At 47.9% G+C, this 71,699-nt stretch overlaps 1 protein-coding gene across 1 annotated transcript; it reads left to right on the forward strand.

Moving 5' to 3' along the window:
* Positions 1-19,550: 19,550 nt before the first annotated feature.
* On the forward strand, positions 19,551-48,691 carry NALF2 (NALCN channel auxiliary factor 2). The gene is made up of 3 exons (XM_027093575.1): positions 19,551-21,352; positions 45,196-45,367; positions 45,772-48,691. Exons 1-3 carry the CDS (start codon positions 20,495-20,497, stop codon positions 46,155-46,157), a joined length of 1,416 nt encoding a protein of 471 aa, XP_026949376.1. The 5' UTR covers positions 19,551-20,494; the 3' UTR covers positions 46,158-48,691.
* The last annotated feature ends 23,008 nt before the right edge of the window (positions 48,692-71,699 follow it).

Raw genomic sequence — 71,699 nt, forward strand, 5'->3', positions numbered from 1 at the left:
CAGAGAACTCACACTTACATGGGCAATTAATCTACAACAAAGCAGTCAAGAATATACAATGGGGAAAAGACAGCCTCTTCAATAAATGGTGTTGGGAAAACTGGACAGCTAAATGCAAAAGAATCAAACTGGACTACTCTCTCACACTATGCACAAAAATAAACTCAAAATGGATTAAGGACTTAACTGTAAGACCTGAAACCATAAAACTTCTAGAAGAAAACATAGGCAGTATGCTCTTTGACACTGGTCTTAGTAATATTTTGGGGCATATGTCTCCTCAGGGGAGGGAAACAAAAGCAAAAATAAACAAATGGGACTATATCAAACTAAAAAGCTTTTGCACAGTGAAGAAAACTATCAACAAAATGAAAAGGCCACCTACTGAATGGGAGAAAATCATTTCAAATGATAAATCTGATAAGGGGTTAATATCCAAAATACACAAAGAACTCATACAACAACTCAATGTCAAAGAAGCAAACAACCTAATTAAAAAATGGACAGAAGACCTGAATAGATATTTTTCCAAAGAATTCATAGGGGGACTTCCCTGGTGGTCTGGTGGTTAAGAATCCGCCTTCCAATGCAGAGGACGTGGGTTTGATCCCTTGTTGGGGAATTAAGATCCCACATGCCACGGGGCAACTAAGCCTGCATGCCACTAGAGAGAAGCTTGCCCACGCACCACAATGAAAGATCCCACATGCCACAACGAAGATCCCATGTGCCGCAACTAAGACCCGACACAGCCATAAAAATAAAATAAATACATTAAAAAAAATAAACTATACATTTTTTTTAAAAAATGCAAAGGAAAAAAACCCAAAGAATTCATATAGCTAGCCAACAGGCACATGAAAAGATGCTCAACATCACTAATCATCAGGGAAGTGCAAATCAAAACCGCAATGAGGGGCTTCCCTGGTGGCGCAGTGGTTGAGAGTCCGCCTGCCGATGCAGGGGACACGGGTTCGTGCCCCAGTCCGGGAAGATCCCACATGCCGCGGAGCGGCTGGGCCCGTGAGCCATGGCCGCTGAGCCTGCGTGTCCAGAGCCTGTGCTCCACAACGGGAGAGGGCACAACAGTGAGAGGCCCGCATACCACAAAAAAAACAAAAACAACAACAACAAAAAAACCACAATGAGATATCATGTCATACCTGTCAGAATGGCTGTCATCAAAAAGACAACAAATAACAAATGTTGGCAAGAATGTGGAGAAAAGGGAACCTTCATACACTGTTTGTGGGAATGTAAATTGGTGCAGCCACCATGGAAAATAGTATGAAGGTTCCTCAAAAACTTAAAAATATAACTACCATACAATCCAGCAATTCCATTCCTGGGTATTTATCTGAAGAAAATGAAACCACTAATTAGAAAAGATATACGCACCCCTATGCTCATTACAGCATTATTTATAATAGCCAAGATATGGGAAGCAACCTAAGTGCCCATCAATAGATGAATGGATAAAGATGTGAGATAGATAAATAGATAGGTAGATATACACACAATGGAATATTACTCAGTCACAAAAAAATGAAATCTTGCCATTTGCAACAACATGGATGGACCTAAAGGGTATTATGCTAAGTTAAATAAATCAGACAAAGACAAATACTGCATGATTTCACTTATATGTGGAATCTAAAAAACAAAACAAATGAACAAACATAACAAAACAGAGACAGAGTCATAGATTCAGAGAACAAACTGGTGGTTGCTAGAGGGGAGGGCAGTGAGAAGAGGAGAGAAAAAAGTGAGGGAGATTAAGAGGTACAAACTTCCAAATGCAAAATAAATGAGTCACAGGTATGAAATATATAGTGTGGGAATATAGTCAATAAATATGTAATATCTTTGTATAATGATATATGGTAACTAGATTTATCATGGTGATCATTTTGAAATGTACAGAAAAATCAAATAACTATGCTGCATAACAGGAACAAACAATGTTGTCGGTCAATTATACTTCAAAAACAAACAAACAAACTCATAGAAAAAGAGATCAGATTTGTGGTTACCAGAGGCAGGGAGTGGGGAGACAGGAAATTGGATAAAGGCAGTCCAAAGGTACAAACTCCTAGTTATAAGATAAATAAGTACTAGGGATGTAGTGTACAATATGATAAATATAATTAGCACTGCTGCATATTATAGTTGAAAGTTGTTAATCCTAACAGTTCTAATCACAAGTAAAACATCTTTTTTTATTTCTTATTTTTGTATCTATATGAGGTGATGAATGTTCACTAAACTTATTGTGGTGATAATTTTATGATGCATGTAAATCAAATCGTTATGTTGTATACCTTAAACTTATATAGTGCTGCATGTCAATTATATCTCACTAAAACTGAAAGAAAAAAAATTTTTTTAAACAGAGAGCTCTGTAGCCCTCTTCAAAGGAACTGACATTATTTGGAATAGAGTGTGGGGAAGTTCATGCCTGAGAGTGTTGTTCAAAACAATGGAGACCTTGATGGTGAACAATTAAAAGGAGGTTAGTAGCTCCAGAATACTCAAAGCAACAAGCAAAATGGTATACCACCTAGAAGTTTAACAGAAAGACACAGAGCCTATGTGGGATCTGAGCAGCCCCAAACCTTGGTTAACACTCTGCTTCTACAAAGGGAATCTACTTTAATCAGATTAGACCATGGAGTGATTCATACCCCCAGGCCATCATTACAAACAACAGACAAATCAGCTAGCAATTAGTTGAGGCTAACAACTGGGTGGGACACCAGAGGAAGACCAGCCCAGGCATTCAAGGAGACTATGCACTTGCCCAAGGCTGTGCCTCTGAGGAGTGACAGAATAGGCAGCATACTGTGGGTGAAACAGATATCACTGAAATAGTCCAGCCAAGTCACTAAACCATAACCAAGAAAACAAGCAAACAACAATAAAAACAAGCCCCCAAGGAACCAGGGGAATCAGTATCCAGGGTTGCTACAATATATTATCTAAAATATTCAGTTTTCAAAAAAATTACAAGATGTGCAAACAACAGGAAAGTGTAACCCATAAACAGGAAATAAAGTAGGCAATATGAACTGCCTGTAGAGAAGCACAGATGTCAGACTTAGTAGACAGATTTTAAAACAGCTATGATAGATATGTTCAAAGAACTAAAGGAAACTAAGATTTAAAAAGTAAAGTAAGCTATGATGGCAATGTCTCATCAAATAGAAAATATCAATAAAGAGATAGGAATTATTTTTTAAGAGAACCAAATGGAAATCCTGGAGCTAAAAATATAATAAATGGAACTTTAAAATTCACTAGAGGGGTTTAAGAGTAATTAGAGCTGGTAGAAAAAATCTGTGAACTTGAAGATAAATCATTAGAGATTATACAATCTGAAAAACAGAGAGAAAAAAGGAAGAAGAAAAAACTAACAGAGCCTCAGAGAAGTGTGAGACATCATTAAATACAGCAACATACAGGTAATGGGAGTACCAGAAGGAAAGGACAGAGAGAAAAGCACAGAAAAATACTCAAAGAGGTAATGACTGAAAAATTCCCAAATTTGATGAAAAACATTAACTCACACACTGAAAAGCTTGATAAACTCCAAGTACAATAAAGACAAAGAGAGCCACACCAAGATACATCATAGTCAAAATGTTGAATGACAAAGACAAGGAGAAAATCTTGAAAGCAGCAAGAGAAAAACATATCATCACATGCTAGGGGCCCTAATAAGATTAGCAGCTAACTTCTAATCAACAACAATGAAGACTATAAGGCAGTGGGGATGACATATTCAAAGTGCTGAAAGAAATAAAAATTATCAACCAAGAAACATATATGGCAAAACTATTTTTCAACAATGAAGGAAAAATTAAGACATTCCCAGTTTGGCAGTTACTCTAAATGTAAACATGGGGTAACCATATGAAACAAGAAAAATGAAAACATGTCCACACAAAGACTTGTACATGCATATTCATAGCAGCATTATTCATGTTAGCCAAAGGGTGGGAACAAACCCAATGTCCATCAGTTGAAGAAAGGATGAACAAAATGTATATCCATACAATGAAATATTATTTGGCCATAAAAAGAAATGAAGTACTTACTGATACATGCTAAACATGAATGAGCCTTGAAAACATTATGCTAAGTGAAAGATGTCAGTCACAATAAAAACATATTATTCCATTTGTATGAAATATTCATAATAGGCAAATCTATAGAGGTACAGAATAGATTAATGGTTGTTTAGGGCTGGGGGCAGGGGTGGGGGGAGCTGAAGGGTGATGGCAAAGGGGTTTGGAGTTTCTTTTTGGATTAATGAAAATGTCCTAATATCAATGTGGTGATGGTTGCATGACTGTGAATATACTAAAAACCAGTGAACACTTCTATGGGTAAACTGTATAGTATGTGAATTATAGCTCAATAAAGCTGTTACCAAAAAAAGGGGGGGCGTAAAGTATCAATATCTGATACACACAACATGTAGAATATAAAAACATTATATGATCAAAATAAGTAGAATCCTAAAAAGTGTATACTGTGTTATTCCATTATATGAAATTTTAGAATACTAACAGAAAATATATCCATGGTTGCCTATGGGGGCCAAGGATTAACTGAAAGTGCAAATGAGAGAACTTTCAAGTGTGATAAAAATGTTTTATATTTTGATTTAAAGTGGTAAAAATACAATGTACACATTCATAAAAACTCACTGAGTTATAACATTTGGGATATGTGCATTTCACTGTATGCAAATTTTATTTCAATTACAAGAGAGAATATAGGAGACAAGAGAAAGGAAGAGAGGAGGGAGAGAAAGGAAGAGGGGAGGGAGCAGACACAGAAGCTATTTATAAAGTAGAATCTATAAATTTGGCATTTAGTAGGATATAAAGAGTAAGGAAGAGGAAGGGATCTAAAATAACAAAAGGTGGCAGAGTGATATTCTATAAGAATCCTGGCTTAAAAGCCAGATAGTCCTCCACGACCTGTCTGTGAGACTCTGGCAATCTCACCTCTCTGAGCCTTGGTTTATGCATCTGTAAAAAAGAATTATGATCCCTCTTTCACAAGGTTTTTATGAGGATTAATGAACTAATACATATAAAGCATCTAGAGGTCTTTATTATTATGACTTCAGATTTCTAACTTTGCCCCTAGATAGGTCAAGCTCTGCCTCTGGGATGGGGTAGGGGTCTTGGATACAGGAAGGATTTATATAAGGAATACCTGAAGGAAGGAGCCAGAAGTGAAAATGAGCAGCGGTTTCCCAGCATGCTGAGGAATGGCCTTAGAGCCCAGGATGAAAGTTGCTAGATCTATTTCTAGGAGCCCTCTCCCCACCTAATTCTTAAGCTGGGAGGTGGGATGCCACTGGTATCCTTACTCTGCCAGCTCATAATCAGAGAGGCATAAACCCTCCAAACTTGTCTGGGTGGTCAGGCTTGGCCTTGAACTCATTTTCTGGCTCAGTAGGTAGAGTAGTACTCTCTCTGAGAGCAATGGGACGTTTCCCTGAGGTCCACAGAGAAGCCTACATCTTTTGCATCAGATCAAGAGCCTGCTTCCTCTTCCATCCACGCCCTAATGTCCAAAGGTGTGCAGAGCCCAGAGGGTGAAAGGTGGGCCAGCTGGGCTCTGGACCATGTCTGCCCTGCCAGAGCTACCTGGCAAAGAACAATAGAAGCTAAGTCATGGCTCCTGAGTTAACTTCAAGGCATACTTGGGAAGGCTCATGCTCTTAGACTTTGAGATGGGTGCTCAGGGATCTTAGGGGCCTTCAGGCTGGTGACTTTGAGACTGAGCATGCTCTGAGAGAAAGTATCCCATTCCCAGTGTCTTGAACACCTTCTTTCTCCATTCACTCCCCACATCCTTAAAAGAGCCCTGATGTGGGGGGGGCGGTGTCCTGGATACAGGCCAAAGTGGGCAGCAGCCCCTCTCAGTGATGGCCTGAATCTTACCAGTCTCAGGACTTGACCAAGTTGTGTCTTTCCCCTGTCCCAAGAGAGAGCTATGTTCATGGCAGCACTGCAGAGAGGGTCGAGGTAGCTATAAGGGGCTGGGGAAAGTGGCCAGTAATTTGGAGGTCTGACAGCCTTTTTTCACAAGTCACCTCAGGTGAGAAAAAGTAACCTCAGTTACCATGGTGGGGGGGTGGGCAGCAGAGGCTAATTTACAGAACCCTTAGCCTAGACTCAGAACTCCTGGGTTAGAATCTGTTTGCTCCTGTGCACAGAGTCATGCTGGGTCAGCTCAATCCGAGGCAGCTCAGTCCTAGGCAGCATCACCTCCCTGAAGCCCAAATCATATGAAACCCAATGTAGAGGGTGGAGGCGGTCCAAAGAGCAGCCAGAGAAGTCAGAGAAGATGAAAGGCTCCAGAACACTAGAACAGGCTTGGGGACCCAAAATACCACAGTAGAGAAGTTCAAAGCATAGTAAAGGAGGAAGACAGTTCTTCACATATAATTTAGTTCAGTCCTTACTATGTCTGTGCACAGAAATCTTTCCCTCCCTAACTGACTCTCACATAGAAACATTATCCCACTTTTGATATTCTAGCCTGAGCTGTGCCAGCCTAGAAGAACTCCTGCTCAGAACAGCTGTCTCAACTTCACCCCCAGATCACTGTAGCAATGGCTTTTCTCCATGTCTACCACGTTGGTTTCTCTGGCTTGGAAAAGCCACCTTTTTACTTTTATGGTCCATAAATTTAAGGTACCCAGATATTATACGAAGGCAATTTAGGGACTCTGAGAAGAGTTTCACCCTCCCCTTGGGTACACCAAAAAGGTGAATCATCAGTGATTTCTTGGGGAAGAGGGTGAGTCTTAATTAGTTACTAAACTCAGAAGACATTGGTCATCCACATCCCACAAATGAGCTGAAAGCCAGAAGCACTCCTTGAAAAATAGGTCCTTATTGGAATAGTCTAGAGCTGAGCTCAGACTTCAGAACAGGAAGAGAGAGACTGATAACTGACATATCAGAGCCTCAAAGGGCATCCACTCAAGAGGCCACATAGCTGATACAACAAACAGGCCCAGATGTGAGTTTAGATCAACCTTTGAAAGCGCTGAGCTTCCCTGAGGGATACCTTGCAGAAGCCTCACCTGCTTTTCCTCCTAAGCTCCCAGACCATGTGTGAAGTTCACACCAACTCCAAGAGATCCACTGGCTTCCTTCCTGAAGACCTAGGGATTCAGCCTCCTTTCCTTTCCTCTGTAAAGCTGCCATTGGCACGCATCCTTTTAGGTGCGGCACAACTCTCCTTTGGGCTGGCTAAAGGGTGAGATAAAGTCATCCTGGCACTCCCTCCAAAATAAATCCAAAGAAAACCCTCAGGTAGAGAGCTCTGTCGACTACCACCAAGGCAAAACAGAAGTAACAAAAGCAACACGTTGCACGTACTAGGTTTGGTGAATTGTTACAGTGGAATGAACATAAAATGGCAAAGCTTCCATCTTCCAAAGTTCCCAGATTGAGGAGATTGAGAATGAAGATGTTGGGCTCTATCTCCTGACTCCTTTCTGAGATAGCCACTAGAAGGTTTGTGGGGCTTTCTCCCTCTGCATTCATTATCCTGAGGGTGGGAATCACTTCCCCCTAACACTCCCTCACACACATTTGTCCCACTCATACCTGAGCAGCAAGGGCACAGAGACTCCCTTTCTCTGGATCTCGGAGGATGTTTGTCCTGAGGGGCATGAAGACAAGCACCCAGCCCACAAGTCTCTGCTATACACAGAAATTGTTCCCTCTGAGAATTTCTTGTTAGCTGAGAACCAGACTTAATAACCTGCTAGGGAATGTGTCTCAAGCAACAGAATAAAGACACCATGAGAGACGAAAAGGGAACGCCTACCTTGTCCTACAAGGAACAGTTCAGGGTGGACTAATACATACTAAGGGCCATGTAGCAGACACTTTAGAGCCATCATGACATTTTATCTACACAACAACCTTATGAAGTAGCTATTTTTCCCATTTTGCTGATAGGGAAACTGATAGGCTCTGATGGCTTGTGCTGGGCTGGGAGGCAAAACCAGGCCTGCCTGACTCCAGTGTCTGTACTGTTTTTACTACCAAAGTGCTGCTTCCCAAAGAGGGTGCGAGCCATAGACTAGAGACCACAAGGCCAGCTGAAAGAGGCAACTTTTAGATCACTGTACCATGCCCCAAAACTAAGGAGGAGAATCACAGACCCTCCAGGGGACAGGACAGCTACAGAGCCAAAGTGCAGCATATGCCAGGGTGTGGGCCCCTAGCCAGAAGCGGTACAGGAGCAGGTTGTGGGAGGGACTGAGGGAGAAGCCCAAGTCTAGGAAACCCAGGTCTTCCTTCCATCAGAGTTCCAGATCACGGATGGATCAGCATCCAGGGTAACTTGGACTCTACTGCTCAGCCCAGTTCCGCTGCTTTACGACCTCCACTCAGTTCCCTTCTATATTCAGCTCTGCCGGTGGCAGAAGGTGAGGCAGACAGTAACTTGGTATTGAGTTGTGGAGGATGGAGGCCCTTCCTTGCCCCCTGGTCCTGCCTTTCATCACCTTCACTAGGCAGCTCCCTATGGCTTGATGAGGCAGGAAGCTGCAAAGAGGGGCTTTCTGGCCTTCACAAGCAATCTACACCAGATCCCAGACCAGGAGCCTTTTGACCAAGGCCTTGCCCAGCCTAGGGGGCTGGCTCCAGAGAGGATCTAAAGAGCAGTGCTGGACAGACCCCATCTGCCCAATGCCAACTGGAAAATCTACTTCTGTCTCTATAGATAGGTCTCTTGTCGACCCAAGAGAAACTACCCAGTGAATAAAGAAACCACTTCCCTCATTATGGGACACCCATTGCACTGAAAAGAGAATCTCCATGGGGAAGAGGCTGTGGTTGCCTCCCAATGCTGGTCTATTACATCTCCCCTTTCTCCTTAGGGCCCTAGGTCTCACTCTGACCTTACTTACCACTGTCAATCCTTTAGCAAAACAGAACATGGAGTCTCTCAGACTGGAGCAAAGAAGACCTTGGGAAGGAGGGTATGCAGGAGGGAAGTTCTCACTCCCAGGACCCTTATAGTGGGCCCCATGGTAGGGCTCTGCCTCTTTCTCATTGACTCTACTGCCACATATCCAGCTCCAGGCATGTGACACTCTCTTTTTAACACTCTGGCCTGTGAGGGCAACGAAGCCAATCTTTGGTTTTTCCTGGGCATGGCAGAGGCAGCAGGAAGCATTTGCACAAAGAGCTTCCTGAAGCACTCTGGGGGAAGCATGGGGCAATGACAGAAACCCAAACAGCTCAGCTTCCACAGCAACATCTCTGAGCCAACCATGGCTAACCCTTCTCTGGGACTGACACACTGTCTGTACTACATCCAGGCTCCAAAGGGTCAGAGGCCTGGCCCCTTCCCTCTCTGTCCCTGGCCTGTGTTCACAGGGTGGTCACCTCTCACCTGCAATTTCAGTGAGGAAGTATTTGAGGGCTAGGTTCCCTCCCAGCCAATATTACAGAAACCTGATTCCCAGATGTCCTAGAGACCTCCTCCTCAGCCCTGGTTCCCTCTCTGACAAATATACTTCTTTCTCAGGTGATCCTCAAGATTATGATTGATACCATTTATTAACCCACAGTTAAGGTGAGAGCCAGTCCCCTACACTGAGAGGCATGGCTTTGACCCCTACAGTCTAACAACAGCTCAACCTTACAAGGCCCTTAACATCCGAATAACAAGAGTAGCCCACATACAGTATAACAGATGGCACCTCAATTCTCTGTACTGTGAAATGTGGGGACTTATATCCAGCCCAAAACAATAACCTTTATTAAGAACTCTGGATATAGCTGGGGCAGTGTACTTCCATTCTTACTATGAGAAGCAAGAGGAAATAGCTTTAAATTTAAGCAGGAAAGTTGAAAATTGGAAGCAAGGTTGCCAGCGAATGACAGAACTGGGAGAGACTTGGAAGTTAAAGAATCTCTAACCACCGCCCATAGCAATCCTCAATGTAGAAAAAATGCTGGTCCTCCCAAATATGGACTAGAAGAGAACTTCTTTGGAGAGGGAAGGAAATGAATGTGGTGTCAATGGGGCTAGGATCCTAAAGTGGTTTCTTCCATGTCTTTCCATTTTTCTATCCCAGAGGGTGTCTGAACCCTCTTTGTTCAAGCTACCCTTTCTGTGTACCAAACCCTAGAATCATAAAACCTTGGATGGCAAAAAGTTCTTCTTATCGGTATTTAACTACAAGAAAGTCATTCAATTTCTGCTTAGATACCTTCACTGAGGAGAATGTAGTACCTCCGGAGGCAACTACGAGGGAAAGACCCTCTGTTTCTACATTGTGTGGTTCATGTTTGGTATTAAAACACAGTCATGCTAGCAGATCTGTTAGAGCAAAGCCACATCCCTATAATGGGGAGGGGATGGTTTCACTTGAAGTGTCTATTCATCCACTTGCTTACTCATTCATTCATTCATTCATTCATCCAACAAATACTGACCATCTATGTATTAAGCACTATACTTGCTGCTAGATAAACAGGGAGAAACAAAAACAGACATGGCTCCTGCTCTGATGAAGTTTGGAGTGTAGTGGTTGAGACAGTAATAAACCAAGGAATCACACAAATAAGGGTGAAGCCCAACTGAGATAAGTACTGTGAAGAAAGGAAGACATTTCTTTGAGAGATATAACAAAGGAACCTGACCTATCCTAGATGGACTGGTCTAGGAAACCTTCCTTGAGGAAGTAATGCTAGAGCTAAGATCTGAGTATTAAGTAGGATTAGCCAAGCAAAACAGATGGAGGTGGGAAGTGGAGAGAGTGTTCCAGTAAGTGGAAAAAGCATGTGCAAAGGCCCTGTGGCCAACAATGAATGGCATATTTGGAACTAAAAGAAGGCCAGCATGGCTGGAGCATAGAGCATGAGGGAGAAAGTGATGTGAGCTGAGGCTAGAGATGTAAGTTTGACAAGATCTTACAGGATCTCATAGGCCATATTAATAGTTCTTTATTCTTTTAGGAGTCATAGGAAATTATTGGAGGATTGTTATACAAGATGATAACACAAGCAGATTTAACTTTTGAAAACATCACTCTGGGTTGGAGAGAAGGCAGCATGGATATGTGCAGAACAGTCTACTGTAATAGATAAAATGAGAGATGACAGCAAAGTAGACAAGGGTGGTGGCTGGCAGTGTCATTGGAAAGATGTGGATGGACTAAGAAACTTTTAAGAGGTAAAACAGAACTTAGTGATGGATTGGATATGAGGGAGAGGGATTGCTGAGAATAACTCCTAGGTTTCTGGATTGCATAACTGGGTAGTTGGAGATTCCATTCACTGAAAAAAAGGGGACACTGGTAAAGAACCAGATCTCAAGGAGGAGATCCTAGGTTTGGTCTTGGGTGTATTGAACTTGAGTTGTGTTTCAGTCATCTCAGTAGAGATATAAATATGGGATACATAACATGATCATAGACAAGATTTCCTAGTGAAAGAGTATAAGGGGAGAATATAATGCAGATTTGAGGAACTCCAACATTGAAAAGCCAGTTAGAGAAAAATGAGCCCCCAAAGGAAACCAATAAGGCATTCTCAGAGAGGTAGGAGAAGAACAAAGAGGCTAATGGAAGAAAGTGTCTCAATAAAGAGGAAGCAGTCAATAATGTCAAATACCACTGAGATGCCAAGTAAGATAATGATTGAAAGAATTCTTTGAATTTAATGGCATGAAGGTCATTGGTGACCTGAGTGAAAGCACTTTCAGGGTAGTGATGGGGAGGAAGCATGTTTGGAGTAGACTGAGGAGTTAATGTAGACAACTCTTTTGAGTTTATTCTGGCAGGGGAGAAGAATGACTGATAATTGCATGAGGGTGTGGAGTTGAGGGTGACATTATTTTTAAGATGGTAGAGACTGTTTTACCTGCTACTGATAAGGGTGCAGTTGAGAGAAAGAGGTTGAATACATAGGAGAGAAAAGGTATTGTTAGTAGTGTGAGAAGGAGGGAGGGGATAGGCTAAAAACACCAGTGGAAGGAATGGCCCTCTGAGAAAAAGAGACACCTCCCCCACCATTACAGGAGGAAAGTCCTACAGAGGATGTTGATGAGGTAATGTGGGAAGTAGAGGCCCTGCCTGATGCTTCAATCTTTTGATAAAGTAAATGATGAGGTTATCTCTCATAGTCATCTGCTACGGGAGAGACAGAGAGGAGACACGGGGGTTGGAGGTTTAAGAAAAGAGTGGAGAAGATTTGAAATTGTCATTCTGGAGAGTGAGAGACACTAAAACAATTTAGTACCTAGTAGGATTATGAAACAGTATTGAGGGCTCAGTTGAGATTGCTGATTTATAGTGGAGCAGATCCAGTTTGTGACAATGGAGGTAGGTGGCTCAGGTGGAGTGAAAGAGATGAGGATGTTTAGGAAGCAGGAGGTCCAAGTAATGGCTGAATCATTGACATGGACACTGAAGTCTCTTAGGATGATGGCAGGACTTGCAGTGGGGAGAATGAAAGTCAGTGAGACAGAAACCAAAGTCTTCATTGAGAAAGAGCATGTATTCATTTCCTAGGGCTGCTCTAACAAAATGTTTATAAATGTTTAGATGCCTCTAGTCATGTTTGCCCTCCATTTGGATCCCCAGTTTTCCTATATTATAACCCTATGTCAGTTAGGTGTGCTTTGGGCTGCAAATAATAGACAACTCTACAACCACAGCTTAAATAGATAGATGTTTCTTTGTCTTATGCAACAAAAGTTCCCTGAGTACGTGGTCCAGGGATGGAAGAGCAGTTCAACAAAGAGCATCTACCACAAAATGGTTTGCTTAAAACAACAGAAATTTATTCTCTAATAGTTCTGGAGGCCAGAAGTGCTAAATCAAGGTGTTAGAAGAGTTGATTCCTTCTAGGGGCCCTAAGGGGGATCTATCCCATGCACCTCTTCTAGTTTCTGGTGATTGTCAACAACCCTTGGCATCCTTTGACTTGCGCTGTAGACCCATCACTCCACTATCTGCCTCTGTCACCACACGGCCATCCGTCTTCCCTCTTTGCCTGCCTCTGTGTCCAAATTTCCCTTGTCTTATAAGGACACCAGTCAGGGACCCACCCTAATCCAGTATGACCTTCTTGTAACTTTATTACATTTACAAAGGTCCTATTTCCAAATAAGGTCACCTTCACAGGTAATGGGGGTTAGGACTTCAACTCACTATGGAGGCTATGACCAGGAGGTCTGTACGTGACAGCAATGAACAGGATTGAGTGATATATCAACATGATGTGAGTCTCAAAAGAGCTGTAGTTTTTGCAAGAGGGAGGAAAACAAATGGTCTAGAAGTAGTAGTGGGGAGCAAGGAAGACACCTACCCTACCTCCTGACCCTAAAATACTGGACAAGACAACAAGCAGCCTTCACATAGAAGGCAGCAGGGGAAACAGAGCCCTCTGGGTAGAACTAGGTTTCTGTTAGGTAAAAGAAGTTGAGAATGCTGATTAGGGAGCAGCTGGTCAAGAGGGCTCTGGTGGAAGACTCGGGAAGATGGAGAAAAACTGGAGGGATGGATTGGATAGTAGTACTATCACTACTCTGATAGTAATGTGAAAATCAGTGGGAGGGTGGAAGTGAGGCTTACACTGTGGGAGTGAACTGATGACTTTGGGAAATGTGGGTCAGGGTGGATTTAGTCCTAGTATCTTTGAGGAGTTATCAGACTCTGGGCCTGGTGGCCAGAAAACCAGCTCTCTTGGCCTGGGTTGGTAGCAGCCACAAGAGCTGCAGGCCCTAGGGTAGTGGTGACCCCAGAGGTGGCTGACCATCTCTACCTTTTCAGCCTAGAGTGGAAGAGTCTAGGGTGAGGTCACTCTGTCAATAACCTAGGATTGAGGTTGGATTCCTCACACTAGAAATTGGAAGAGAGGGAAAGCCCAAGGTGGGCTAAGATGTGGACATTTACTTCTCTTGGTTTGGACTGAGAAGGTATCAAAGTATCTAAGAGGAATCCCCTGAGTTAGAGGTCTTAAAATGGGGCCCTATATCTCTCTGCCCCATCTGTGCCAACTTACTCACCACAGCTGAACAATCAAGCAAGCTGCAAATGCTCTCTGGTGGTCAAATCTAGGCAATTACCCAGAATCGCCAGCCCTCTTCCAAGAGGAGGTAAGGTGAGCATGAACACCTGTGTTCAAATTCAGCCACTTGCTGTGTGACCTTAGGCAAGTGACTTAACCTGTCTGTCTTCATCTGGAAAAATGGAGACAATAACAGTTCCTATCTCGTTGTCTTAGAGGATTAAGTGACTTAATACATTTAAATGCTTAGAACAGTACCTGGTACATACCAAGCACTATATAAATGTTTGTTTTTATTGTTATTGATTCTCTCTCCCACTTAATCACTTGATACTACCCTGCTTGCTGTAATATCCCTGGCTCTGAACCCTAACTTGAATAATTACTTCTGACCCTTCCTTCTCTAGGCCTGTTTACCTCTAGACCAAATAAGCCCAGGTCTTTCAAGTGTTCCTCACATGATGTGGCTGCTGATGCACCAGCCTAGTGACTCACCTTCGAACACCTTGCACTTTGTCATTGTATCCTTATTTAAATGGGATGTCCAGGATGGAGCACAGTGCTCCAGGTGGGATGTGACAAGTGTAGAGAAGGGCAGAACCATCTTTTCTCTTGTTCCGGTTCTATACTTCTATTAATGCAGCCTAAAATCGAATTACCTCTTTTGGCAGCATCATCACTCTGTTGGCTCACATTGACTTTACAATCAAATCAAGGTCTTTTTCACATGTGCTGTTGTTAAACCAGGCAGTTCTCTTCTATCCTGTGCTAGTGGAACAAACCAGCTGTAGTTGCTGTGAGGAAGTCAAGTCCAGCAGTCAAAGCCCAGTATCTGCAGGAAATGTAGTCCAGGCAACCAGCTGGTGGTTGGGGTTCACGGCAGATGCTTCCAGTTGCCTGCTTAGTAAGGATTTCTCTTTCTTGCTCACTTACAGAATCCCAACTTTGCTCGGAGCAGCAATGTGCCAGCTAAAAGTATTGGATTTCCCAGCTTCCTCTGTAGCTAGGAGTGTCCATATGACACAGTTCTAGTCAAAGAGATGCAGGTAGATATCACTGGGGAAAGTGTTCCATTCTGACTAAAAAAGCAAAGCCTCTCTAGAAGGTCCATTGTCCTTAGCCATCTTGCCCTGTGGCTGTTTCCCCTTCTTTCTGTCTATAATACAGACAGGAGGCCCAGAGCTGCAGCAGCCATCTTGTGAACATGAGGCAAAAAGCAAATAGATGAAAGCTGAGCCTAAGGATGGTGGAGATGATAAGCCAGGGTCTTGATGGCATTGTTGAACTGCTCTTCCATCCCTGGACCACGTACTCAGGGAACTTTTGTTGCATAAGACAAAGACACATCTATCTATTTAAGCTGTGGTTGTAGAGTTGTCTATTATTTGCAGCCCAAAGCACACCTAACTGACATAGGGTTATAATATAGGAAAACCGGGGATCCAAGTGGAGGGCAAACATGACTAGAGGCATCTAAACATTTATAAATACAAGTGGGCAGCAGGATCAGAGGAGTCCATCAGTAAGACATCAGGCCTCAGCCACTGGGTCGGGGCTTGGGCTCAGGACTCTCTCCCTAGATGGTGTACTAAAAGAGCATGACTGGGCCTAGGCCTTGACAGGCGACTGGTGGTCAGGCCGGGTCTCTGACTGGGGGACTCAGACACAGAACATGAGACAAGGCCAGGGATCAGAACTGAACAAGGAGACGGCCTCAGTGGAAACCTGAGATCAGACTCAGACCTGTGGCAAAGGGACTACTTGATCCTGAGTTCTAGCGTGCAGGGTGGGATGACTTCAACCCTTCCCGCCTTAGGACAGGTATAGCCTGCAGGTGGGAGGAAAATTACTCCAACTATGGAGGGAGGAAAGGGACAGAGGGTGGGATCAGGCAAAACCTGACAAGCTTCAGCTCAAGCTGTGCTTTAGCCATCCTGACACTCTTCCTACGGGTATGTAAATTCACCCTTAATTACGGGCTCTCATTTCCATCTTTTGCCCATGACCTTTTAAGATCTGAGCTTAACAGAAGGCTCCCTGTGTCACCACATTGGTCTCTTTAAATGGATCCCACTTTTACTTCTGCCTAATTGTCGGAATTTCACTGTGGAAAAACCCTTTCCCTCCCTCTACTCCAACTTGCCTTCCCCGCTGCCTGGTTTGAGAGCACTCTCTCACTCTTCTTGGGCAGTCTGGGTCCCCTCAGAAGTGACCCACCTTTACCCTCTGGCTTTAGCCCCTGCTGACCTGGGAGCAGGTAGAGAGAAAGGGCTGGGAAGAAGGCTGGTCAGGGCCCACCAGCTCTGGGGAGAAGCAGCCCCCTCCCCACCTGGCTATTCTGTTCCAGGGGCCCAATTAGAGGCCAGTGCCTTCCCTTCCCCCATCCCAATTTCTTGTGTCATCTAGAGCGGGAGAAGGAGAACTTCCTCTGATCCCTGGTGTGCTACCACTTCTCCTTTGTGCACAGTGGGTACTGTGTGGGTAAGTTATTGTTATATTGTGCTCCTGTGATAAATGGACCTTTGTGAGACACTTTTTCACCCTGTCTGTGCTGGGGAGAAGGGAGGGAGTCTTGCCTGAGTGACTTCTCACAGAAAGCTCCAGAGGTGCTCAGAGCTGATAGCCTAGGCCTGGCAGGCTGCTCTTTCATTGGCAATCAAGGGTGTCAATCATTGTGGTCCTGCCAATAAGCTGTGAACTAAGTATCTGTAGGTGATTAGCATTCTTTGTTAAACAGAACACTGAACCCTCCAAGGACTAAACAAAGAATGGCTCTGGAAAGACGGTTCCTAGGTGCACAGGGGCAGTCGTGCCCATGTCACTAATTTGAACCCTTTAGTTTCATCCTCCTTCTTCAGGCCCTGTCTCTACTTGATTCCTTACATCTAGGCCCGTCCTAGGTTCTTTCAGTTCTACCCCTGTTATTTCCCTCCCATGTGCATTTCTTCTCTCCTCCCCTGCTGCTGCTGGCCTTGTTCAGCCCTCAACAACTCTTACCTGGACTACTAACCAGTCTCCTAACCAGTTTCCCTGCCTGGAGTCCCCCAGACCCACCCTCTGCCCCACCCAACACAATCTCTATCCCTGAAGCCAAATCAATCTTCTAAAAATACAAATCTGATTGTGTCACCTCCTGCTGAAAACCTTTCAACCTCTCCCATGGCTCTTAGTACCCTTGGGATAAAGTCCAAACTACTTAGCATGGCACCCGGGGCCCTTCATGACTTGGCTCCTGCCAAATCGTCAGCCTCATTTTTGGCAGTGCTCCCATTTCACACGTAGTCACAATGAACTACTTCGCAGGTTTCTGAGCATGCCATTCTTGGCTTTGCTCCTGGGACTTTACACATGACATTCCCTCTGCCTGGGACATCCTTCACACACCACCTTCTCTCCCATCTGTCTAACCAATTCTTACTCATTCCTTAAGACTTCGACTAAACTCCCGCAGCCCAAGACATGTATTTCACTCATGTCTATATCTCTGATGCCTAGTACAGTGTCTGGAACATAACAGGTCCTCAGTAGATGTTTGCTAAATAAATGAATGAATGAATGCCCCCAACTCAGTTGGCTATGTGCAAAATCATCTCTGAGGGACGCTGGCAGAGTTGATCAGTCCCTCTCTCTATGGAGGGAGACCTCTCCTCCCTTGCATACCATCCTTACTATACTGGGTTACAATTCCTTCTCTAAAATATCTGCCTCCCTAATTCAATTGTGAGCATCTGAAGGGCAGCGCCATGTCTGATCCACCTCAGGCTCCTACCTAGTCCCCAGCGTAGTGCTTGGAATATAATGAATAAGCCTCCCAAATGCCTGACAGTTTTGTCCCTTGTCTTAAATCCCTCTACTCTTCCCCACAAATTCTCACCACCAATACAGCCAAACTGTCACACTCGTGACTTTGCAACCATACAAAGCTCCTCCTCATCCCTGAAACTTTTCACCTGCATTCCTATTACCTGAAATGCCCTTCCCACCCACCCACCCACTCAAATTCTGCTACTTCTTTAGGAACCAGCTCAAATTCTCCTTCTTCCAGAGAGCTTTCGTGCACCCACCCCAGCCCACCTCTGAGTAATGCTAACAATGCCCACCCATCTCATACAGCCCTGGGCATCCCCTCGTGTTACTCGGGGGAAAACCGAGACTCAGAGAGAGAAAGGACTCTCTCAAGGGCACAAAGGATGTGCAGTGGTAGAACTATTACCTGAACCCAAGTCTCCAGTCCACGAGTTCTCCCAGTAGCCAACATATGTGCCTCATCTGTATATTCCTCATAAAGACTACAATTTCCTAGAAGTCAGGACTATCTTCCACCCATTCATCTTCCCAGGGCTTGACTGGAGTGTGGGAAGCTCTAGAGCCAGACTACCTGCGTTTCTCTCTTGGCCTCATTGGTTACTAGCTGTGTGACTTTAGGCAACCTAACCACCCTAAACCTCAGCTTCCTCATATGTAAATGAAGATAACAGCAGTGCCTACGTAATTAGACTGTTGTGAAGATTAAATGAAATAATGAATGTAAAGTGCCTAGAGCAGTATCTAGCACCTAGTAAGTGCTCAACAAAGGCTACTTTATTGTTGGTATTCTTAATATTAACAAAAATTAGAGGTGGGAGTTACTGGGGTGGGAGGGAACGAGAAAAGGAAACAAGCGATCGGATCAGTCTGAGATTTGGTGGAATCCAAACAAGGTTAGTGGTGCAGCAGGACGTTTGTACGTCTGAGTTCCTAGTGCCATGTGACTCTGTGAGGGCCCCAAGCACATGGTTCCATCCTGGCGGCGCAGCTTCCCTAACTCTCGCTCAGCTATTCTCAGCAGCCTGTAGGGGGAGCCAGGAAGCTAGGACAGGGGAGAGGCTGGTGGAAATCTTACTAAGGGCAGAAACGACACCCCATCGCTACTACCCATCTTAGCCCACTGTCTTGCCCCCTCCAGGACTCTCTCTAAGCTCTGTCCTCTGCAGCAGCTAAGCCGGGAGCTGTCCTTCAGCACCAGGGGCCGCCTTGGCCTGGGGCAGGACAGTGAGGGCGACAGCGGAGTTAGGGACACTGGACTGGTCCGATCCGCAGCCGGCTCCAGCGTCGCCTAGTCACGGGGACGGGGGCGGCGACCCAGGGTGGCAGCGAGACGCTACGGAGGTGCCTCCTTCTGCCTCTAACAATCACCCTCAGAAGTCCCCTAGCCCTCAGGGGGAGCGACCGGCTGCTTCGGGGAGGGAGGCGGGCTCCCGGGTCACCGGGGGAGGGGGAGCGCCGGGCCTGGGACTCAGCGTGCGGCCAGTACACGCGGGGAGCGGGCGGATGAACGGAGGCGCTGAAGTGAATGGAGTTGGGGGTGGACTGGAAACATCCCCAAACAGCACAGGCTGCGGCCGGCTGGGGGGGGGTGGGGGGGGGAGTCCTGAGGCGCAGGCGCAGTCGGGGCCCCAGTCCCGCTCCCTCCTCCTCTTCGTGGCTCTTTCTCCGCCCCCAGTCCCCCCCAAACACACTCGCACACGGGCTCTCAAGGTGTTCTCTGCACAGCGGAAGATGGCGACAGACTGAGGGGGCATGGCCAGCGGGAGCCAAGGGGCCGTGCCGCTCGGCGGCCGCCACAGCGGTGCGAACGCGAGGCGGAAGCGAGAGGCGCACTAAGTAAAGCCCCGCGTCGGCGTCCGGCGCCTGTGGCGCCGCCGGGAGCCAGGTGGCCCGCCCGAGCCGGAACTCCGGGAGCGGCGGGCGCGGAGCCGGAGCGGAGCTGGCCCGGGACCGGCCCCGGCCAACGGCCAGAGCGCGAGCGAAGCCCGAAGGGCCGAACAGAGGGCCGGCCGGCGGGCCTAGGAGGGCGCGAGCGAGGCTGGGAGCGGCGCAGAGCGGGCGGCCGGCGGGCGGGCGGACGGGCGGGCGGGAGCTGAGCAGCGCGGCGCGGGGCGAGCGGAGCGGAGCGGAGCGCGGCGGCCGGGCCCGCACGGCGGCGCTGAGGGGCGCAGAGCTGCGCCGAGCCGAGACGGCCGGAGCGGAGCGCTAGCCGGGCGGCAGCCGGCGCGGAGTGAAGTGGCGCTGAGCCCGGGGCAGCTGAGCGGCCCGACACTATGAGGAGTGCGGCGCCGCCGCCGCAGCCGCCACCGCCCCAGTGCCCCGCACCGCCCCCCGCCGGGACGCCGGGCAGCGCCTAGCGGGCCGGGCGGCCGCGCCCGGGCGGCGAGCGAGGGAGCGCGGGAGGGGCGCGGGGACGGCGCGAGAGCGCCCCGCCACTCCGGCCTGAGCGGGGCCCCGGGCCGGCCGGCCTGCCTCGCCATGCAGCCCCCGAGGTAGAGCCTGGACGGCGCCGAGGAGCGCGGAGCGGCGCGCAGCCGGCTTGCCCGCCCGCCAGCCCGAGACGGCCGTCCGGCCTCGCGCCCGCCTTTTCCCTCCAGCCCGGACCCCCCTGAAATATGTTCAGGGGCGCTTGGATGTGGCCCGGGAAAGACGCCGCCGCGCTGACTATCTGCTGCTGCTGCTGCTGGGCTCCCAGGCCGAGCGACAAACCTTGCGCCGACTCCGAGCGGGCGCAGCGATGGCGACTGTCCCTGGCGTCCCTGCTCTTCTTCACCGTGCTGCTCGCTGACCATCTGTGGCTGTGCGCGGGGGCCCGGCCCCGGGCCAGGGAGCTGAGCAGCGCCATGCGGCCGCCCTGGGGGGCCGGCCGGGAGCTGCAGCCGGTGCCTCCTCGCGCGGTGCTGCCGCCGCCGCCGCAGCCGCCCGACCAGCCCAGCGCGCCCCCAGGCACCTGCGGCCCGCGATACAGCAACCTGACCAAAGCCGCCCCCGCCGCCGGTCCCGGGCCGGACTGCGGCGGCGTCCCAGAACCCACGGGGCTGGACGCAGCTTGCACCAAATTGCAATCTTTGCAGAGACTTTTCGAACCGACCACCCCAGCGCCCCCTCTACGGCCCCCCGACTCCCCTTCCCGTGCCCCGGCCGAGTTCCCCACCGCCAAAAAAAACTTGCTCAAAGGCCACTTTCGGAACTTCACTCTTTCCTTTTGCGACACCTACACGGTCTGGGACTTGCTGCTGGGCATGGACCGCCCCGACAGCCTGGACTGCAGCCTGGACACCCTGCTGGGAGACCTGCTGGCCCTGGTGGCTAGCCCGGGCTCCGGGGCCTGGGAGGTGTGTAGCAACTGTATCGAGGCGTACCAGCGGCTCGACCGACATGCTCAGGAAAAATATGACGAGTTCGACCTCGTGCTGCATAAATACTTACAGGCAGAAGAGTACTCAATCCGGTCCTGCACGAAAGGCTGTAAGGTAGGGACTGGCGTCCGCGGCCACAACGGCTGCCGCTTCGGCGGCGGGAGCCGTGGCCGTGGGACCGGGAGAAAAAAGGAGGTTCCCCCTCTACCCACCTCACCTCCCCCCATCACCCCCACCGTTCTCAGTGGGGCACGGGTAGTGCTACCTTGGGACCCTCCCGGGAAGCAGGGCCTCAGGGATTCAAGTCAGGTAACCACCTGGCCAACTTCTATTGATTCTGGCTTTGGGCACCATCTGACTGGGGCTTTCTCGCGCCCCGCCCCCCGCATGAGGAGGGAGGGGTCCGGGGGCTCCCCCGGTTGGCAAAGGGATGGAAAGAGGGCTCTGGCTCCCCCAGCCCCCGTCCTCACCTAGCGGTGCCCCTTTCCTTTCTTTGGCTGGAATGGAAAGTCCTGGGACTGGCTGGTGCAGGGGGAAGGCCAGAGGTGGGGGAAGACTATTTGGCAACCTAACCCTGACCCTTTGGCCCCTGCCAGTGGGTGAGAGGAGGGGCACCTGGTTATGGGGCACAGCACACTGTTGACCTTATATGACCTGAGGTGGCTAGTCAGAGTCTAAGCAGGTGGAGCCCCAGGGTGCCTGTTTTCTCCCAAGGAGGGTACCTGCCAGCTCCTCTCCCCTGACAAGAGAAGGAGCTGGGAGCAGGGCACAGCAGCTTGTGGGAGGACTACTGGAGGCTGGTGCACTACAGAAGTTCCAGTGCTTTCCCAGTGCCCTGGGGTGGCAGTGGAGGGAAAGCTGGCTTACTGGCTGTTGGGGACGGGCATCCAGAGGAGAGGCGGGGCCCCTGCAGAATGGGCCTGCCTAGGGCAGAGCTGAGTGTTGAGAAACTTCTTGACCCTGAGCAGGGTCGTTCTGGACAGTGGGTGTATGGGGGCTGTAAACATTTGGGACGTGGTGCTACTGCTCTGTTTGTGCAGCCTGGCCAGGTGGCCTGCCTCTGAGAGGAAAGAGAACAGCAAGGTCAAAGGGTCAAGTGAAGAGGAGACCAGGTGGGGTGCTGGTCTCACCCATCCTCAAGCTGGGGGCTGAGAGCTGGAGAGGGAGACAGTTGTCTCATAGCCTAGCTTGTCTCCCTCCGAGGCTTTGGGGAGGGACAGAAAGTGCCCCTTTCCATCTGACGTGACCCCTGCGGACTTCTGCTCAGTTCCACGCTCTTGGTGGGCTCCTTAGGGATTTGGGCAGGGGGTTGGGGAGGAAACGGGTAGCTCCTTGCTCCTGACTTCACTTTCTCGTTCTCCTTTTTCCTGTTCTCGTAACCTAGCAGTCTCCCTCCCGCCTCCCTCAGCCTCAGCTGACTCACTGCCTCACTCACACTACCAAATGAGATATTCCACTTCTTAAAGGTGTACAGACAGATAGACATACACACACTGCCAAACAGCACCACCACCACCCCGGGCAAAGTCACACAGAGGTAGAGAGAGGTCGTCAACACCCACAAACGGTGCCACAGAAGCAGACAAGGTGTCATACATATGCACATCTCCCCAGGATGTCAGAGACACACAGGCAGAAGTACTGTCACATGAAAAAGGACACATTTTGTCATATAGAGATAGAGACACACACCCTTGATGTCAGTGCGAGCAGAGGGACACGGGCCACTAGCAGACGGAATAAAGGATGTCTGCCTTTTGTGGCCTTCCCTCCAACCCCGTGGCCCCGACTTTTTCTTTCCCACAATCTCCAGGATGAAAAAGAGACCATGCTACAACTTTCCCGTGGGGTTTTCTCCAGGTCATAGTTGGCTTCAGGCTCTGTCTGATCCGGCACTGAATGATAATCCCTCATGTTGATTATTTTTACCAAGCAGTTTGTTGGAGGAGAAAGACGACTGATATCTTGGATTCAGGAGGCCTGATCATCTCTACCACTTGTTCGTAGTGTGACCTTGGGCACATCACTTCACTTCTCTAAGCTTTTGTTTCCTCATTCGTAAAACAAGGATAATAATCCTGGCTCTGCCCACATCCTGAGTCTTCTGTGAGATTGAAGTGGGAAAAGGTAGCTGATAGTATTTTGTAAGAATAACAGAACACCTGGCAGTGATGTCCTGCTTAGGGTTTGTAGCCTCTTTCACGTGTATTATGAGATCACAACTGCCTGGGGAGGCTGGTAATACCAGCATCATGGGCCCCATTTTACAGATGGGGAAACTGAGGTGCAGGGGGCTCAAGCAGTTTGCCCGAAGGCCAGTCGGCTAAGGAGCAGAAGTGCCAGGACTCCAACCCACATGGCGTCGATGCTAAGCTCACGCTTTGGCCATGGCCTCTCATCAGGTTTGCAAAGGCCAGGGCCCTCCCTGCCCTCCTTTGTCTCCTTGCCGCTTTCACACTCTCACTCTCTCTCTCCCTCTCAAGTGAACTCCGCCTGCTCTCTTGCTGCCTGCTGTGCTGGGAGAAGGGCAGTGTCAGCTCCACAGCTTTCTTCCTGTCTTTCCCACCCTCTCCAACATGCTCTCCCTTCACTGAGGCCTATACCCACAGGCCTCTGGATTCCAGCTGTATTATAGGCCCTACAGGAAAAGACAGCCCTGCTCTCCTCCTTCCTGCAGCCCCTCTGTCTTCACCCCAGTGCCCCACCTCTATCCCAGGCCTTTTTTGCAGATCCCCAAGCCTACCCCCCAGTTTCAAGCCCTGCTGTCCAGCCCCTCCCCAAAATGGGATCCCTTGGAGATAATGCCACATCCTCCAAGCTTCTCCAGGGTGGAGAGCACACCGCCCCAGGCTAGGGTGAGGTGGCTTCCTCTGCTGCTGGAAACCAAACCTGGAGCCTTTGCTCCAAGGCCAGGTGACCCCCATCCCCGGGGGCCTGTCCCCAGTATTTCAGTTAGATCTTTCCCGGGCAGCCCCAGAAACCCTGTTCTCTCCCTTTGCAACATCTGCCCCTGTTTCGGGCCACACAGGGCCCCACACATCATACCTGTCCTCAATGCTGCCTGTGACACCTCCCAATTTAGTACCAGCTATGACATTTCCTTAATGTGTGACTGACTTCCTCTCACACAGCAGGGCGATGATAACTTAGGGAGGCCAGTGCCCGTTCCCACGCTGGCCTCTCCCAACCCCTGGGGCCCCGCTCCACCCCTCCCTTACCTCCCTGTGCACGCATCCCCTCAGCCCTTGCCTCCTGCTCTGCTTAGCCCTTCTGGCCCTGCCTGTGGTTACTGGACCACCCCCTCACTCCCCCAGCCCTCTCCATCTCCCAGCCCTGCCACACCCCACCTGGTTCTGATTGCCTCTTCCTCCATCTCTGCCCCTTCCCTACTCTAAATTGAGGATAGTCTGATGGGGTGTGGGGGGGGCAGTGGTGGAGATGGGAACAAAACCCTGGCCTCTTCTCTCATAGCTCTGATCCAAGAAGGGATAGAAGGCCAGTTCTCAGTTCTCACTAGCCATAGGGCCACAACCATAAAGGTTAGTGCCAAGGAAGGATGCGCTAGTTCTGTTATCTTCGGGACTGGCCCACACCCACCTGGTATACTGTGTGTTTGGTTCTGGGTCTCACACTGAGCAGTTTAGGAGGAGGCTAAAACTCAAGTTCTCCTGGACAGAGTTGAAGGAGCTGTTTCACCTGAAGAAGAGGAGACTCAGGAAGGTGTGGTCTCCAACTTCAGACCTCAGAAGAGTTGTCAGGATGCAAAACAAGAGGCATGTCCTGCTTAACCCCAGAGGGACTTCATGGTTAGAAAGTCCTGGGTTCAAGCCCAGCTTTTTTATGTATTACCTGTGTGACCTTGAGCTAGGGACTTCAGCTCTCTCAGCCTCACTTTTCTCATCTGTAAAATGGAGGTAATTCATCAGAACAGCCCTATGAGCTCATTATTAATGAGAAGTCTGCACAGTACCTAGGCCTGGCATATCAGTTGTTCAGTTAACAGTTTTTTCCTTCCAAAGAGGGAACAGAGTGCCTTGAGAGGAGGTGAGTTCCTGCTCCCAGGGGAAAGGTCTAGCCTGATTCAGACAGAGCCCTGGGGGAAATGCTGTGGAGATGACTCTGGCTCCAGAGTCTAGAGCGGGTTGGATCAGCTGACCTCTGAGGTCGGTGTCAGCTCAGAGTTCAGGCCAGTGAGCAGAGCCTGCCGCCTCAACAGCAGCATTGGATAGGCAAGGCCAGGGAAGGATGCCTAACACCCACACCCAGGGGAGGGGGCTGCCAGAGCCAGCACCTCGCCTTCTGCCCTTACCCGTTGGGGACCTCTTCCTCCACTCCGGCTGGCAGCTGTTTCTGCCTCACTGCCTTCCTCTCTCCTCCCACCTGCCACAGTTTTCCTGCCAAGCAGGATTCCCAGGCTAATGCTGGTGCTGAGAGCAGGAAGCTCGGGGCACTGGGCAAAGGGCAGGAGCCCCAAGTTGGCAAGTGGTCCCTGTTGTCACCCAAGCTTTCAGGCACGGAGCAGTGCCCCACAGTCAGCCTCCCTGACCCAGGGTTCGTGAGGGCAGAGAGAGTACCCTTGTCCCCATTTGGGGGTGGAGGAAGGGGGAGGCAGTCAAGAAGCAGCCTCCCAGGACCATGGCAAAGGCTCCCCTGAGGAGGGGCGTCCAGATCCACCGAAGCTCACTGGCCATGAACGTGAGCACCGGGCTTCTGGGAAGGGCCGGGGACGGAAAAGGCAATGTTTGTAGCGCAGACAGGGTATAGGGGCTTAAACGTGAGAGTGGGAAAGTGGCCCCATGCTGCCCACAGCTCTCCGGATCCCCTCACCCCTACCCTGACCCACCCCACTACCAATCCCCATATTCCTCCCAATTTTGGCCCACAGCCAACACCCCCACATACCAATGACCCCACAACCTTCCCAACCTTCTGCTAGACCCTTACCAAACCGCACCCACACCTCACTCCTCCAACGCCCACTTCTCCCCACAGTTACCCCCACCTGCTCCCACCCCTCCCCTTCCCCCCACGCCCCTCCCTGCTCCCTTCTAACTGCCAGCCCTCTCCCATCTCCCATCCAGCTCCACTCCCCTCATCTCTCACCTCTACCTCATACTCCACCAACCTTTACCCCGCGTCCTGACCATCTTCTGGCCTCATCCCTAACCCCCGTCCCGGCACTGCACCTCTTGCCCTTGTCTCCTGCATGCCCCCTCACCCCTCGCATCCCTCGCACCCCTCTCACACTTCGCCTCTCTGATCCCCATCCCTCCTCCTGCCCCCCTTTCATCTTCTGGTCCCCTCTTCTCCTGTCCCCTTTATCCCTCTCTGCTCTTTTTCTCCTTCCTGCCTTCTGTCCTCCCCACTCAGTGTGGACGTGTGTGTGTGTGTGAATTCACACATGCTTAGACACATAGACACACACACAAGGCACAATCTTCTTCATGGCGACTTCCCATCCTTCCCACAGGCTGGTGCCTGACTACTATAGTCACCATAGCAACGGGAACCTCCATGAAGGATAAACTGGTATCTCCTGAAGGTGGGGGCGGAGGGGAGTTAAGTGGAGGAAGGGAGCCCAGCAGCCTTCCACCCACTCTCATGGTCTGACTGGAAGAGTCTGCTGAACACAGTGGAGGTAAGGGTGAGGAAAGGGAAGACAGTGGGTGCGGCTGAGGTTAAAGGAGAGTCAGGGATCTCCGAACACATTACAAGCATGAGAGGGTGCCTCTAAGCCATGTGGGTGCATGTTGGTCTCCTCCCCAGGCATCGGTGTCTCAGGGAAAGGGCACACCCACTCTTCGGTGTGTGGGTGCATATGTAGGACGACACCTTAGGCTCGAGGGTGGGAGTTTGCCCTAGAAAAACTTCTCCCTCGGGGCAGTTCTTTTATGGGCAATTCTTTTATGTTCTCACCCTGTGAGGCTGTTTATCTGCCCTGTGCCCTTGCAGACTGGGCATCAGACCTGCCCCCACCCCTACTCCCCCATCCCCAGCTCACGTCTCAGCCACATGTGGATTCCAGCTGCAGGTGTTTGCTGGAAAACCAGGGGCAACTTCTGAGGGGGGTTTAGACAAACGTGGGCCTCCAGGAGCACCATTCTCCAATGCTGAGCCGGGAGGCCTCTGGGGAATAGGTATGTTGTGTTCCTGTGGTTACAGGCGCACAGACCAGGGTGTGTGCAGGGATGCTGGACCAGACTTTTCTCCCTGGGTATATGAGGGTGTTCAGAAAAGCCTGAATTTTTGATACCTCGAGCCAGGCAGCCATGCTTAGAGAGGAGAGCAAGGGCACCAGGTGAGTTGCAGCTGGTCCTGGTGAAGGAAGGGGTTACCATGGAGTGACAGGAGCTGCCAGGACCAAAGCTCCTGTTTGAATGGATTCTGGAAAAAGGAGCTGGAACCTGAGCCACAAGTCTCTGGGCCAGAAGGTGAAGGCAGGCTGGTGCCAAAGAACAAAGGGAAAGGGGAAAAGAAAACTGCCAGCCTCCAAGTGCCTGGGAGATGCCAGGGGCTTTATGTGTGTCCATGAACTCATTTAATCCTGATAGTCATCCTAGCAGGCAGGTACTCTCATTATTCCCTTTTTACAAATGTGACAACTGAGGTTCAGTGAAGGAACGTGGCCGACCCATCCAGGACACATAGCTAAAAGGTGGGAGGACTGCCACACAAACCCAGGTCTGTCTGTTCTTTCCCCAGTGCACACATGTATGAAGAAAATCTTAATAAACTCCCCCAGCTGTCAGAGGCAATGCCCAGCTGGCTCTTGAGAGGCTGGAGTGAGAAGCTGATGAACTGCAAGGGAAATCCAGCAGCACCTACTGGCAACTTGTAGGGACCCCCTGGAGTAGCTCAGATCCAAAGTGGGGACCCACCAACATCCTCCTTGTTCAATACCCCAGTCTCTTGTCCTTGAGCCCCAATGATAATCACCAGTATCCTCTTGAGATTGTGACAGAGGATGGGCGTGAGGAAAGGAGGTGTTTGCTCCCTCCTTTTTCTACAGGCTCTACAACGGAGATGGGAGGAGCTGGGCTCCTCTTGCCTGGAAGGAGGGTATCTGTTAGATTCTCAGCCCCAATCTGCCGGAGGGATCAACCGGGGCAGGAGAGGAGTAGGTCTCCTAGACAGACCTAGTGCAGGCCTGAGCCCTGCCCAGCAGCTGCTGGGAGAGCTGGGAGGGGAAACCATCAGACCTTATCACCCCAGAGCCTGTGAAGGCCTGGCTTGGCCTTTGGACACCCAGTTCCCATGCCAGGCTTTTGGTGAGCCCTGGCCTGGGATGGCGAGGCTTCCCTTGGAGGTAGAAGGAAGTGCCAACTCACCAAGCTCTGCCTGGAGAAGGACGAGTGGTGGTGGTGAGTGTTACCATTGTTTCCTGTCTTTGTATTTGGTTTTCAGCAGATAGCATGGCTACCTGGCTGATGTGTGAAAGGTGAGCATATCTGCTCAGTGTCGAACTCAACTAAAACTTCCAACCAGGTTAATCTTTCAGAGCTATTAGAGACTCAGAATCTTTTAAAAATACCTTTTTTTCCAATTGCCAAAAAGGTGGTCTCTGAGAAATTTTGGAAAATAGAAATATAACAGGAAAAAGGTCCCAGAGATGCTCTTAATGTTATAGTGTATTTCCTCCTAATATGTCTTTTTGTAGCATAGTTTTTTATTGTGGTAAAATATACATAACATCAAATTTACCGCTCTAACCATTTTTAGGTGTACAATTCAGTGGCATTAAGTATATTTGCAATGTTGTACAACCATCTCCACTATTCATCCCTAAAATGTTTTTATTCTCCTAAACAGAAACTCTTTACCCATTAAACAATAACTCTCCATTCCTCCCTCCCCCCAGCCCCTGGTAACCTCTATTCTATTTCCCATCTCTATGAATTTGACTATTCTGAGTAATTCATATAAGTGGAATCATACACTTTTTGTCCTTTCATGTCTGGCTTATTTCATTAAACATAATGTTTTCAAGGTTCATCCATGTTGTGGCATGTATCAGTACTTCATTCTTTTTTATGGTTGAATAATATTCCATTGTCTGGATGTACCACATTTTTTAAAGTCATTCATCTCTATGGACACTTGGGTTGGTTCCACCTTTGAACAATTATGAATAAAGATGCTATGAATGTTCATAGACAGGTTTTTGTGTGGACCTATATTTTCATTTCCTTCCACATTTTGGCCATTGTGAATAATGTTGTTATGAACATTGGTATACAAGTATCTGTTTGAATCCCTGCTTTCAATTCTTTTGGTTAGAGACCCGGATATGGACTTGCTGGATCACGTGGTAATTCTATATTTAACTTTCTGAGGAACCTCCATAGTGTTCTCTACAGCGCTGCACCATTTTATATTCTTATGAGCAATGAATGCACAGGGTTCCAATTTCTCCACATTCTCATCAACATTTATACTTTTCCTTTTTTTTTTTTGATAATAGCCGCCCTAATAGATGTGACTATATATTTTTACATAGTTGAAATCATCCAGGTTTTTTACCCTGCTCTTTTTAACTTATTGCTAAAGTTATACTGAATATCTTTCCATGTAATTAGATATTCACAAACCTCTTTTATTTGTCTGTGCCGCATGGCTTGCAGAATTAGTTCCCCTAGCAGGGATTGAACCTGGGCCCTTGGTAGTGAAAGCATGGAGTTCTAACCACTGGACCGCCAGGGAATTCCCACAAACATCATTCCTGATGAGCATGCAATATCCCATCCCATGAATTTAGTGCAATTTAGTTACCTAGTACCCTATTGTTGGATATTTACTTTAAACTTTTACTATTGTAAATAAAGCTGTGATGGATATCTTTGTCCATAAATCTTTGTCAGATCTGTGATTCCTTTTTTTTAATAAATAGTATCTCAATCATTTTTTTCTTATTTCTCTGCTTTGCTGAGTTTCTTAAATCACAAAATAATGCACCTTCATTGTACCAAATCTAACAATACAGAGGTTTATAAAGAAACCTCTGTATTCCACTTAGTAATCTTCATGTTCCCTCCCCCCACAGTCCCACTGCCCTGAGGTCACTGATGTTAACGATTTGGTGTGTATCCTTCCATCCCTCTCTGAGCTTACATCAACATTTGCACACAAAATGACTTTTTCTTTCCCTTGTTTTGCATACAAATGGAAGCATATACATTAACTCTTCAGGACGAACATTTGGAACTAGTCTTACAGAATCAAAGAGTATTAACCTTTCTAAGGCTTTTGACATACAAATTTCTTTCTTACCAAATTTCTTTCCAGAAGGCTGCTTCTAGTTTATACCCTCACCAAAAATGTGAGACTAATTTACCACCCTTGTCTAATATTGATTATCATATTTTTTAAACTTTACTAATTTGTAGCTGAAAAGTGTTATAGCATTGGCTTGTAATTTGCATTCCTTAGGTCAGATTTTGCTTTTCTTGTTTATGGGTCATTTGTTATTGCCTGTTTTATGAATTGTCTGTCCATGTCTTGTGTTTTTATTATTGATTTGTATGTATTAATGATTTTTTCTGATTACATTTGTGGCAGTTGTGTTTTTTTTCCATTTATTATTTGCATCTTACAGCTTGAAAGGAGGGCATGGGAAGGAAAGGAATTATCCCAGGCACTTTTTATATACTTTATCTCACTTAATTCTTACATCTGTCCTGTGAAGTGTATGTATATTTATCCCCATTTTACTTAGGAGAAAACAGGCTCAGAGAGGTTAAGTAACTGGCTCAAGGTCATCCAGCTAATAAGAGTTGGAGCTAGGATTTGAATCCAGGTCAAATCCAGGGTACCCAATCTGTACCAGTGTAATTTTACTATAGGTAAAGCTTTGTGCTAGTTGCTTTACAGACATCATTTACAGAAAGGTTATGGATATGTGCTTTTATTATCTCCATTTTGCAGATAAGGAAAGTATAGATCAGGGAATTTAGTAACTTGTTTGAGTTTTCATAACTGGTGACAGCAAACCTGGGATTTGACCACAGGAATGTTTGAGGTTAAAGATGTTTGAGCCTGTCTTTTCCCCATGCATGCTGCCTCCCTAGGGACCATCTTCTTGGATCCAAATTGAGACTCAGAGAGGGAGAGTACTTTGCTTACAGTCACATAGCAAATTAGTGACTGAGTCCCTACCTCCTTACAGATGACTTGTCCAAGTTCATACAGCCAGTTAGTGGCAGAGCCAGAATCTGAACCCAGCTCTGGCTAACTCTCCACCTGACTGGAGCAAAGGCTTTTTGATGAAGAACATTTATGGAGCAAGCTGGGGAGAAGGAGCAATTAGGTAGAGTGTTGTGGCTGCCCTGAAACCTTTCTGAAGGAATGGACTCTAGTATTGGAGTCTTCCAGGGCAAGGCAGTTCCAGGAGCCCCTACGTGACAAGACCTAGAACAGGAGAACTCATGTCCAAAGGCAAGAAGACCTTTGTACAAGGAGAGAGCTGCCTTCCCATCACAGGTTGCCAAAGATCAGAGCAGGAACAGTTGCCTCTTTTCAACACTCCCAGGGTGTGTGTGTGTTTGTGCTCCCATGCATGCACACATGCATGCATTTAGAGGAAAGAGGAAAGGGAGTGCTTTGATGGGGGAATGGAAGTGGTCATTTGTAGCCCCTAGTACCCAAGTATTCTTCCCCTGACACTCCCTTACAAAGAAAACTTTACTCATATTGGGAGTGAGCTGAATACACTGATTTTAGAAAATCACTCTCCCATCCAGTCCTAGAAATCTCTCCCCAACTTGACTTGAAATTCCATCAAAAAGATTCGTTTAAGTAACAAGCTAATTACTTCAATGGTGATAGTGAAATGGAGGGACCATCCTAGGGGCAATATGGTGTATAAGCTTGGGAACTGAAGCCCAGGTAAACTTGACTTCACATTCCAGCTTGAAATCTGTCTTCTCCATAAAACAGTTGTTGAGACCTTTCATCTCTCTTGGAACCTCATTTTCTTTGAATTCAAAACTAAGAAATAGGGTCATTATTAGGCTTCAATGACATATAACATGCTAATCTCTTAAGAGCACAGTGCCTGTGAGATGGAAAGTGCTCGGGAAATGGTAGCCACCATATATTATTATTGGCTGTGTGGCCTTGGACGAGCTTTTTTTTTTAATTAAATTTATTTTTGGCTGCATTGGGTTTTCGTTGCTGCACGTGGGCTTTCTCCAGTTGTGGCGAGTGGGGGCTACTCTTTGTTGCGGTGCACGGGCTTCTCATTGCAGGGGCTTCTCTTGTTGCGGAGCACAGGCTCTAGGCACATGGGTTTCAGTAGTTGCAGCATGCAGCCTCAGTAGTTGCAGCATGCGTGCCCTAAAGTGCACAGGCTTCAGTTGTTGTGGTGCGTGGGCTCAGTAGTTGTAGCGCGCAGGCTCAGTAGTTGTGGTGCACGGACTTAGTTGCTACACGGCATGTGGGATCTTCCCGGACCAGGGCTCGAACCCATGTCCCCTGCATTGGCAGACGAATTCTTAACCACTGTGCCACCAGGAGAGTCCTGGACAAGCTATTTTAACTCTGGTCCTTCCTGTCCTCACCTGTAAATGTTTCTCCATCTCAGGGGGTGGTTGTGAGGATTCAATGAGTTAATAAAGGTCAGCTGCTTAGAACAGAGCCTGGCGTATGTTAAGCACCTAAAAAATGGTAGCTATAATTATTGTCACCTTAATTAGATGTGTTTAATCTAAATGACTGCTTAATACTCAATTGAGATTGACAACACTTTCCCTTAGGAGAAGGGAAAGGTAATTTGGGAGCAGCAGGTGAAGTGTCTAGTGTGGAGGTGGAAGGTTAGGAGCCAGAAGGCAACTGGAGAGATTCTAGTGAATGAGGGCACAGAGATATGCTCAGGTAGGGGAGGGAAGAGCCAGAGATGGAAGGACTCCAAAGCCTTGATTTACCTCACCCCCAGAGACCAAGCACAACTAACAGGTCCTTTTATTAGGTCTCTCCCCAGCCTCTCATCTGTTTAGCAAGGTACTGTGTTTGGGGACAGAAGTAAGGTAGGGGCAAGGAGCTGGTTTCACAATGATCCCTGCAGGGAGCTGGAGATTTCTACCTGGGCCTGGGCCCAGACTAACAGTGTGTGCCCCCTGGGAGGGGGCAGCGGGATTTTATGCCAAACACATTTGTGTGCAACTCAAATGAAGCCATGGTTGTCATGTCACACTGGCACCATTTCTATGGTGGGTGGCCTGCACAGCTGTTAGGCACAGAGGCCCTCAAAGTTCCCCTCCTCTCATATGAGTTCTCTTTGGCTATGGGGCCACTCATTAATTCCACTGGCCTGTTAAGCTGACCTGACCTAAGCCCATGCCCCAGACAGTGGTGATGAAGTAGACGATCCATGACTGGGCAATAGGGCCTGGGGTTTTTTGGCTGAGTCTGGCAAGCTTGGTCAGGTCAAGTCTTAGGGATTTTGTTTTGTTGTTTTTGAGGTTCATGGCTGCATATCAGTTTATATATTTATTTTATTTTCATTTTATCAAAGTAATATATGTTCATAATTTTAAAAGACATATAAGCTACATATATATAGTCACCCTTCAGAGTTAAACACTTGAAGCTCTGTTAGCTTTTTCTTCTGATATTTATTGTCACATTTTTAATGGTGTGCCAATACTGCTATTTCTTGACTTTTCTGTTTGAAATATCTTTGTGCACACAAAGATACACACATATACATATATATACATGTATACACATATGTATATCTATTCCATATATAGATATATATTCTTGTAGCATCTGTCTTTTAAATGATATGTAATGTAATATCTTTTAAATGATAAATATAGAGCTCATTGCTTATAATTAAAACAGAAGCCCTCTGCTCCAACCCTAAGCTTCACTCTTCATAGTCAAATACTTCTAAACCTCTTAGCTGTTTCTTCTAATATTTACCTCCACATCCCTAAATGATATACCAATACTGTCATTTCTTTATTTTTTTTTCTGATTTAAATATGTACTGCCTTTTTATTTTTTTAGAGTGGGATTTAGCTCTCTTACTACCAGCAGCACCGTATGTGCACTCCCCTCATATATCCAATATTGTCATATCACAATTTCTGGTGTTAACAGTATTCCATATTTACATTATAAGGATTATAAATATTGTTCACAGCTGAGTCATGTAGAATACTGTGATTACATTTTCTTCCTTGGCCAACTTGTTTTCCTGGAGTTAATAATTGCCTCTCTTTTTTCTATTTGCTTAGTTTTCTATGATTTTTTTTTTGTTTTTTTTGCTAATGCATCCCCAATTTCTCCATCAAAGCTGTAAGATTCATGCAACACATTACATAAGCCATTACTTTCACCCTTTTCTTGGAGATCTCCACCTTACTCCAGTCTGGGCTAGTTGCTGGAGGCTTGGTTTACAAGTGCTTGGATTTCAAGTACTTAGCAGGCATCTCTTCTGTATACCTAATTCCATGTGGAGTCCTAAGGGAAATACACAGATAAGACACAGTCCCTGTCCTCAGGGAGCCTACCGTCTCAAGGATGTTTAATTCATTCAGATGTCTTGCCAGAAGGCTTGAGCTCCTTCCAGGGACTTTGATCTAGGCTGTGTCTTTGATCCCACACTCCAGGCAGAAATTCCCCTCTCCATCTCCACTGAATTACCAAAAGAATACAATACAGTCTCCCAGAGAGCAAATGTGGTCTTAGGCTGCAGTAACAGAAACAGAGCTTCTAGGATAGGAGGGCTGATACTTCTACTTGACTCTGTGTTAATAAACTCTGTCTGGGGATTGCATTCAGTTGCAAGGGACATAGAAAAATAGGAACTTGTCTGAATAGGAACAACCAGGGTAGAACAGAGAACTGGAAACCACATCCCAAAAAATAGTTGAAAAACTAGTTTGGCTTCTTGGAAGAGTAGTCTACACATAGCTCTCTCAATTTTTCTTCCCTCACATTCCCTTTTAAATTGGCTTCAATTTGGTTTCTGCCCCCACTGCTCCACTGAAACTGATCTCACCATGATGAGACTGCCAGCATGTCCGCATCTGCTGACCACTCTTATTCTTTGAAACTCTCCTCCCCTAATTTATAGAATGCCACTCTCTTCTGTTTCTTCTCCAAGCTCTTAAACCACTCCCCCATCTTCATCAGATTCCCTTCTTCTACCTGCCCCTTAAATGTTAGTGTTTTCCAGGGATCCATTGTTGGTCCTTTTCTCTGTGCGTTAATTTTCCCTAGGCAATATCCTTGGCTTCCACTATTACTTTATCAGTCAGAGTGAGCCAGGTTACGCTGTAGTAGCAAACAATTCCCAAATATCAGAGGCTTAACACGATAAACAGTTATTTCTTGCTCATAATACATGTCCAAAATAGGTCAGCAGGGAGCATCTGTTCATGATAGTCACCAAGAGACCCAGGCTAGCAAAAGGTCCATTTCAACACCACTTCCACGGTCAGCAGCGGAGGCAAATCGTACTCCAGCTCTTAAAGCTTCTCCCCAGAAGGGATCCATGTCACTTCAACTCACATTTCATTGGCCAAAGTAAGTCTTATGGCCATACCTAATGTCAAAGGGTGTGGGAAAGTATAGTCCTACTATGTTCCTGATGATTAACTCCTTAACCCTTGATGACTCCCAAACCTTTATTTCTAGCCCAGACCCTCCTTCTGAGCTCAGACCATTGTGTCCAGCTGCCTCCTTGACATTTCTACCTAGCCTAGTATATACTGACCTATATTTCAAAGTCAGCATGACCAAAAACTGAATTCATCTTCTTCACCCCCAAATCTACTCCTCCTCCTGGTTTCCCTTCGTTAATGAATGAAACTACTATTCATCCTGCCACCCAAGCCAGAAACCTGGTATCCCCATCACCTCTCATTCAGATTGTTGCAATAGGCTCCTAACTGGCCTCCCTACCTCCAGCCTTGATGCCTGTGCTCCATCATCCACACTTTCAGAACATAAATCTGAAAAGTTAGTCAGTGATAAGACTAACTTATCACTGACTTAAAAAGTGATAAGCAATCTTTTAAAAAGCAGTTATTTAAAATCCACTAAAGGCTGTCCATTGCCTATAGGATGAAGCCTGGCTCCTCCTCAGCATGCAGAACATATCATAATATGGGCATGGCCTTCCTCCGTAGCCTCATCTCCCATCATGGCCCCCTTTGTACCCTCTAACTATGCTAAACTACCGACAGTGCCTGAAGCCGGCACTGTTTCACACCTCCAGGCCTTTATACCTACTTATTCCTTTGCTTTAAGTGCACTTATTCCTGCCCTATTCCACCCAGTGAACTTCTACCCATTTTTTCCAAGCCCCAACTCTAGCCTCTCCCACATGGAGGTATTTTCCTGTGCTTCAGCCCTCAAAACACCATTGATCCTTCCTCCCTTTATGCTATCATTGCACCAAGTACATACTGTTTATCACAGTGACTTCTAATGATTGATGCACAAGGTTGTCTCTCCTGCTCCTTAAAGATAGCAATCTTGTCTTCCCTATCTCTGTCATATGTAGTTCCCCAGCACAGTGCCAGGCACTTGAACATGTTCAGAAATTGATCATTGCAGGAAAAAGTGAATGGGAAGACCTGACCTGATTCAGGGAAGTTTACAAATACCTACTGCAGGGCTGGCATGGGGACAGGAAGTTTATGGTCCCAGAAGAGCTAGGAGGAGCCACGAGCAATGCCACAGAGAGGCATTATCTCAGCTCAGAAGCAGAAAGAACTTCTTTAACTGCGAGACTTGTCTGAAGATACGGGCTGCCCTAGGAGAGAGCGTGCGCCCTGTGACAAGAGGTGTGCAGTCAGTAGCTGGATAGCTTGTGGCAGTGACGTTGGAGTGGAAATTACAACAGCAGATAGGGAGGTGGAGTTGTGATTCTCACAGTCCTTCCTATTCTCGAGTGGTCATGAACCTGCCTCCTCTGCTCACCTGATTGATATGGGTCATCTAGGCTCCTTCAGAGAACTGCTCCTGCACTAGGGACACCACTTCTCCACTAACCAGGCTGCCCCTGGCCTTGGAGCAGGTGGCCTAAGAGGCTTGGAGGTGACTGGACCCTCTGGAACTGCAGTAGCTCTGGGTTCTTATCCACCTCTCAAGCCATCTCCCCCGCCTTTCCTCCAGGCCAGGCCAGGCCAGGCCACTCTGACTCATGACTGCTCATTCTCAGCAGCAGGAAAGCTGTTGCTTATTTTTACAGCCACTTAAAGTAAAGCCATGTCATCCACCTGCATTTGCCCTGTAATGCCTCTCATCTCAGTGTGACTCTGCCAATCCCAAGGAACTACTCCCAGAGATATGTCCAAGATCTCCCTCCCCTGGGTTGGAGAGATTGACCTTGACCTTACCCTGTTCTGACCCAACCTTCTGAAAGCCCAGAATCAGGAATAGGAGCGTGCGGCTCTTTTCAGACCTGCCCAAGGAGGTCCTTCACACAATGCTCTGTGTATTGATGGATGCAGCACAAAGAGACATGGGATTAGTCACCAGAGTACCTCCCTTCTAATCCTGGCTTTATAGTTGATTTCTCGCATGTTTCTGACTTGGCTGAACCAAATCCCTTTTCTGAGCCTCAGTTTCCACCTAGGTGAATTCCAGGGGCAGGGTGGTTATGTATGTGCTGTGGACAGTGGGTTTCATTCCCAAGCCCAGCCCAGATTGCCACTCTGCCTCCACGGTCTCTGCAGCTGCAGCTCCTGGCCAAGTGTCCCAGGAGTGCATTAGGAAAGCAAAGAGCCATGAAGAGGTCTGTAGGGAGGATTTGGATGGGGAAATAGGCCCTAGGGAAGGAAGCAAGCTGGAATCCAAGAAGGAAACTGCCGACTTCCTGGTTGGCAGGAACTGAAGCTCTCCTCTCTGGAGGGTTTTCCCGCCCCCTAACCGAGGAGCCCAGGATGGCCTCCTCTTCCTAAACCTTCTGGCCCTGAGTCTTGGCTGTGGGCTGTGTTTGTAGGTACACACTTGTATGCATTCCCGTAGCACCCTGGGGGCCAGGAGAAGTCACATGCTTCTTCCCAGAGGAGCATAGGGATGAGAATGCCCGCCAGGGCTGCAAGTCAGGGAGCAGGAAGGTAAGGCTCTCCAGGTCCTCCCACTCCTCCCTAAACTAGCAGCTGCAGAGCCCAGGATGGGTGGGGATCCCCCTCGTCTTACCTGCTCCCATTTCAAGAGTGGTTTAAGGGACTTCCCTAGTGGTCCAGTGGGTAAGACTCCCTGCTCCCAGTGCAGGAGGCCCGGGTTCGATCCCTGGTCGGGGAACTAGATCCCGCAGGCATGCTGCAACTAAGAAGCCCACATACTGCAACTAAAGATCCCGCGTGCCGTAACTAAGACCTGATGCAGGCAAAATCAATCAGTAATTTTTTTTTTTTTTTTTTTTTTTTTTTTGCGATACGCGGGCCTCTCACTGCTGTGGCCTCTCCCGTTGCGGAGCACAGGCTCCGGACGCGCAAGCTCAGCAGCCATGGCCCACGGGCCCAGCCGCTCCGCGGCACGTGGGATCTTCCCGGACCGGGGCACGAACCCGTGTCCCCTGCATCGGCAGGCGGACTCTCAACCACTGTGCCACCAGGGAAGCCCCAGTAAATATTTTTTTAAAAAAAGACATTATACAAAAACAAAAAAAAGAGTGGTTTAACAGCCCAGCCGGGAGGAGGGGTGGGATAGCCTTCTCAGCTTCCTTTTTGGGTTAATTGGTGTTCCCTCTAGTTACTCCCTGCTTCCTTCCCCTCCCAGTTCCCATAGCAACTTGGCTGTAGCAGCCAGAACTTGATTGAGCCCAGCGGTGGCCTGCTGGAGGTGGGGAAGGGGATTCTGTAGGGAAAGCAGGGCACTGTCAGGTCAAGGCTTTTCACCCCACCCATCATCTGCTGCTACCTTGAGGGTCCAGGATGGTTAAGCTCAGAGGACAGGGCATGATGAAGAAGGCTTTCCTGCCAGGGCTGGAGTTTGAAGAGCCTGAAAGCCAAGAGCAGGCCTGGTTCTCCTCAGCTCTCCTCCCCTCCCCACGCTAATGTGTCCTGCCCCCTGAGTTTGGAATGCAGTCACTGGTAGGATGGTCCAGTAGGAAGAACCCTGGAGTTAGAGTCGAGAAACTGGGTTTCAAGTTCCTCCCTCTGCCACTACTTTATGTGACTGTAGAAGAGTCCTTCCCCCCCACCTTTTCTGGGCCTCAGTTTCCTCAGCTATAAAATGAAGCAGGGCTAAGTTCTCTGCATATTAAAATTAACTGAGGTGTTTTGAAAGACTCTAGATGTGTGGGCCCCACCCACAAGGATTCTGACTGACTTGATCTGGAGTGCAATGTGGGCCAAGCAGAAGCATTTTTAAAAGACTCTCTGAAAACCATAATTCAAAAAGAGTCATGGACCACAATGTTCATTGCAGCTCTATTTACAATAGCCAGGATATGGAAGCAACCTAAGTGTCCATCATCGGATGAATGGATAAAGAAGATGTGGCACATATATACAATGGAATATTACTCAGCCATAAAAAGAAACGAAATTGAGCTATTTGTAGTGAGGTGGATGGACCTAGAGTCTGTCATACAGAGTGAAGTAAGTCAGAAAGAGAAAAATAAATACTGTATGCTAACACATATATATGGAATTTAAGAAAAAAATGTCATGAAGAACCTAGGGGTAAGACAGGAATAAAGACACAGACCTACTAGAGAATGGACTTGAGGATATGGGGAGGGGGAAGGGTAAGCTGGGATGAACTGAGAGAGTGGCATGGACATATATGCACTACCAAATGTAAAATAGATAGCTAGTGGGAAGCAGCCGCATAGCACAGGGAGATCAACTCGGTGCTTTGTGACCACCTAGAGGGGTGGGATAGGGAGGGTGGGAGGGAGGGAGACGCAAGAGGGCAGAGATATGGGAACATATGTATATGTATAACTGATTCGCTTTGTTATAAAGCAGAAACTAACACACCATTGTAAAGCAATTATACTCCAATAAAGATGTAAACAAAAATAAGAAATAAAAAAAGAGGGAAGAGATATGGGAACATATGTATATGTATAGCTGATTCACTTTGTTATAAAGCAGAAACTAACACACCATTGTAAAGCAATTATACTTCAATAAAGATGTTAAAAAACTAGTTAAAAATAAAATAGCAGGATACCTGGGGAAAAAAAAAAAGACTCTCTGAATGATTCTAATATGCAGCCAGAATTGAGGAACTAGAGCAAAAGACCTCCGAGAGTCTCCCAATTGACTGTTGTCTGGTTCTGAGACATTTCTTCCTTTGCTCTGCATGCCCCGCCTCCAGCAAGCCCCACAGCTCTCCTGGCTCTTCCCCATCCTTGTGGATGAGTGCCCACATCCCCTGCAACTGCCCAAGCAACCCGGTCCCCTCTGGCTCAGTCCTAACACTGATGAGATGGGGCAAGTGACTTAGGCCTGCCTAGGGAAGAGGGCTGCGGAGACTAAGGCAGGCTTGCTGTCCAGGTGGTAGCCCTGAGAGCCAGACTTTTCATTTGAGAAGGACCCCAGCCCCTTTTTAAAGCACATGGGCCAGCAATGACCTCAGCTGGCCATATGTGGGGCTAAGGAATTGGATTACCTCTCAGCCCCGTGTCACTTTACTTCCTCCATTCCTCTCACTAGTTCCTTGCCTTTTCCTGTCTTGCCTCCCACAGGCCTGGTGTCCTCCTCAGGCAACCTGCTCGCCATGGTGACTCTGGGGCCTGGGGCCTGAGGGAGGGTCGTCTAGCTAAGGAGAAAGGCCTCCCTCCCACTGTCAGGCCACCCCTCTCCCAGCCCCGCCTCCCTCAACTCCCTCTCTCTCTCCCAGAGCAGAGGCGGGGAGTGCCCGGCCACCAGCGCCTGCTGTTAGGCTAATTGCAGTTGCCTGGGAGGAGAGCTGGCCCTCCACTGCAGCCTCACCTGGGAGCAGGAATATTAAACCGAAAGAGCCCAGGGAGAATCGCGCAGGGGCCTCTGAACCCCAGCAGTGGAGGACTGGGCTGTTCCACACAATTCAGGGTGAGGGTGGGGGTGGACTCTGGGTCCAGGCTGCAGAGGTTGGGGCAGAGGCTGTGGACAGAGCTGCCTCTTGGCGCCCTGGGACCCACAAGATGGAGGGGGGGGAGTCTCCAGGGTACTGGGGCCCTTAGCGTTAGGGATATCCTTTTGTTTCCTGTCTTACTTTTCTTTCTGTCTCCCCCATCTCCTTCTGTTGTCTTATCCCTCTTTCTTATCTTGGCCTTCCTCTGTTCCCATCTTCTTTACCCCCCTTTATTCCCCTGCTGGCTCTTGAACCCTCCTCTTTCTTCCTCCGTCTTTCTTACCCCACCTCTTCACAGCCCATCTTCCACGTCTCCTGTCCCCCACCCTGTTATCCCCTACTCTTTCTTACCCTTCATCTTCTCTCACCCTCACTGTACCTCTTTACCTCCCTTACACCCTCCATCTCTTATTCCCCTGCTTCCTCCCCAGTGCTGTTTTTTCCTACCCCCGCTATAACCACCATTTCTTACCTTCCAACTCCCTACTCTCTTACCCTCTCTTTCTTCCTCCCCTCCTCCCTTGTGCCCCTGGACTCCACTGCCACTCTATCCTAACCCCTGAGCCCCTCTCCTACCCCTGTAGCTCCCTCTTCCCCTGCCTCTTACCTTTACTTGTTCCTTTCCACCTCCTTCCACTCCCTTCTCACTCCATTGCACATACCTTTTATCCCAATAATTTCACTCTTGAGTTTATATAAATAAAATGTAACACAAGTGTTCAAGAGAGGTGTGTACAGACCTGCTCGCTCACCAAAGCATTGTTTGTGATAGTGGAAACCTGGAAATAACTTAAGTGTCCATCCACGGGAGATTGGTATCCTTTGCACTTCATTCATATGAAACTGTTCTCCATTCTTTTAGCACACCATGATGTGCTCACATCTGTACCTTTGCTTAAGCTGTTGCCTCAGTCCAGAATGCCCTTTTGTCTCATCTCTGCCCATGCCATCTAAAATTCTACCTTGAGTCCCAACTCAACTCTTTTTTTAAAAATATTTATTTATTTATTTTTGGCTGTCTCGGGTCTTAGTTGTGGCACGCGGGATCTTTCGTTGTGGTGTGCGGGCTCTTCGTTGCAACATGCAGGCTTCTCTCTAGTTGTGGCGCGTGGGCTCCAGAGCACGTGGGCTTGGTAGTTGTGGCCCTCAGGCTTAGTTGCCCCACAGCATGTGGGATCTTAGTTCCCTGACCAGGAATCGAACCTACCGCCCCTGCATTGGAAGGTGGATTCCTAACCGCTGGACCACCAGGGAACTCCCCCAGCTCAACTCATAACCTCACTGAAATCTTTTCTGGCTTTTCTATTTGCTTCACTCCAGTGGCCCGTGGTTTAACTTCTCTTATAATATAGAAAATGTGCCATCGTTTCAAGTGAGATCTGTCTATCCATGAAACTGAAATTTCTTTGAGAGTAGGGACATGTCCTCATTTACTCATCTGGTTCATTCCATCAACAAGACTTGTTTTTTTACATATATTGTGATGAGTACTCAATATGGTCAATAAGACCGACCCACGTCTGCTTTTATGTGTCTTACGTTTTAGTGAGGTTGACAGAGAAAAACAAAACAAGGATGCAGACAAACTCATACTTGTGGTGAAGAAACATTTAAGAAAAAGAATAATGAGGGGGCATTCTCTAACTAGAGTGGTCAGGGAGACCCTCTCTGAGGAGGTGACTTTTGAACTGAGGCTTCAAAGTTGAGAAGGACCTAGCCAGGCCAAAAGTGGTGGGGGGCAGGGGAAGAGCATATCAGGCCAAGAGAACAGTGTGTGCCAAGGCCCCAAGGTGGGAAGAAGTAGGACATGTTCAAGGAAAAGAAAGAAAACCTCAGCGTGTGGAGCATTATGAGCCGTATGGGAGAGGGAGAAAATGAGGTTGGAGAGACAGACAGGGGCCAAGTTATGCAGGGGTTTGAAGTCTGTGGTCGAAAGTTTGGGTTTTATTCTAAATGCATTGAAGGGTTTGAAGCAAGGGAGTAACGTGATTGAATGTCATTTTGAGATTGCTCTTACTCCTGTGTAAACAGTGCATTGGAAAGAGCAAGGGTGGAGGTGGGGAGGCCACATAGGAGACTGTTGTCCAGGTGACAAATGACAGTGCCTGCACAGAGTCGTGAAAGTAGAGGGAGAACTGGCATGCCTTGCTGATGAACTGCGTGTGGGGATGCTGGCAAAGAGAGGAGTGATGGCTGACACCTAAGTTTCTGGATTGAATACCCAGGTCGATGGTCATGGCACTTAACCGAAGTGGTCAAGACTCAGGGGCGTGGGCAGATTTGGAGTAAAAACAAGAACTGAATTTTAAGATTTAGAGCATGTTAAATTTGAGAAGCCAGTGAGGTATCACATCTGTGTTCCTCAGGGGGGTAACTTGCACCACAACCCACTACCACCCATCACCACGCCCCTGCCCCCACTTTGGAAAAGGCCAGTGTGGGATTACATTGCCCAAGTCCATGTTCACCGTGGAGTTATTTGTATTTGAGTGTAAATGTTTAAAATCTGTGTAAGAAGCTCTGACCATGTTGCTCAGAGTGTGGTTGAAAGGCCTCTGGCCGCAGAATGACCTGGACCCTTGTTCCAAAGGCAGATTCCTGAGCCCACCTCAGTCCTCTTGAAGCTGAATTGGAGGGGGGCATCTGCCTTTTTAACAAGTGTCCCAGGGGATTCTGAGGCACACTGAAGTCGGAGAACCATCGCTACAAGGAGCAACTATGGGAAGGTGCCCCTGAAAATACGAAGAATGGATGTGTGCAGGGCTCTGGGCATCCTGTTAAAATGCAGGTGTGACTTGTCAAGTCTGGGGCAGGGCCTGAGATTATGCACTTTTCACAAGCTCCAAGTGATGGTGATGCTGCTGGTCCAGGTCCACACTTTCAGTAGCAAGGAGTTAGATCACTGGTTCTCAATGGGAGATGATTTTGCCCCCCACCCAGGGGATATTTGGCAATGGCCAGAGACATTTCTTGGTTGTCACAATGAGGAGGGGGAGGATGCGACTGGCAACTACTGGGTAGAGGCAAGAAATGCTTCTCAATATTCTATAATGCACAGGACAGCCCCCACTACAAAGAATCATCCAGTCCAAAATGTCAGTAGTGTCGCCGTTGAGGAACTCTGGTCTTGATGATAGCCAAAGAGTATAGAGCAGGGAACCTTTCTTAGCCAGGACCAAGTGCCTGGTGGAAATGGGCTAGATGAGGGGCAGGAAGTATACCCACGAAGTGAAACGGCCAAGCAAAGTTTCCAAATGAAATGTGGTGTCTGCTCCACTCCAGGGCGGACGCCAACAGGACAGAGCACGGGTTAAGTAGAGCTTGAAGGCACATGTGGTGCTTGGTAAGGCAGATTCCTGTTTTTATTAAAAATAACCCCTCACATTTGTATTGCACTATAGAATTTACAAAACATTTTCATATGTGTCATATTATTTGATCTACACAACACCCTAATGAGGTAAAGCAAAGATTATCCTCTCCATCTCTCTTCTTGAGTTTAGAAACTTAACACCATCAGCCAAAGAAATGTTTGCTGAATTGAATGGAAGTGAAATTTACCTCAATATAGGTGACCTCAGACAAGTCAGGACATCTCGCGGGACCAGCTATAAAATGGTATGGTTGGATGGGCCTCTTCCAGCTCTGATATAGGAGTCATTTTGTGATTTTACCAATGAACAAATTCAAAGTCTTGGATGACTGCGGATTGGGGACTTGGGAGTTCTGGCTATGAAATGGGAGATTTTAGGGTCGGAGGTAGTGGTCTTGACCCAAACCCTTCTTCCCCACCCCCTGGATCCTGAGGGTGGGTTGGTGAGCACACCGTGCCCTCCCCCTATAGAGTACAGGTACACCCCTCCTCATCCCTCTCCTCTGAAGCGGAAAGGGGCTGGCGCCTGGGCTGATGCTTTTTCCTCTCCCTACAGGCTGTCTACAAGGCCTGGCTGTGCTCAGAATACTTCAGCGTGACCCAGCAGGAATGCCAGCGCTGGGTGCCCTGCAAGCAATACTGCCTGGAGGTGCAGACCCGGTGCCCCTTTATCCTCCCTGACAATGAGGAAATGGTGTACGGAGGGCTCCCTGGCTTTATCTGTACAGGTAAAGGCAGGGCCCTGGGAGGAGGGAGGAGGCCAGGGGCCCAGAGCAGGCACCAGGTCGGGGCTGTGGGAGCAGGGAGGGCAACAGGGAAGTTGGGTCAGGAGAAGGTTAGTGGCTGCAGGAGTAGGTAGTGAGGCCCCAGGTTGGGATGGGGCAAAGTGGAATAGGGGGAGAGAGCAGAGTGGCCATCTGTATCCAAAACATACCTGGCCAGGGAGTTACCCCAGAAAAACTGTCTGGGGTCCCTGGAAGATGTGTCCAGAAAGGGACGATGCTAAGGGGCAGGGGGAAGAGTCTTGGGCAGGACTACCAGAGCAGCCCCAGCTTTGACAATCACCTCTCTCAGAAAGACATAGCCAGCAGCCCCCTTAGCACCCCACCCCGCCTTGCTTATCCATTGGCAGGGTTGCTGGATACTTCGCCAAAGCGGCCGGAAACCAAGTGCTGTGACGTGCAGTGGGTCTCCTGTGAGTCGGAGAAGAAGAAGTTCAAGGAGTCTGAAGCCCCTAAAACCCACCACCAGCAATTCCACCACTCTTACTTCCACCACTACCACCAACAGTACCCCCACTACCACCCCCGCCACGACCCCCCAGGCCACCTCAGCCACAATCCCTCCCTGCTGCCGGTCTCTGGGGGCTCCCGCCTCAGTCCCAGCAGGATCCGGCTCTACGTCCTTGTTCTCATGCTCCTCCATACCATGGTGTCCTTCTCCAGCGGCCAGGGTGGTGGGGGACCGGGCCTGGAGGCACTGCCTGCCCTAGACGAGGGCCTGACTCGGGAAGAGTGACAGCAAGGAGGGAGATCAGACCTCCACCACACACCGACATCAGCTCCAGCGCCCCCCCCCCCAGGGGGAGGGGGCGGGGGCCCCTCCCATGGGAGGTGTAGGACCAGGTGGGGGGTGGGGGAAATGGGGCAATCACACATCGCCCCCTACCAACCCCCACTCCAAAAGCAGCTCCAACAGAACCGCCAGAGGGCCCCAGGGAGCTGCAAAACTCATCCAGGAGAAAAAGGCAGGAGCAGCAGGTGCCCCCCTCCCAGGCCCCCATCTATGGGGCTTAGCCAAAAAAAAAGGGGGTAGTGGGGGGTGGAAATGCCCACCACCACTGAGAGCCCTGACCCCAAGGAAGGAGGCTTCTCACCCAGCCTTGGCTCTTCAGGGAATGTTGGGGGGCACAGAGGGGAGAAGCTCTTTCCCCCCTCCGCATTCCTTTTGTTGCCACGATCCTTAATTCCTCCTGCCCACACCCCTGCAGGCAACGGCAGACGACGCAGCGGCCCTCCTCCCGCTCCAGCGCACCTTGTCCCATGTGGGGCCGCCACAGGGAAGGGCCCAGCTGGGACATGAGGTGTACGCAGTTGCGGCTAGGTCAGGGCCCCAGTTAAGCTGTGCCCCAGCACCCTAGGCCATGAGGTATAGGAAGGGGGTGCAGAATGAGTGGCGGGAGAGAGCGGAGATAGGGAAGAGGGAGAGGAGAGAGGTGGGCAGAGGGCTTAGAGAGATGGCTAAATGGGCTGTCACCACCTGGCTTTGGGGAGGCAGATGATCAGTGTTGAGGCAGGCTCGAGGACACGTCCCCAAATCAGAAAGGGTTGCGTAAGGAGCCCTCTGGAGAAGGCGCACAGGGACTGGGTTCTTGGGCCTTGAAACAGAAGGCTGAGGGCACATGGTCAGACTGCCGCTGTCTGAAGGGCCATATCTTACAGAAGGTGCACATACTCCCAAGGGCCACTCTTGCCCTGGAGATCTTGGCCTTGGGGCCAAAGACGTTTCCATTTCTGATCTCCATGGGGAGGAGGGACTTAAGCCCAAGAGGGTCAGGCCTGGCCTGGGTCCCCAGACTCCCCCAACTCGTCCTAGCCCAGGCCTCCATGACGGAAACCCTGGTGGCGTTGCCCCAGAGCTTTCCAGAGATGAGCCTCCCCCATCCCCAGCCTGTCCCCGTCCCCAGCCTACCAAAGAGTATTCATCCCTTCTCATCCCTGACCCCATGGGTTACTATCCCAATTGTGGAACCACTACACTGCTCCTCACCCTGTAGCAGGTCCCCTAATCCAGCCACCCGTGCCCCTAGCTGGAGAAAGTCCAGAAACTGGCAAGAGGACCTGCTAAATAAAGACGATGTGCTGTGGTCCCTTGGTTGAGAGACTTGAAGTGTTTAGTCAGGCTAGAGAGCTGCACGAGAGAAGAGGCCTGGAGAGCCCCTTGGGGGCCATTAGCCTTGTGCTGATCTCCTAGGGGTGGGAGGCCACATGGCCTGGGACATCTACAAGCCAATAGGAGCAGACGAGAAAGGAAGCCACAACTGTGTTCCTGGGACAGGCCAAGCGGCTTTCAGTGCCAGAAGGGCCTGTGTCCTGGGCTGCAATGCCAGTGAGTTAAGGGGAGGGGTGGGCCTGGAGCTGCATTAGGGGAAACCAAAAGGGGGAGGGGGAGGGAACAGCTGGAATCAGCTGGCTGGGGGATAAATGGGAAACCTCACTAGTAGAGAGGGAATCATTCAAGGGCCTCAGCTGGGTCCCCAAATAGGCTTTGTGAGACCAGGGAGTCCTTCCCTGCCAGTTTTGTCATTTCTCACAGCGTGTTCCCCTCCCCCTGCCCAGCCCTGTGCCCTGCCCACACACTCCATGTTTGGCCTTCAGCATTTCAGGCCTAGCCACATACCCCATCCCTAGAGTGCTCTTTTCAGCTGGGGAGGGGAAGAGGTGCTGGCTCCTTTCCAGAGATGCTTCTGTAGATGTGAGAGACTCTATGTATTGCCTTGTAACTCCTGCATCCTCAGGAGGGACAAAGGGACCGGGAAGTAAAGGGGGACCTTAGGACCCCAGGGAATGGACCCTTGGAGACTCCCATCCCCTCTTCCCCCTCACCAAGTGCCCAGGAGACCCCTGGCTCAGACCAGCCCAGGGCCTTGCCCAGTGGCAGGGGAAAGGGGCACCTCACTCCACCTCGAAGTCATTTGACTGTCCCCATCCACCCCACTGCCCAGATCTTCCACCACCCCTCCAGCTGCCCCTGCCGTTCGTCACAGGCAGCAGAGCTGGGCAGCTTTCTTACGCCATTTTCTACACTATGCTTCATGAGTAGGACTTTCTTGCACTAGTCCCTATGACTGAGTCTCCAAGCTGGATTCCTAGTAGTCCCTGTCCCTTCCTCCCTCACCTGGCTATGGTTCAGTTGTCGCCCTTCCCCTGCCTCTGTGTTTCGGTGAGAGTCTCTGTATGTGTACCGCTTTCTGTTTTGTTGCACTGTGGGGCAGAAGCCTCTCTGCTCTTGTTTAACCCCATAAAGAAATAAATGGTAAGACTTGATGATAACCTTCCCTTCTTGGTTTTGTTCTGTGGTGTCAAAAATTGCCCAAGGAAAAAGTCTATGGCTTGGGGAGGAGGCGGGACCAGAGGATGCTGAACCTCTGTGCCACCGCTTGTTGGCTCAAGTCTCAGAAAAAAAGGGGAAACTCTGTAGTAGGCCATTCTAGAGAAGGAAATACAAATTCAACCCCCTGCAGGGATCAGGCAGATAAGTGTGAGTGAAGGAAGTGGGCTGGGCTGGCTGAAGTATGGACGCCAAGGCTGGAAGTGGTGACAAGTGCAGGGTGTGGATGTCTACAGGGGCAGCTCAAGCCCAGGGTTGACTTGTGGGAATGTGGGCCCAGCGTTGCCAGGTCTTCTCATTCTTCAAGGGACATCAGGACTCGAGAATTTTACGTGAAGCCTCTAATTTCAAAATGTTGGCTCAAGTCTAAAAAAATCCCATATACCTCTGTGTGGGCTAAATATGTCTGCAGGCCCCACATGGCCTGGGGATTAGCAGTTTTTCACCTTCGTCACGGCCTTTGCTTCTAGTCTCCCAGTCTCATCTCTTGCACTCTGCCTCACCAGGCCCATCTTCCTATCCCAGGCAGAAAGGCGCTTGGGGAGCACAGGAGAGGTGACAGACAGAGCCTTCCACCACTGCCACCTTCTCACATACCCAGGAGAGGGGAGAGCATGAGTTAGTTGGGAGGGAATCTGGTGTCCTCACTGAGCTGCTGAATTCCTTCACGGAGAAAACCCAAGTCCCTCAACTCCCCAGAAAGCAGCAGAGCACGGAGTTTAGGGCGTGGTCTCTGGAGCCCGAGTGTATGAGTTCACGACTTGGCGTGAGTTCCCTGACTTTCTTGAGCCTTAGTGTCCTCATCTAGCAAGAGGGTTATTGTGAGACTTAGATGATGGACATAAAGCGCTTCGCACAACAGCTGGCATGAAGGAGCCGCTCAACTATTGATCATTATTATTGTCATCAGTCACCCGGTCTTTCTTCTCTTTCCTTGACCTCCACCTAAAACAGTCACCAAGTTCCGTCAATTCTCCCTGTGTAACATGCGTCAACTCCTTCCCCTCCTTTCCACCCGCTCCCTCTCAGCCGCTTCAGACTCTCAGCAGCTTTTGCCTGGACTACTACAATACCCCACAACTAATCTCTTCTTCAATTACTCCAATTTCGATCCATCTTCCCCAGCACTGCACACTTCGGCACTTAGGAGGCACGCCATAAATATTTTTGTGAAAGAACTGCTGCCGTAAAGCACACATCTAATCTTCCCAAAGGGAACATATTACACCCGTGAGCAAAAACATCAGATGGTTCCACATTGCCTGTAGAATCGAGTGTAAACTTCCCAGCATGACTTTCAAGGCTCTTTGGATTCTGATCCCATCCTACCAGTCTGAGGCTGTCACACACTCCCATCCCACCTTTCACTGAATGAGCTCTGCACCTTCTCACCTCCTGCCCTTGGCTCACATGGTTTCTTTTTCCCGGGATGTCCTCTCTCCATCTCTGTCCATCACTGCCTTTCAGAGTCCAGTTCAAATGCCACCTCTGCTGTGAAGACTTGCACATTCCCCCTCTCCCAAGCTGAGGGGGAGCTCCCCTTGTCCTCTTCAGTACTTCTGTAATACTTTGTACCTTAATCATGGTACTTACCACATCCTGCCTGTATTTGGCTTATTCACTCATTCAAAACATACCTATCGAGCAATTACTATAAGTCAAGCACTATGCTGGGTGCTGGGAATAGCAGTAAAATACAGACACGTTATAGATCCACAAGATAACATGATGTCATGTGTTCAGCAACCATCATATGCTTACTATAATGTTCAAGTTTTTGTCTCACCACATGTCCATGAGGGAGCCAGGCTCTCTTGGCCTTGAGCGTAGGAAAGAGAGGCAAGGGACTGGAGGAGGCTATATACCCACAGTGCTAAGGGAGTAAAGGGCACAATGGCTGTGCCAAGGAAGTGACCCTACCAGCCACACGTTGCCCTTTGACTCCTGGATTTTGCCCTGCAGCTGCTCCTCTGAGCGACCCCTTCACGCACTGGGCCTAGGCCCTGGTGCTCTCCCTTCAGGGCAGTCCAGCTGCAGGCAGCCTCAGTCTCTTCCAGCCTCAGCATGTGCAGGAGGGGCGGCGGCAGTGACTCACACCCCTGGCCATGCAACAGAATCACCTGGAGAGTTTCCGCTCTGGTCCCACCAGCAGAGATTTGGATTGAATTAGCACAGGTTGGGATCCCAGCTTCAGTATTGTTTAACAGACTCCACAGGAGATTCTAACGTGCAGCCAGGCTTGCCAATCACGGGATGAAGCGATGGCTGGGGCTATGTGAAGTCCTTGTTATTCTCAGATAAGTGGTGCTAGAAAAAGGCCACTTACAATGAGTCCATTTGAAGTGGGGACCAACATTTCACAATAGAGTGGGGGAAAAGGAGGGAAGGGTTTGACTGGGACTTTATCTTGGAAAATAAAATTGGAAAGGTGAAAACATTTTTGTTTAAATTTAAAATGTGTAAATAATTGCACATATGCACTAATTCTTAGAATGAACAAAGAATGAATCAAGCATTGGGGGATAACAATTTTCCTGACTGACGTGCATGACAACACAATATTGACTTTTGCCACGCAATCATAAACAGAGTTTTGTTTTATTTTTCCAAAATTAGAGAGCTTCTTCAATTATCCCAAGGACCTCGTGTGATCCTTTGAGAGTTGAATCATTCTCTTTGAAGCCTTGATCCTGTCATTACCCAAGTCAATTTTCTCTTCTGCTGGTGGTAACTGGTCTCTCTCTGCCAAATTCCATTTATGAATGACTCCACATGACGTTAGAGATGGTCTTCTACATCACTTTCATTGACCTCATGAAACCCTATATCTTTTTCGAGACCTTCAGTTTCACTCTGAAATATATTTGCATTGTGTAATACTAGCAATTAACAAGAGGCTGAAAAAGACCTTAGCATAATGGGTTTGGATAAACTGTATTAGGCTGTGAAATGGGGGGGAAGGGACTTACATGTAGGACTCAAAATAGTGAATTATTTGGTGCTATGACGGCTTTGCCTTTCATAAAGTCCCGTTTCCTTTTGGGGTTAATGTACTTATCTCTAACATAAAACGATAGGGTTAGATGTCGTTATAAAAATTAAATAAATTAACTTAAACGAAGTAGTATATGTGATAGCGTTGAGCACAGTTCTTAGCACAGAGGAGGAATTCATAATCCTTGCTTTTCCTTCCCTCCAAAAACATTCTTAGATGTTTTGGACACATGAACAGAAATTACTCCAAAATACCTCTAGAGTCTGACAATTTCTCCCACCTCCATTGTCACCACGTAGACCAGGCCACCATCAGCTCTCTCCTGGACCACTGCAATGGCACTCTAACTGGTCTCCCTGCTTCCAATTTTGCATACACACACACACACACACACACACACACACACACACACACAGTCCACCCACAGTGATCTTTCAAAAATGCAAATCAGATCATGTCTCTCCCCTGCCAAAACCCTCCAATAGTTTCCCAGCTTAATCGGAATAAAATCCAAACCCCTTACCATGGCCCACAGGGCCCTACATGACCTGTCACTTGCCTACCTCCAATCGCCCAGTACACTCCCTTTAGTTTCCTTCAGCCACCCGGCCTTATTTCTTTTCCTCTGATACACTCAGCTGACTCCTGTCTCAAGACCTTTGTACCTGCCCTTCCTCAGCCTGAAATGTTCTTCCCCTAGATTTTTGCAAGACTGACCCCTTCTTATTAGCAGATGTCAGCTTACATGCCACTTTCTCCGAAAGTCCTTTCCTGACTATTCTGGGTATGGTAGTGCCCTTCCTGCCTGCAGATGCTCTATCATACCACTTGTTTCTATATGATCTAGTGCTGGTAACTATTTGAAACGATCTTGTTTACACATCGTCTTTCTTGTTCATTGCCTCTCTCTTCACTTGAATGTAAGCTCTGAGTAGACAAGCGCTTTCTGTCTGCTCCCTGTTTCCCCAGTGCCTTAGTAAAGTTTCACTAAGTGAATGGATGTGGATGCGGATCAGTGGTTCATTTGGGCAGGCGTGAGTGGTGGTCGGATGCGTGGAGTGGGTGGCAAAAGATGAAGCCTGAAAGACAGCCTGAGGTCAAAACATGGAAGGTCCTGAAGGTCAAGGTGGGAAATTTGAGCTTTACAGCGAGGCCCATGGGAAGCCATGGAAGATGGTTGAGCTTAAGAGGAGTATTATCAGCTGACCCGGAGGAAGAGTCATCTAGTGCCACGTGCCGTATGGATTGGTGGGCGAAGCGAACGTAGGGTCTGGTTTAAGAGTCCATCAACCACTATGTGCCCCACCTTCGCACTCGCTACCCTCTAAGCCTTCCTCCGCGTACCTGGTCCACTCAACTCCCTCACTCTTCTGGGACCACGCAAGAGCCCTGACTGCCGTTCCCCGCCACCGGCCGCTGGGTGGCGCTGTGGCTCCTCCTACCCGGGCAGGAGGCGCCAGGGAGGCGGAGGCGCAACAGCCGAACCGGGCCTTGGCGCGGGGGTCCGTCGGCGCCTGCCCCGTGGGCTCTTCCTAGTCCGCCTCGTTCTCCCGCCTCCGCGCTGCCCCGCGTCCAGGCCCTTCCCGTCCCCGCCTCCACCCCGGCCAGTGGGACCCGCTTTCCTCCCCCTGTGGCTCTCCTTGGCTTTCCGACCCGCCAGGCCAAAGTGAGGTCGGGCGGAGCGCAGGGGCGGGTGGGGCCCAGGGGCGCCCTCCCTTTTCAGCCCATTCAGGCCTCAGGCCTCCCTGGACCCCAGGGACGAGAGAGAGCTCCCGCGGCCGCCGCCCTGAGCCGCTCGGCCACCCGGTGCAGCCAGGCCCGAGCTAAAGGGATGTCAGGGATTCAGGGATAGCCTTTTGGTGAGAAGGGGCCCCAGCCATGAAGGGGCCAATTCCCCTTTTGTGTTAACAGCTCTGCTTTTCCTCTCGGCCCCTGGAGCAAACAAGAAGCCAGTCATCTGGGACTCCTCCTTTGGTCGCTTCTACTCCACTGCTGTTAGCCCAGGTATCCGATATCTCTATGCGCATTCTATATCCTAAACTGATCCCTCCATCCTCACTGCTGTTGCCTGCCCAGTTCCTCATTACCTCCCAACAGGCCTCCCTGCCTCCAGCCTCCTGCCCTTGCAGCCCAGACTTCCTTGCACAGGACCAGGAGCCTCCTGGACCACCGGCCTGACATCTTGCCCCTGTAATGGCTCCCATTGTTTGGAAAAATGGGAAGCTGGCATTCAAGACCCTCCACTGACCTCACTATTTTAGCCTCTCCTCAACTTACATCTAGAGTAAAAGGCCTACCGCTGGTCGGCTGCCCCGAGTAGAAGAGGAGCTGGAAGGGGAAGTGAACACAGTGGGAGGCTCTGTGGGACTCTGTACAGGGCTCCATAGGCATCTGTTTGAACAGTGTTAACTCATGATCACACTGTCACAGCTGGAGGTATGCAGAGAACACAGCACCTGCCTCCCCTAGAACATGGGAGCATATCCATGTTTATTCCTTTGCCTCCTCCCTTTGTCTCCCCTGTCCCCTGGATCTGTTTTGCTCTCCTGCCATCTCCCTGTCCCCTTTCCCATCCACGTTGCCCACGCCTTTATGCCCCTCCTGCTGGTCCATGAGGCTTTTACTCATCAAAGGCACACCATCCTTTCACAAAGTGGTTGATGACATGCATGACCAGGTTTCTCTGTGATGCTGAGTCTCACTTTCAGCAGTTTTTTCTTGAGTAACAATATTCACAGATGCTAAGACTATAGGTAGCTAGACTCCTATATTGAATTTAGCCTTGTTGAACCCAGCACATAAACATGGAAATTAACATGGAAAAGCATACAAGTGAACAGGAAAATTGGCAAAGGCAGATGTATTGGCAAATAAAGCACTGATGGTTAATTTCAGGCGCTTGCGCCCTTGAAATCCGTGCCCAGAGTTAGATATGGCTCATTCATGGTCTTAGGAGTGGCCTGATAGAAGAAAGAACTTGGGATCAAAAACATAACCCTGAGAAGGGTGGGATAAGAGGAGACAGCTCATCTTCCCTGACTCCATCTCAGGGTAGCTTCCCCGGGGAAATGACAGCTTCCTGTCCCCCAAACAAGCTCTACTGCTAAGAATATCCTCTTCCATTTGCTATGCACATGTACACACAGTGTCTGGTGCTCCTCACCATAACCCTGTGCAATAGGGACTATCAGTTTGAGTTTACAGATGAAGAAACTGAGGCTCAGAGAAGCTAAAAGCCCCACCTTCGCCCCCACCACCAAAAAAACCAGAGAAAGAAAACCATAAATAAAACGCAGAGCAAAAGGCCAGGACTAGAAGCCGAGATTCCAACTCCAAGAGCAGTGCCAGCACCCTCTCACCCACAGTTTGGTGACCTGTTTAGGACCCAAAGGTAAGCCAACTGGCCCAGGCCCTGTACCATCACTCTGTTCTCAAGAGCAGTTGAAAACACAGGTAGCGTTAGTGAAACAGAGGAAAGGGCTTTCACCTGGATCCTGGGCTGTGCTGACACCCTGCCTGGGTCTGAATGATGGCAGGGCAACTCAGTCAATATTGAGGTTTGCAGGATCAACAGAGCAAGAGCCAGCTTCTTGCCAGGTAGCCTCTAAAGCTGAGGTCTCCAACCGGAGGCTTCCAAAAGCATTTTGTCTGGCTTGGCAGTGTTGGTCTGTGCAGTGCTTAAATTTGACTTCAGTTTCCTCGATAAGAGGTTTAATAAGAGTGTTAAACAAAAGTTCAGTAAGAGTATAGTCATTAAGAGCATGGCCCGGGTTTGCATCCTGACTGTGCCACTTGTTCTGTGTGACTCTGGGAAGGTTACTTAAACTCTCTGTGCCTCACTTTGCTCATCTGTGAAATGGAGCTACACAATAGTCCTCTACCTCGTAGAGTTACAGCGAATATTGAGTTAGGATGTCTAAAGCACCTAGAACAGTGCCTGACATGTAGTAAGTGCTATAGACATGCTTGCTGTTGCTATTACTATTTTTATTGTATATAGATTAGGGAGAGTTCACATAAAATCCAGATTTCTATCTTCTTAAAAATTCAGCAGTTCTGACATTACTGGACCCCCATTGCCTGCTGGAACAGAATCTTCCCTCTTCAGATGGAGTGCACCATTGCTTAGTAAACTACTTGGAGAAGTCACTACCACAGTCATCCACGTCCAAGTGTAATTAAGTCAGTTTCACTCTGCTCCTTCCTGCCCAGGCCACCTGGTCTACTCTGGTCTGCTTGGCTTTACTAGACCTCTACGAAGTCCAGGTTTGGGCTGCCTCCTTGGCACCTAGAGGTGAAGCCTTCTGGGGATTTCGGCTGAAGTGAAAAGGGGTTGGCAAGAGAAATGCACCAGAAGACCAGGACTTAAACCCTCCTTCTCCGAAAGCGTTTCTCCCAGTCATCTGGGAGGGAGCAGAGCGCCTACATCTGAGTAGGGCACCCTCCTTACCAAGGCCCCCTTCCTTTACCTGACCAAAGGTCCCCAATTTGATCCAACAGACTTCTTTCTTTTTCCTTTTTGTTTTTTAAAAGTCTGTGTGAAGCCCTGGACTGGTGTAAAGGTCCTGAGGTACAGGGAAAGCAAAGTAAAGGAGACAGAGCACCTGCCTTCTAGAGACTCACAGTATAGATTCTGAAAAAGTCTGAGTTGGAAAGAATCTGGAGAGATAACTGGAGAGAATCTGGAGAGATAACTGAGGTGATGGCTTTTGCCCAGAGTTCTGTGGAGGCCTCGGGCTTTAGAGACGAGCTTCGGATGTTCTGCAAACATTGGATGTGTTGGTAGCTATCAGACAGCAACCAAGAGCCATAACCCTTCATTTCAAATCACTAATTTGATCAAAATCGCCCCATAATTCTGCTTGATTTACTTTCTACTAAGGCAAATGAGATAAATTTGAACTCAGTAAACACATTTCTATTCACAGAGCACTGCTTTGATCTGTTTTATTTAGTACGGTTCTGTTAAGATTTCATGAAAAGGGGGAGGGTTCAGCTGCCTTAGAAGGGTCTCCTTGTTTGGCAGAAAAGGAAACAGACCAAGAGTAAGGAAAAGACTTACCTAAGGTCACACAGCCTGGCAGGAGCAGAGTCTGGTCCAGAAGCAGGGGCCCCTGTCAACCAGTACTAGGCCATGCCCACTATACCTCTTAAGTATTGAATACAAAATCTGATTTAAGAATTGAGTTGGATTAAGAGCATCCTTCCCTATGGGATCTTAACATGGCTAGAACAGATCCTGGCTCCAGGATACTTTGGAGCTCAACCAGCCTAGCAAACCACCATCTTCTCCACCATATGACTTTCTTATGGGGCCTGAGTGTTCAACAGGCCCCAGGTCTAGGCTTCTTTCTGTCAGAGGCATCACCCTCCTGCTTGCTCTGTTTTCTGGGGCAGCCTGAGAGTCCCTCAAGCCAGAGCCTGGGCTAGGAAAGCTGAAATTTATTACTTGCTCAACATGGCTTGACTCCCAAAGGCTGGATCTGAGCTCTGAGCTTTTTGCCTACCCTTCCTGGGGACTCGCAGCCCTTGTCTTTTTCCTACTCGTTCCACCCCCTTCCTCCCAGGTGTTGGACCCCTTCAATGCTCACTTGCTGGCAGACATTCCTGTGGGCCCTCCCCCTTAGTCACCACTCCCCCTGAAACCACTACTGCTGCCTCAGACCTCCTGCCTTTTATCTTGCCCCAGAAGCTGAGCCCTCTGGTCCCTTAATTGTTCAGGTTGCTCTTTTCTGAACTCACTCCAATTGAGCTCCATAAATTGAAGGTAATTGGACTGTCTCGCTCAGGTTATGAGCCCCTGGGGCGGTGTCTTCTGGGTCTGGTACAGCCATGCCCAGAAAGGGTGGGGGCCGAGGGAAGGGGCACAGAGGAGACCAGCCTAGGGGTCTGGCTCAGACCCCTGAGGAGAAAGCAGAGGGTCACAGTGCAGACATTCCTCCACCCGCTAAGCTTTGCAGCCTCAATCCCCGCTGCCTGCCCTAGTCCTCCCAGGCCAGTGACTGTGTGATGGGCCAACCCTTCTCCACCAACGATGTTGGCAGCAGTTGTCTGGTATATAAAATGGTTTTTCAAACACTGTCCAAGAAGTTCTAAAACTCTGGATAAAAGACCCTCCTTGGGGGACACCTGAGTGAGTCACCAGTGAAGAGCTAGAAGCTTATAGGAGGAAACTCAGACTGAGAATTCTGGGCAAATTGTCCCTCGGTGGACATGCTCCATTCCATACAATAACACCTCCCCAGGGAAGTCGACGCTGCCGCCTATCTCGGAAGGTTGACTTGGCCACATCCAAGGTATCCAGGGAGATGGGGGTCATTGTTGCTCTAAGAGGTGGTCACAGCAAGGATTGAGGAGCTAAAACAGTAATGTTTTGCTCCACACTCATGACTCCCTCTCTGCCCGCCATCTCATGATGTCACACTGTCGTGGTACTGCACTGGGCCAGGACACATCCTGGAGCAGCCCTTTGGCCATTCTCCCCTCGACATGGGAGGTGCTCACTCCCCACCACCACCAAGGTCATGCTCCACTGGCTCATCCCCTTGTGCTTCCCACTATGTCAAAAACTTCCCATCATGTCCATCAATACTCCTGAAGGCAGGAGAACCCACATCATACCCTCAGAGCCTGGCACAAAGTAAATGTCTGTTGAATAAATGAATGTGAATGAGTTAACGAATGTAGTAATTATGGTCTGAATTCTTCCATGCTTTACACCTCGACAGAATCTACCTCCTTCCTTCCCTTGAATGTCTAACATCATAGCATTCCCTCACAGGAAGTGACAAGGGGACATATATTGTCTGTCCTCTTGCCTCCAGTTGGGACTGTATCCAAATGCTCTGAAGTAGAGGGTTTTTTAGGACTTCCAAGGCTGAAAGGGAAGCAGCTGGGCTGTAGTTGAAAGAGCACTCAAACTCGGAATCAGAAGTCCTGTGGTGAGATCTGTTCTTGCACTCACTAGCTAGAACCTAAATTGCAAGAGAGGAAATGAGGCTGGAAAGTAGGAATAGGCTTTGTATATCACTTTGGAGAGAATTTGGACCTCCATTCATTCAACAAAACTTTACTGAATATCTAATCGCTCTGGCTGCTGGGTGAAGCAATCACTGAGGACCAAGGCTATAGACAAAGGGACAAGTTAGGAAGCTGTATCACTAGTTATGGCGAGATATAAAGACCTGAATGAAGACGGTAGCAGCGGAGAGCAGTAGACACATTGGACAGCTATTTAGGAAGTAGAATCGATAGGACTTGATGTTTAATTGGATGTGAGCATTGAGGGAGAGAGGACAGTCTAGATAGCTACACCAGGGTTTCTGTTGTGAGAGATTTAATGGATAATACCGTCACCAATAAAGGTGAGAAACAATGGGCTCTGGTTTCATAGTTTGATGGAAGAGCATTCAGGAAAGTAAAGAGCTTGTTTGGGACATATAAAATACTAGGAGGAGGGAGAAGCGAGATCCAGTAGACAATTGGATATATAGGTCTAGAGCTCAGCCAAGGGGCTTGACTGGACTGAGAGTTTGAGGACTCCTTGGTATGAAGCTAGCTAGGGAGAAGGTATAGAGAGAGGCAATGAGGATTAAGGACAGGACCTTCAAATCTGCCAAATTTTAAAATACATATAAAAGACTATGGATGGGGGGAATAAATTAGGAGTTTGGGATTAACAGATACACACTATTATGTATAAAATAGATAAACAACAAGTACTTATAACACAGGGAACTATATTCAATGTCTTATAATAACCTATAATAGAAGAGAATCTGAAAAAGAATATATATATATATATATATACACACACACACACACATATATATATATAGAACTGAATCACTTTGCTGTACACCTGAAACTAGCATAACATTGTAAATCAACTATACTTCAATTAAAATAGAATATGGATGATGCAGCAATGAAGACTGAGAAGAAGCAGTCAGTCAGTGAGGTAGGAGGTGAGCCATGGTAGGGGAGAATCATGAGACCCAAGGTAGGTTTTCAAAAGGCAGAAGTAGTTAACACAGATGGTATAGAGAAGAGTTCCAATCAAAGAAAGATTGCAAATGTCCCTGTGGCTTCTGCCCTGACTGTTGCCCATGCAGTTAGCATAGTAGCAGAAGCCTGGTAGCTGTGGTTTGAGAAGTAACTGAGAGGTGAGGAAATGGAGACCGTGAATTAGACCGCTCTTTCAAGAAGCTTAGCTGAGACCAAACACATGAAGGTAGTAGCTGAAGGAAAATACAAGCTCAAGAGAGCGTTTTTAGAAGATGAGAGAGATGGGGTGTGTGTGTGTGTGTGTGTGTGTGTGTGTGTGTGTAGTCTCAAGGGAAGAAGCCAGCAGAGATTGAAGAGTCAATAAAGAAGGAGGCATGATGATTGGATCCAGAACACGGAAAGAAGAATTAGCCTTGTGCAGGAAAAGGAACACTCCTCTGAGAGCAAAAGGAAAGAGAAAAGGACACCAGGAGATGCACAAAAGCTTGTAGTTCTGGAAGGGGAGCTCATACCTATGGCCTCTATTCAAAAAAGGGACAAAGGTTTAGAATTGTGGCCAAGGGAAATGGGAGAGAGAGTTGAATAGAAATCAAAGGATCAACAGTGTTCAGAAAACAACTAAAATTAGAACTCACACATTTGTAGTGGTACCCATTTGACTGGCATCCAATTCTTCTCCAGAAGTTCTGGCAGAAGAACAGATGAGGCAGATTTTCCAGTTGAATCAGGGTTTGGGATTTGTAAGGTAAGTGTAATAGATAGGCAAGAGAGCTTGGGTAGGGCTTCCCTGGTGGCGCAGTGGTTGGGAATCCGCCTGCCAATGCAGGGGACACGGGTTCAAGCCCTGGTCTGGGAAGATCCCACATGCTGCGGAGCAGCTAAGCCCATACGCCACAACTACTGAGCCTGTGCTCTAGAGCCCGTGTGCCACAGCTACTGAAGCCCATGTGCCTAGAGCCCGTGCTCCGCAACAAGAGAGGCCATCGCAGTGAGAAGCCCGTGCACTGCAACGAAGAGTAGCCCCTGCTCACCGCAACTAGAGAAAGCCCGTGCACAGCAACAAAAGATCCAACACAGCCTAAATAAATAAATAAATAATAAAATAAATAATTTTTTTTAAAAAAAGAGAGCTTGGGTAGTGAAGTTATACTGGTGAGAATGATCAGTCATGGAAGCCAGTATGTGTAGGGAAAGAAGCAAGGATGGGGGACTGCTAATAAACTAGGAGAATGGTGGGTTTAAGGGTCAGAAGTTGTAATGAGATGGAAGAGGTATGGGAGTAGGGAAGTGTGAGAGCTGCAAGATTGTAGTGGGACTCTTGGGATGACAGAATTCAGAGGTAATGAGATTCCAGGTGATGCCAAGGTCAGGATATGACCATGAAATTGCTTTCTGAACTGTAGTGGAAATGAAAGTCATTAGAATTGAGGATATCAAGGATCTGTGAGGCCAGAGCAGTAGTCCTCAATCCTGGCTTGCAACGGAAATCTTAATCTTCACTGCAATCCTGGCACACTAGAATCACCTGGGGGCTAAAAAAAAAAAACTGTGCTAAAGCCACATCCACAGACATTCAGATTCAATTGGTTTGGGTTGGTCCCAGGCATCAGTATTTTTTAAGTTTTCCAAGTGAATGCAAGTTGAGAACCACTGGGCTACATAAACAGGTAGAATCATCTACATGGATTTTGAAATCAGCCAGTGTGACAACAGGAGTTGGAATGAGGAAGGAATATATAAACCAGAGAGAATCAAAACACTCTAAGAATGTGGGAGACTGGATAACAGCGATGGTAGAGGGAGGAGGATAGAGGGTGATAATATCAGATGGAAAGAGTATTGAAGGAGGAAGAGGCTTTACGCAATAGTGGGGGCCAGTGGTCAGGAAGCAGCTGCAGGGATTTAGGTGATGCTGACCCTACTTGGAGGCAATGTGCTGGTGGGATGTGGGAGGAGGAGCTGAGTTGTAGAGAAAGCACTGTGCCCACAAAGAGCCTGGTTTCAGGAGTTAGTGCAGGAGGTACAGGGTGCACTCTGAGAAGAGGTTGAGCGTGTAGGGGAGTTTGCTTACCTTAGAGTGACATTTGCAGAGCACACATTGGAATCAGAGTTGACACACTGCTCAGCTCCAGGGATGCCATTCACATTGAGAATGATGGGCTTGGTAAGGAAGAAAGTCCAGAGCAGTATGGGAGAGAATAAAAGAATGTGACCAGATGAGACTTCTGTGATCCTTCTCACTCTTCTTGCTTTAAGTTTTGCTTTGTTTGTTTGTTTTTGGCTTCATGAAGGACTAATAAACAAACAGGCTTTGGATCCCACTCATTTCAGGTGGGTCTCTTCTAATGGCCTTCCCCTTACATTTCTCAATGCATCTTTTCTCTTGAATTTTTCTCAACCTTCTTGGCCACTTACTCCTTACAATTTCCTGGTGGGCCCCAGCTTGAAAGAACACCATTGTGACCTGATTTCACCACATCGCCTTGCATTCAAAGGTCAGAGAGTCAACCTAGTCCCTCTACAGTAGTGGCTGGTCTGCAGTTTCAGAGAGGCTGTTGAGTCTTACCACAAGGCTCCCATTGGGCATTCCCTTCTTCAGACCTGATTCTTTCAGGCAGAAGAGATGTGGTAGATGTCTCCAAGAGAAGGGCAGAGGGACAAAAGGAGTCCCATGGCTAAAAGAAGTCACAGCTAAAAGAAGTTTCACCTTTGGGCCCCAAACACTGACAATTATCTGACTAGAACGCTTATTAGCTGAATAGAGCAGAGACAGAATACTGACTCTGGTAAAAGTTAGACGCAAGAGGGAAGAGATATGGGAATGTATGTATATGTATAACTGATTCACTTTGTTATAAAGCAGAAACTAACACACCATTGTAAAGCAATTATACTCCAATAAAGATGTAAAAAAAAAGAAAAGAAAAAAGAAAATAGATTGCAAGAGAGTGGGCATTTCCTACATTAATTGGACCTAGGAAAAGCTTCTGCTCTGAGTTGGCTAATCCGAGCTCTATTTTCAAAGAAAAGGCTCATGTAATAGTGCCCTTCTCCCATCCCATGCTTCGCCTCACCGTCATAGCTGTTTAGTGCAGAGTGAAAGCACCCAGCATTAACTCTGGGAAGGAACAGCCAAATCATATTTTTCTTGGGTCCTGGCATCACACATGCACCCTTACCTACCTTCAGCTCCCTCTAGAACTTTTCAAACCAGCCAAACCTCACCTAGACAAGACACTAAGGCTAGGTAGTCTTTCTCAAACCCAGGGGGAGAAAAAAATCAGTGTGAATGGATGTTCCCAGCATGTGATAGACAGATTTGTAGGATGACTCCTCCCCGCTAGTGATCTATATAATCCCCTCCCCTTGAGTGCAGGTGGGACTACTAAATATGATAGGCTATGCTACTATATTTTAAAAAGGATGTTCCAGATGTTATTAAGGTCCATAATCAGTTGACTTTGAGTTAATCAAAAGGGAGATGATTCTGAGTGCTGACTGAATCAGGTGAGCCCTTAAAGGAGACAAGAAGTGTTTTCAACAAACAGTGCTGCTGCATTTGGATATCCATAGCCCCCCCAAAAATTAAACTTGATGTAAACTTTGTACCTTACATAAAAATTAACTCAAAGTGGATCATAGATATAAATATAAAACGTAAAACTATAAAACGTTTAGAAGAAAACATAGGAGAAAATCTTTGGGACCTAGGAATTGGTGAAGTGTTTTTAGATTTGACATGAAAAGCCTGATCCATAAAAGAAAAAAAACAATAAAATTGATGTCATCAAAATTAAAATCTTTTGCTCTGTGAAAGATCTAGTTAAGAAAAAGAAAAGAAAGCTACAGACTGGGAGAAAATCTTTGCAACCATGTATCTGATAAAGGACAGGTATCTAGAATGTATAAAGAACTCTCAAAACTCAATGGTAAAAAACCATCCAATCAGAAAATAAGCAAAAGGTATGAAGAGATATTTCCATGAAGAGAATATGCAGATAGTAAATAAGCACATGAAAAAGTGTTCAACATCAGTAGCCATTAGGGAATTGCTAATTAAAGCCACCTATCCAAAAGGCTAAAATAAACAACAACAACAACTTTTTAAAAAGTGACAACACCAAATGCTGGTGAAGAGGTGAGAAACTGGATCACTCATATACAGCTCGTATTGATAGAAATGTAAGATAATGTAGCCACTTTCGAAAAGAGTATGGTAGTTTGTTTAAAAACTATACATATGCTTACCAAGTAACCCAGCAATTGTACTCTTATATTTATTCCAAGAAAATGAAAACCTATGTTGACACAAAAATCTGCACATAATTGTTCATAACAGCTTTATTTGTAATAGCCAGAACTGAAAACAACCAAGATGTCCCTCACAGGTGAGTTGTTAAACAAACTGTGGTACATCCAGACCATGGAATACTACTCAGCAATAAAAAGGGACAAACAATAGATACATGCAAAAGCTTAGATGGATCGTAAGGGTATTATGCTGAGTGAAAAAAAAGCCAGTCTCAAAAGGTCACATACTGTTTGTTGTATAACATTCTCAAAATGACAAAATTATAGTTGGGGAGCAGATTAATAGTTACCAGGAGTTAGAGATGGTGGGAGGGAAAGGGGTGGGCGTGACCATAAAGGAATAGTAGGAGGGAGACTTTTGAAGTGATAAAATAGTGCTGAATCTTGACTGCAATGGTGTTTACACAAATTTGTACATGCGATAAAATGGCGTAGAACTATATGCATACGTCACACCAATGTCAGTTGCCTGGATTGGACATTGTACTATAATTATTTAAGCTGTAACCACTGAGGAACACTGGATAAGGATACATGGGACTTCTCTGTACTATATTTACAACTTCCTGCAATTTTATAACTATTTCCAAGTAAACAGTTAAAAATGAGAGAGGGAGAGACAGAGACAGAGAGACAGAGAGGGCCAAGCAGATGCTCTTTTTTGGCCTTGTAGAAGTAAAACACCATGTTATGAACTGCCTATGAAAAGGGCCATGTAGTAAGGACCCGAGGGTGGCCTCTAGGAGCTGAGAGTAATCCCCAGCCAACAGCCAGCAAGAAAATGGAGACTTAAGTCCTACAATCACAAGGAACTAAATTCTGCCAACAACTAGTGAGCTTGGTAGAGAACTCCAAGCTTTAGAGGAGATTGCAGCCTTGTGGACACCTTGATTTCAACCTAGTGAAACCCTGAGCAGATGACTCAGCTAAGCTTTGCCCAGATTTCTGATGCATAGAAGCCATGAGATAATAAATTTGTTGTTGTTTTAAGCCACTAAGTTTGTGGTAATTTGTTACCCAGCAAAAGATAACTAAGGTAGAGCCCCGAGGGTGAGATGCCATTGAACAACTGGGAGCTTTTCTTCTAGGGGCCACAGTTGAGACTTATACACTCTGACAAAAGAGATCAGCAACATCAGTGGGGAGGGGCCAATCTTGGGGTTGAAACAGATGCTCATGGTCTTTCCCAAAAAATGTGGTTTTTCAGTTTAGAGTCTTGAACTGCCTCCAAACCAATCCAGCTCTGCTGGCTGCTTGACCCTGCAGTCTGCTGTCACATCCCAAATATGCTGTTTGCAGTCACAAATGAATTGCACATTGATGGTACCATGCACTTGCCCTGCTTCTTGCTGCAGATTTTCAGCTGGAGCTAATTCCTCTTGCAGCCTTCCTGGCCCTGCCCGGGGAGGTGGCCTCACACCCAGGGCCCCAGCTGCATGAACAGCCCTATCTAGTTCACAGGCAGCTGCATCAAGCCAACCTGAGGCTCAGAAACTGGCTCCTTCCCCCTTCCTTCTTGGCCCCAGAGCCAGGGCCGGGAAGACACCAAGGCTTGCTCTCAGTGTATACCAGAAAGGTCAAAGACATAGAGTGGGATTGCACAAGTGGGCTGGGAGCTTTATTTCGATCTTGCCACTGAATATCACGGTCACTGTCTCACTCTACTCAGGCTACCATAAAAGAATACCACAGACTGAGTGGCTTAAACAACAGATATTTATTTTCCCACAGTTCTGGAAGCTGGGAAGTCCAAGATCAAGGTGCCAGCAGATTTGGTTCCTGGAAAGGGCTCTCTTTCTGGCTTGCAGACAGCTGCCTTTCTCACTATGGCCTCACATGGAAGAGAGAGGGGTGGGAGGGAGAAAGGAGAGAGAGAAAGAGTTCTGGGGTCATCTCCTCTTCTTATAAGGACACCAGGCTGTGTGATTAGGGCCCCACCCTTATGACCTCATTTAACCTTTATTACCTCTACACAGGCTCTACCTCCAAATACAGTTGCATTTGTGGTTAAGCCTTCAACATGAATTTCGGGGAGACACAACATTCAGTCCTTAACAGTCACCTTCTGCTGTGCTTCCAGCATGCACAAATACTGTTCCACTACAGGTGGGCAAGGTGGGAGAGGAGTGGGGGCAAGAGCCATCTGATCATGCCCTCATAGGCTTGACCAATCTCACTTCAAGTATTGGAAAGTGGTATGTATAGTGGAAAGAGCATGGACTTTGGTGTCAGGCACGTGTTTCCTCTTACTGGTTGTGAGACTTTGGGAGAATCATTTAAACACACTGAGCCTGTTTCCTCATCTGTCAAATGGAGTCTGTAATGTATATTTCTCACGGGTGTTGTGAGGGTTAAATGAAATAATGCATGTAAAAGCACCTATCAGCACCTAGCACATAGTGAGTGGGTATTCAATAAATATTAGTGCCCTTCCTCACTGGATCTCTCAGCCCATTCCCCACACCATCCACTTTCACCAGGTCCAATGCATGTTCTGACTACTACACACACTGATCTGTGTAGAAGACAGCAATACTCAACATCCCTGAACTGGAGGCTGTGGTAGGTGGAATTTCTAAGAATGGCCCCCAGGATTTCATGTCCTCATTCTCAGAACCTGTAAGTGTGATAAGATATTACTCCCATGCTTGTGTTATGTTATATAGCCTAGTTGACCTTAAAAAATGGGAGATTGAGTGGAAGATCATTCAGCCTTAAAAAGGAAGGAAATTCTGATACATGCTACAACATGGATAAATCTTGAAGACATTATGCTACGTGAAATGAGCCAGTCACACACGAAAAAGTATTGCATAATTTCATTTATATGAGGTACCTAGAATAGTCAAATTCATAGAGAAAGAAAGTAGAATAGTGGTTTCCAGGGGCTGGAGGAGGAAGGAATGGATTATTGTTTCATTGATATAGAGTTTCAGTTTGGGCTTTTGCAGATGATTAGTGGTGATGGGTGCACAACAATACAAATGTACTCAATGATACTGAATTGTACACTTAAAATGGCTAAAATGGTATATTTTATGTTATGTATATTTTACCATAATAAAAAAGAGTTTTTTCTAGATGTGCCTAATTTAATCACAGGAACCCTTAAAAGCGGAGAAATTTCTCCAGCTGGTGGCCGAAGAGAAGGCAGAAGGAGAAGTCAGAGTTGACACATTGTTGCTCGTTTGAAGACAGAGGGGGCACATGAGAAGAAATGCTGGTGACCTCTGTCAGAGCAGTGAGGGCCCCCAACTGACAGCCAGCAAGGAAACAGGGCCTACAGCCGCAAAGAAGTGGATTCTGCCAAAAACCTAAATCAACGTGGAAATGGATTCTTACTCAAGCTTCCAGATAAGAGCCTAAGTGAACCGAAAACTTGATCTTGGTCTTATGAGACTCCGAGCAGAGAACCCAGTAGAACCCATCCTAACTTCTGACCTACAGAACTGTGAGCTAATAAATAGGTATTGTTTTAGTCTGCTTGGGGTTTTAGTCCTATGAGGAAGCACCATCCCATGCCCTAGAAGTTTGTTGCTATAAGCTTTATTCTTTTAGATACGTATGCACGCATTTTCCCAGCTATTTGTTGAGTGTCTCCTATGTGCCAGACACCTAGGCCTTGAGGATGAAGGAACAGCACAGATAGAGCTATGGAACTTACAACCTAGCCCAAGGGCAGTATGCCCTCCCTCTGGCCAAATGGAGGCATGCTTTCTGATCTGTTATCAAAATCCCCTTGGGCCCTCCTTGGGCACCTGAAGACTTGGTGCCATTCCCTAGTGGTTGTGATGGGAGTGGCAGAAAGGTCCAGGCTGGGAAAGTCTCTCTGAGGCTCAGAGCCTGCACACCGCAGTTCTGTACCATAGCATGTCAACATCCCTTAAGTAAGCTTGTGGAGGCTGGACAGGGGTCTCAGCATCCTGGGACAGACTGAGGCCCAAACTGAAATTGCCTGGGCTTCTGAAAGAGTAAGCGTAGGGAGAGGAGGTAAAGTGAGCGTTCCCTGGGGCCATTTTCAAGGCTCACGGTGGATATTTGGAAAGGAGACCCAGAGAGGGAGGCGCATAGTGGGAAATGTGCTTGAGGGCGATTGGGAAAGTGGCTGGGAGCAGGGAAAGACTGGCAAGAGATAGCAGAAGTGCACACAAGCGAGATGAGCAGGAGTCCAAGCTTGAGAAGACAAAAAAGTTGGAGTGGGATCCCGAGAGGAGAAGGCAGGGAGAAAGGGGGCAACAGTGGAGAGAGGCCCGGGCCTGGCCAAGCTCAGGGCTTCCCTCAGCAACTGAGAAGCTGGGTGGGGCCTATGCTTTTGGAGACCCAATCCCTCTTCCATGCCCTCCTGGGCAAAGCAGGGGCCTAAGCTTTGGGAGAAGTGCCGGGGAGTGGGGCTGGGGACAGCTCAACTCTCCAACCCCTTTAGCAGCCCTTACTGACTCACTGGTAATCTGTTTATGTGTTTATTTGCAAGATTGGTTTCTGCTTCAGTGAGGCGAAGCTTGGCTCCCTGCCGTCAGGCCCCCAGTTCTGACTTAAACTCCTCTACAGGGCAAGCTGCCTGCTCCCTGGCCCATTTGGCTGACTTTCCCCTGCCCTCTCTGTTCCTTTGGCCCCTGACTTGTGGACAAGGAAATTCTGGAGTGTTGGTCCTCTGGGACAGGCCAGGGTTCTGGTTCCCTACAGACCCAGACATCTGGGGTGGGGGTGGGGCAGGTCTGGGCAGAAACTCAGGCTGCGTAGGAACCCTGAGAACATCGAACTGAAATCCTGCCCAGGGAAATCTGCAGTTGTCCAACAAGAGCTTCACTTTAATACATGTGGTAAATTTTTTTGTTGTGCTTCTTCAGACTGCAACAGCTGCAGCGGGAGAGGCCCTCAAGAGGGGCAATGAGGCTGGAGCCGGGTGGCAGGGTGGGGAGAAGGTAAAGGCTGGGTTGCCACCAAAGGCCAGAGCCTAATGTAGGGAAAAGAGAGAGGTACAGGCAGTTGGCATATAAGAGAATAAATCCTCAGGAATGCAGAACTGTGTCTGGAGGGAGAGAGGAAGGGGAGGTGCAATGGCAGCCAAGGGGTGGGGTGAAGGCCTGATTAGGGTGGGACATGGTGTGGATGATGGAGGTGGGGCAGAGGAGGGAGGGCAGGAGAGAATCACCCTTTTACTGTTTATGAAGATGGTCTATTACCATAACTCAGCATGTGAAGTATTTTTCTACTGCAAAACTGGAGAGATAAAATTCTGGAAGGTCATTCCCAAGGATAGGAGAGGGGCACATGAATGAATCATCAGAGAAACCCTGGGGAAGTAGGTGGAGATTATAACCTGAACTGGGAAAGGCCTGATGATTCATTGGGCTCGAGACCTGCCAATCCTCTCTCCTCTGCCAACAGACTAAGAACTGGAGGCATTTCTCAGGCGAGACACTGAAACTCAGTGAGTGCTGTAATAGGGGGAGGGGAGTGAGTTTTGAAATGAGAAGAGACAGAGAGTCTTCTACTGACCTTTGAAGGGGCCTGACCTGAGTCATAGGACTAGAAAGGACCTCGTGATCATCTGATCCAACCTCTTAATTTTACACTTACAGAACTGGAGCTCAGAAAAAGAAAGTGATGTGGCCAAGGTCACAAAGTTGTGTTAGTGAACTGGGCAGATGGACGGGCTTCAGAAAGAAGCCACATAGGCCCCTAGAGAGAACAGCCCCAGGTGTTAGCCTAGATAAGGTCTGCAAATACTTGGTGCCACTTAACCACTGCAAATACAGCTGGCCCTCCATGTTGGCAGATACTGCATCTGAGGATTCAACCAACCATAGATTGAAAATATATATTTTTAATTTTTCAGAAAGTTCCAAAAGGCAAAACTTGAATTTGCCTTGCTCTGGCAACTATTTCCATAGCATTTACATTGTATTTACAACTATTTTCATAGTATTTATATTGTATTAGGTATTATAAGTAATCTAGAGATGATTTAAAGTATATGGGAGGATGTGCATAGGTTATATGCAAATACTACGCCATTTTATATAAGAAACTTGAGCATCCACGGATTTTGCTATTCATGGGGGTCCTGAAACCAATTCCTCATGGATACAGAGGGACGATTGTATATAGTGCCTTATACCCATTCCTGTGCCTATGGTGGACATTACTAATTGGTCACTGCACCCCAACTTCAGTGCTGACTCAACCTGAAAATCCGTCTTAAACTGAGCACTCTAGGCAGTATTGACACGGAAATGAAAGCAATTTGTAATTTCAGGCCTAGAATAACAGCTGTGTGTCACAAAAGGGTAGAAGTAGTTCTAATCGGTTAGATGTCATTATCTAGGGCTCTTTGGTTGCAAGCAACAAAAGGAAGAGTTGCCCTCAGAAGGGAAAGAAACCAGGACGTCTCTGTAGACCTAAACAGTATAAGTTTGTGACCCTTCCTCACAAGAGCACTGCCACTCATGAGACTCAGCTCCAATGACTGGCACCCAAGCTTTGTTGCTTTGAGTATCCCATTATCAAACTCCCCAGAGAGTGAAGTTGATTGGACCAACTTGGAACAAATTTTTAAACCCTGGAACAATAAGTGATGGAGGGAAGACAGGGTCATATAGCACAGGGCAGACTTGACTATTAGGCCTGTGAATTGGGGCATGCCCAGAGATGCTTTCAGCTGCAATTAATCGAAAACACATCAGAAGTGACTTAAGCTAGGAGGAAAATTCATTGTTTTACCAATATCATGTCTAGGAATATGGAGTTCTGGGATTGGTTAATTCACCACCAAGGACCCAACATATTTCCATCTGTTAGCAAAAAAAAAAAAAGTGAGGAAATAGCTATTGGCTAGACAATCAGCAGTGACTATCACAAGCATGTTGCTGTGAGCCAAATCACCACCCCAAGAGGTGTCTACCCTAGATATGCTTCAGGAAAACCAAAAGGGACCGAGAGAAACAGGATGGGGTGAAGGTAGGCTTTTCAGAGACCAGAGCCATAGAGGTCTCTAAGAGGAGTTACAGTAACCCCTGCAAGGCCCCCTGAAGTGCAAGAAAGGCCTCTTGAGGGCTAGATAAGTGCTTTCTTCATACATGGGACCAGGAACCAGGGTAGTTCTCTCAGGGGCCAGCAGAGCTACTCAGGACAAGTATAAAGTTTCCTAGGACCAGGAGATAATCTGGAAATGTTCCCACCTCACCCCCTGTCCAAAGCTAAATTAACAAAGCAGGTTCTGGAAAGGACGGAGAATCCCATCAGCCCTAATGATGGCACCAACCCAAACTTTCCAGGCAATGAGTCTGAGTAGCGTGGTTGAGACAGGATTGAGGCCAAGACTAGGAATAGGGATTGAGTGCCCTATAAACTGTGCCAGCCAAGCCCATCAGTGGAAAGATCTGAGTTCCATTAGGAAAAGGAATGTCTTCTATAAACTCATTTATTTCTAGGGTTCTGGAATTTTTAAAAATTTGTGTGTTCCCCTCAATTTCTTTTTTTTTTCTAGAAAGTTTTGCATATTGATTTTACTTTGCATCTTGTAATTACCTCTGATATCAGTGATTCTTAATATCATGGAACCTCTCCCACAATAAGCATACACCACAAACATTTTGTACATAATTTCACCAAGTTCACGGCCCTCCTGAGAGCCT

Source organism: Aethalodelphis obliquidens, unplaced genomic scaffold (genome assembly GCF_003676395.1).
Source record: "Aethalodelphis obliquidens isolate GAN/ISIS:26980383/991018 unplaced genomic scaffold, ASM367639v1 scaffold85, whole genome shotgun sequence".
In the NCBI taxonomy this organism is placed as follows: domain Eukaryota; kingdom Metazoa; phylum Chordata; class Mammalia; order Artiodactyla; family Delphinidae; genus Aethalodelphis; species Aethalodelphis obliquidens.

Coding starts and splice junctions, on each gene's coding strand:
- NALF2 (XM_027093575.1), top strand. CDS start 20,495: ATGTTCAGGGGCGCTTGGATGTGGCCCGGGAAAGACGCCGCCGCGCTG. Junction 21,353..45,195: donor CCTGCACGAAAGGCTGTAAG/GTAGGGACTGGC, acceptor CTCTCCCTACAG/GCTGTCTACAAGGCCTGGCT. Junction 45,368..45,771: donor CCCTGGCTTTATCTGTACAG/GTAAAGGCAGGG, acceptor ATCCATTGGCAG/GGTTGCTGGATACTTCGCCA.